We start from the raw sequence: 72,089 nt of genomic DNA, 5'->3' as shown, positions 1-72,089 counted from the left end.
AATGCGCGAAGAACCGAATGCCAGTGGCCAGGCGCCAGCACCTCCACCCTTCCACGCTTTCGATGCACGGCAAGAAGAATGAACGGAGTTCCACCGGCAGCCAGAGCAGCAATTTCAAGCTTGCAACATATAAGGTGAATCACGATGCTCTTTCATTTTTTTTTTATGGGCAGGTGAGCATGCTTTTGATTTGTCACAAGCTGCTCCCCATAGCTCCGAACCTTACCCAAATGAGAGCGTTATTAGCGCGTTAGACGACTACTTCGAAGCAGAGGTTCATGCAGCCACTGCTCGTTTCAAATTTTCTCTTACGCATCGTCGTAATGATCAGTCTTGAACGAAATGACTCGCTGAACTCATGGACATGACTAATAAATGTAAATTTAACTGCTCTTGTGGAGCCTCATTTCGAGACGAAATGCTTTGTGATACCATTATACGAGGGTCACTCCCAAAGAAATACACACTATTTTTGTAAAAATACACTTTTCATTCTGCATGTGTGAAAGTTTTACAGTGTGTAGACACATCCTTCCCGCTTGTTTACAAACTTGGTTCAACCTGTTCCCGTGAGTGGCGCCGTCACAGCATGTCTTCAAGATGGCTGCTACACTTGACGTTCGTCAGAAGCAACGTGCTGTCATAGAATTCCTGTGCTGTGCAAACGAGACTGTGGGAAACATCTACAAGAGGTTGAAAAAGGTGTCGGAGATGCTGCTGTCGATCGCAGTACAGTTAGGTGGTGGGCAAGCAGGTTACGTGATGAAAAGCGAGCACGGCAATATTGAGGATTGTCTTCGCAGCGGCAGGCCTCGTACTGCACACACTTCAGACGATGTGCAGAGAGTTAACGAATTGGTGACTGCTGACAGACGCATCACAGTGAACGAATTGTCACGCTACGTTGGGATAGGGGAAGGAAGTGTTTGCAGAATACTGAAAGTGTTGGCGTTAAAAAAGGTTTGTACCAGGTGGGTTCCCAGGATGTTGACAGTGGCTCACAAAGAAACAAGAAAAACAGTATGCAGCGAACTTTTGGAACAGTATAAGAATGGTGGAGATGAATTTCTTGGAAGAATTGTGACGGGTGATGAAACATGGCTCCATCATTTTTCACCAGAGACGAAGAGGCAATCAATGGAGTGGCATCATACAAATTCACCCAAGAAAAAAATTCAAAACCACACCTTCTGCTGGATAAGTTATGGCTACGGTGTTTTTCGATTCCGAAGGACTCTTGGTTGTGGATATCATGCCAAGTGGAACCAAAATAAATTCTGATGCATATGTGATGACACTAAAGAAACTTCAAGCTCGACTGAGTCGTGTTCGACCACATCGGCAAAATCAGGATGTTTTGCTGTTGCACGAAAATGCACGGCCACATGTCAGTCAAAAAACCATGGAAGCGATCACAAAACTCGGATGGACAACGCTGAAACACCCGCCTTACAATTCTGACCTGGCTCCATGTGACTATTATCTCTTTGGGAAACTGAAAGACTCTCTTCGTGGAACAAGGTTTGAAGATGATGACTCCCTTGTGCACGCTGCCAAACAGTGGTTCCAACAGGTTGGTCCAGAATTTTACCGTGCGGGTATACAGGCGCTAGTTCCAAGATGGCGTAAGGCAGTTGAATGGGATGGAAATTATTTGGAGAAATGAAAATATTGTCCCTAAAGGATGTATCTACACACTGTAAAACTTTAAACATGCAGAATAAAAGATGGATTTAAAAAAAATAGTGTGCATTTCTTTTGTAGTGACCCTCATACAAAGTCTTGCTGATAACAGAATATGGACTGATATTCTAAAGCATCGTAACCCTAGTCTCAACGTCGTGCTTAAAGTAATCGAAGCCAGGAAGTTCAAGACCTTGCAGAACTTGACTTTAATATGCCTGTTGTTGCAACGTTGACCACAGGTAGCTCGAGGCGGCCAGTTTCGTAGGGCACATGACAACCGCTGCCACAGCCGACGGAATAGAAACAGCGTCTTCCTCGGCTATATCGTACCTTCCGAAGCCTTACGGGAAACGCTATGTAACGCATGACTGTGAAAACTGCTTTCTCCGCCACGTGGAATGTTGACACTGCCATAAATCAGGACTCACACACAGCAAGTGTTCATGCAAAAGCAACGGAAACTAAATTCCGTTCGACACACATCTCGACCTGTCAGGGAAGATAGAAGGAGGATTGGATCTAACGTCCCATTGACATCGATGACATTAGAGACGGAGCGCAAGCCCATCCCGACATTTGCCTAGGGCGATTTATGGAAATCACGGAAAACCTAAATGTGGATGGTCGAGAACATTATCCAGAAGACGGCAGGTGTGGTCGAGCTGTTCTAGGCGCTTCAGTTTGGAACCGTTCGACCGCTACGGTCGCAGGTTTGAATCCTGCCTCGGGCATGGGTGTGTGTGATGTCCTTACTTTAGTTAGGTTTAAGTAGTTCTAAGTTCTAGGGGACTGGTGACCTCATATGTTAAATCCCATAGTGCTCAGAGCCATTTGAACTATTTTTGAGCCATCTCCCAGAATCCGAGTCCAGTGTGCTAACCCTAATCACCTTGCTCGTTCCTCGTCTTGTCAGCATGAAAATAAATGTAATCTTTCGTTCTGAATCTGTGTCCACTCCTCCTGGCAAGCCACAGAGGAACTGTGGACGAAAGCGAAAGAATCACATAACGAAATAATTTTATTGTACACATTTAAATTGTTTGAAGTTGCACCAGACGAGCTCAGAACACAGAAGGCGAGCTCGGGGCTGGTGTGCCATTCGGAATGACAGCAAAATGTACGGCCAATGCAACAGACGTCAGAGTAAGAACAAGCATTCACAATATACAGGGTGATCAAAAAGTCAATATAAATTTGAAAACATAATAAACCATGGAATAATGTAGATAGAGAGGTAAAAATTGACACACATGCTAGGAATGACATGGGGTTTTATTAGAACGAGCTCGTATTGCTAGACGCGTGAAATATCTCTTGCGCGCGTCGTTTGGTAATGATCGTGTGCTCAGCCGTCATTTTCGTCATGCTTGGCCTCCCAGGTCCAGAGACCTCACTTCGTGCGATTATTGGCTTTGGGGTTACCTGAAGTCGCAAGTGTATCGTGATCGACTGACATCTCTAGGGATGCTGAAAGACAACATCCGACGCTAATGCCTCACCATAACTCCGGACATGCATTACAGTGCTGTTCACAACATTATTCCTCGATTACAGCTATTGTTGAGATATGATGGTGGACATATGGAGCATTTCCTGTAAAGAACTTCATCTTTGCTTTGTCTTACTTTGTTATGCTAATTATTGCTATTCTGATCAGATGAAGCGCCATCTGTCAGTCATTTTTTGAACTTCTGTATTTTTTTGGTTCTAATAAAACCTCATGTCATTCCAAGCATTTGTACCTCTCTATCTACATTATTCCGTGCTTTTATTCAGTTTTCAAATTTATACTGACTTTTTGATCACCCGGTATGTAAATGGCCTTGTGGATAACATCGGAAGTTCACTGACGCTTTTTGCGGATGATGCTGTAGTATATCGAGAGGTTGTGATAATGGAAAATTGTACTGAAATGCAGGAGGATCTGCAACGAATTGACGCATGGTGCAGGGAATGGCAATTTAATCCCAATGTAGACAAGTGTAATATGCTGCGAATATATAGAAAGAAAGATCCTTTATCATTTAGCAACAATATAGCAGGTCAGCAACTGGAAGCAGTTAATTACATAAATTATCTGGGAGTAGGCATTAGGAGTGATTTAAAATGAAATGGCCATATAAAATTAATCGTCGGTAAAGCAGATGCCAGAATAAGATTCATTGGAAGAATCCTAAGGAAATGCAATCCGAAAACAAAGGAAATGGGTTACAGTACACTTGTTCGCCCACTTCTTGAATACTGCTCACCGGTGTGGGATCCGTACCAGATAGGGTTGACAGAAGAGGTAGAGAAGATCCAACGGAGAGCAGCGCGCTTCGTTACAGGATCATTTAGTAATCGCGAAAGCGTTACGGAGATGATAGATAAACTCAAGTGGAAGACTCTGCAAGAGAGACGCTCAGTAGCTCGGTACGCGCTTTTGTTGAAGTTTCGAGAATATACCTTCACCGAGGAGTCAAGCCGTATATTGCTCCCTCCTATGTCTATTTCACGAAGAGACCATGAGGATAAAATCAGAGAGATTAGAGCCCACACAGAGGCATACCGACAATCTTTCTTTCCACGAACAATACAAGAGTGGAATAGAAGGGAGAACCGATAGAGGTACTCAAGGTACCCTCCGCCACACACCGTCAGGTGGCGTGAGGAGTATGGATGTAGATGTTGATGTAGATTGCCATACAACTTCCAAGCGAGGAAGGCATAAAAGCAAAATCCGCTGTGCTACATAACAAGGCACTGTAAAGTAACACTTCTAACTTCAACGCCAGTGTGCCATTGCAAAGCAAAACGTAGGCAGAAAAACCCAAGCTCAGCAACTCGGAATAACTACTGAATTATCATATCGAGGCAAGAAGCGCTGACAGGACAGACAGACGAGGGCAAATGCGTTCATACACCCAGAGCCACCACGTCATATGCACAGGCTCAGCCATTTAAATAAGGAGGCTTCCGCAGCTCAATGATACATTCATCGTGCTGCCATTCTGTCCGTGTTGCAAGAACCAGAGAGGATGACAGTCTATTGAGTTTCAGTGAAACCAAGACAAGCCGAGCGATGATGGTCTTCCTGGTGCCTGCTTGCTGACGTCAACAGCGAAATGTAGCCAGCCTGATGCATACCATAATCGTGGACTGCCATTGCTGTCTACTACGTCAGCACAGATGAGGGGAAGACTGGATGGCAGCCAGCCTTCCTTCACTAAAGGCTATCGCGAATGACGTGCAAGCTGTCATCTTCACACTGATCAAGCACGCTCACACAGCCTCAAAGTTGACTCGTGCGTATCTCCTGCAGTCTTGATCGATCCATGGCGGATGGCCAGGGCCTAATCTTTACGACAACCGACATCCTGGATTAGAGTTGGCAGTCGTCACCTAAGTCTGCGTTGGGTTCTCTTCAAGAGCGCAGTGGGGTGAGGGGCGGTGGTGGGGGGGGGGGGGGGGGGGGGAAGCCACACTGTGACGCAGAACACCGGACAGATGTCGTCTCGTCCACCCGCTGCCACCAGTACAACACTCAACCGTGACTCACTAGGTGTCAGTACTTCCTCGAGGTTTTAATTTTAATTTTAATAATTAACAGCCTCAGTTGAACCGTTTACCTAGAAATTTACCTAGGTTTCAGTCGGGATAACCCAACCTTCTACAGAATAACAGTAACTACCGTTTGTCCATAGTTGGCACCGTCAATCTAAAAAGATAAATCCATAAGTTATCGTCAGACTGTAAAACTTATCTGGAACTGCCTCGGCCCCACTTCGCGACCGCGATGCGGCAGCCACGAGTGCTGTACTGGAAATGACCGTAGGCCCGCCTAGGCGGACACAATACCTTGCGCCTGCGCATAAACTGTATGATAGTTACTTGTTGGGACAAGACGTGAACCTAACTCCTGACCATGAATTTACTAGTAAAGTGAAATAAAAGATGTAGCTGAGGACAAGGGCGTATATGTTAATCTGTGCAGAACGTACTTAGATCGACTGTCTTAACATTTATGAAGTATTCATTTGTCGTGATATGAGGAAGACATCACGTGCTTACAGGGTATGGCCTATCTAGGAAAATTTTTGTGCTTTAGCACGAAGTTTAATCCCACTTAGGAGTGGGAAGGATAATATAAAGCCAACATCGTCATTATTACGACTAGGTCTAGAAATTTTTAAGACGTAATTGTTAAGCACTTGCTTAGCTATGGTTACAACGCATGAACATCCTATTGACTTAGCACACAAATGGTCATGATTGAACTTATGAACAAGTCTATATCTAATCTGCAACATCCGGCAATACGGGCCATATAAGTTATTATTCAAGATTAGTATATTTGAACTGAAATGGTCTAGCAGGCCTGTGTGGCCAAGCGGTTCTAGGCGCTTCAGTCTGGAACCGCGCGACCGCTAAGGTCGCAGGTTCGAATCCTGCTTCGGGCATGGATGTGTGTGATGGCCTTAGGTTAGTTAGGTTTAAGTAGTTCTAAGTTCTAGGGGACTGATGACCTCAGATGTTAAGTCCCATAGTACTCAGAGCCATCTGAACCATTTTTGAAATGGTCTAGAATCAAGTCAAAAACTAATGCACGTGCCTGATTGAGCATCTTGGCGAAGTTATGGTTACGAGTTGCAGAAAACGCTATAGTAGGGGATAATGTGGCGGCAATGGGGTACTCAATTTGCCTTCATGGAGGTGATCCACACACATACTGTAAAAACTGTGTGTGGACCACAGTCATCATAATTCGGGCCTGGTGACCACTGCCACTGGACTTCGGAAATGACAACGGCAATACGCTTAAAGCTAAAGTGTGACTTGGCGAACATCATTCCAGTCAACACACTTAAAAATTATTGACCGACATAGGTCAATTATGCTCAAAGCCAAAGTGGGACTTGACGAACATCGCTCCTGTCAACACACTTAAATACTATTGACCGACATAAGTCAATTATGCTCAAAGCTAAAGTGTGACTTGGCGAACATCGCTCCGGCCAACACACTTAAAGTAATTGACCGACATAGGTCAATATGTACTTAGAGAACAAGTCGAAATTATGGGAGGATGACGGGAAATGATTAAATTATGATGTGATTTGGCGAGCAACGCTGAAGATACTTACTTCCTCGAGGCACGCACTTAGGACCGACAGCCGACCACCACCATGAACGTACCTTATGACTCTGTAATCTCAATACGATACATAATGTTATTGCAGAGATCACTGTGATACTGACGCCTCTGTCCGTAAAGAGGACCACTCACACACACTCCTTGACCAGCATCCTGCTCACAACGTGACCCCGACTCTCGAGTCACATTACTGGGGTCAGAGTTGGCTGTCACCTCAGGACTTAAGTGACAGTGGAACCACGCCTGCTGCCATTCCTGGAAAGAAAGCTCGACTACTGCAGGGTTGCAGTTTCGTCAACGTGAGGTATGGTGAGTGAAGTATTTCTGCCTGTAAGGTTCGCAATGAGTCAATGAGTTCTTTGCCAATAGGAAAGGTAGTAAATGCAGATAATGATCAACGATTGGGTGCATTAATTTGTACCGTTTTAAAAAAGTAGTGAATTTTATTGGGCGCCTTGCTCACTCATCATATAGGCTACTTAATTATAGGGTACTCACACTCATGAGTAGCCTTTCTGTCGGAACATTAAGTTATAGTAAGAGTATGAAAGAGGTGTATTTAAAGGGCTACAGCATCGTCTCAAGTCTTTCTCTTCTGCTAGGATTTGTACACTACTGGCCATTAAAATTGCTACACCACGAAGATGACGTGCTTAAGACGTGAAATTCAACGGACAGGAAGAAGATGCTGTGATATGCAAATGATTAGCTATTCAGAGCATTCACACAAGGTTGGCGCCGGTGGCGACACCTACAACATGCTGACATGAGGAAAGTTTCCAACCCATTTCTCATACACAAACAGCAGTTGACCGGCGTTGCCTGGTAAAACGTTGTGATGCCTCGTGTAAGGAGGAGAAATGCGTACCATCACGTTTCCGACTTTGATAAAGGTCGGATTGTGGCCCATCGCGATTGCGGTTTATCGTATCGCGACATTGCTGCTCGCGTTGGTCCAGATCCAATGAGTGTTAGCAGAGTATGGAATCGGTGGGTTCAGGAGGGTAATACGGAACGCCGTGCTGGATCCCAACCGCCTCGTGTCACTCACTAGCAGTCGAGATGACAGGCATCTTATCCGCATGGCTGTAACGGATCGTGCAGCCACGTCTCGCACTGAGTCAACAGATGGGGACGTTTGCAAGACAACAACCATCTGCACGAACAGTTCGACGACGTTTGCAGCAGCATGGACTATCAGCTCGGAGACCATGGCTGCAGTTACCCTTGACGCTGCATCACACACAGGGGCGCCGGCGATGGTGTACTCAACGACGAACCTGGGTGCACGAATGGCAAAACGTCATTTTTTCGGATGAATCCAGGTTCTGTTTACAGCATCATGATGGCCGCATCCGTGTTTGGCGACATCGCGGTGAACGCACATTGGAAGCGTGTATTCGTCATCGCCATACTGGCGTATCACGCGGCGTGATGGTATGGGGTGCCATTGGTTACACGTCTCGGTCAACTCTTGTTCGCATTGACGGTACTTCGAACAATAGACCTTACATTTCAGATGTGTTACGACCCGTGGCTCTACCCTTCATTCGATCACTGCGAAACCCTACATTTCAGCAGGATAATGCACGACCGAATGTTGCAGGTCCTGTACGGCCCTTTCTGGATACAGAAAATGATGGAGTGCTGCCCTGGCCAGCACATTCTCCAGATCTCTCACCAATTGAAAACGTCTGGTCAATGGTGGCCGAGCAACTGGCTCGTCACAATACGCCAGTCACTGCTCTCGATGAACTGTGGTATCGTGTTGAAGCTGCATGGACAGCTGTACTTGTACACGCCATCCAAGCTCTGTTTGACTCAATGCCCAGGCGTATCAAGGCCGTTATTACAGCCAGAGGTTGTTGGTCTGGGTTCTGATTTCTTAGGATCTATGCACCCAAATTGCGTGAAAATGTAATCACATGTCAGTTCTAGTATAATATCTTTTACCAATGAATACCCGTTTATCATCTGCATTTCTTCTTGGTGTAGCAACTTTAATGGCCAATAGCGTATACTGGTTAGTGCGTCAATCATGTCGTTGTCGATTCCACATGGTGATATCCTGGAGGAAACATTCAGAATGTTATCCGCTGCAGTAGCTCATATACAGGAGAGCAGTACAGAGCAACTCGCGATCACTAGGAACATGATTGACAAAGTAATGGCTATAGGTGCAGACTGCGCAAGTCCAGAGGAGGAAACCAGGATCGAAGAAGAGAGGGAGGGTGGAAAATGTTACTGTAAGACTCAGTATGCGCAGGAGCTGCAGAGAAGTCGTGAATACTGGTTCTTTGAAAACGGGTCTCGGGACATGAGGAATAGGATTACACACGTCTGCGACATAAAAATTTTTCAAACTTATTAAGTGATTTTTACAGTGTTTTCAACGCTGATTTCGGTAAATATAGTGAAAAAGTTCCATCATGTATAGTTATTTCACGAACTTCTTGTCTAGTTTTAGCTTTTTTCGATATTTCAGCACTCTAGTGAATTTGAATTTTGGTTTTTAGGATCCCCATAAACTATTGTTAAGCCGTTTTTATACTAGATATACATAAAATAAAGAGTAATTAGGAGAAACCAGCAGTATTTTCCTGTCAGTGCCTGTCTGTCGCGCTGCCCTTCCCCCGCCATCACCAAGCAGTGAGTTTCTGCTATTGTCCTTCAGCTCACAGTACCTCTTCACTCTGTGCTGTTCACGTGTTGTTGTTACTACTGCTTTAAAGCAGTGACTGTTTTCTTGTGTTGTGAAGTTGTTTTATGGACAATGGAAAATGGCCACCTGAGGATGTATAAACTCGCCAGATTGCTTCTGCTACATTTGTGGTAAATATACCGTCAAAAAGCAACAAAGAAACATTTCCGATTTTGTTGAAAAAGTATATTTCACCTATTTTGGTATCAAGTTAGACGATCAAGATAAGCCTTGGGCCCCACACAAAGTTTGTTCACTGTGTGTTGAAGAACTGAGGCAATCGTTTCAACGTAAAAAGCAGTCCTTACGCTGTGGAATACCAGTGGTTTGGGGGGGGAGACCAAAAATCATAGTGATGAGTGCTATTTTTGTTCTTGCAACGTAAGAGGTTTCAATTTTAAAAAACAAAAAGAATATTTTTTTCCCTAACATTCAATCAGCCATTCGCCCTGTTCCTCACGGACCTGGAGTATCAATACCTTCTCCTACAGAGTCTTTAGATGAGATAGATGATCACGAGCCACTGGCTCAGCAAGGCGATAGTGAAGAAGACAGAGACTGCTACGATCCTGGCACAACCGATCCCATTCCATTCTCACTATCTGAACTGAACGATTTAGTTAGAGACCTAAACCATTCTAAAGAATCGGCAGAGGTTTCAGGATTAAGATTGAAAGATAAACATATGTTGGCTCTGGGTACATCCTTTGTTCGGTATCGATCGAGGGAAAAGGAGTTTGTATCTTTCTTCTCTCAAGAAGATGACCTGGTGTTTTGCAGCGATGTTCCTGGACTTATGGCACGTTTCAAAATAGAATATGCTCCTGATGATTGGAGACTTTTTATTGATTCTTCAAAAGGAAGCCTTAAAGCAGTACACCTACAGAATGGTAATAAGTATGCTTCTATACCAGTTGGACACTCGGTTCACTTAAAAGAATATTACGAAAACCTTAAACTGGTTTTAAGCAAACTCTGCTATTCAGACCACAAATGGACACTATGTAGTGATTTAAAAGTGATTTCAATGCTACTTGGTCAACAAAGTGGCTATACAAAGTTCCCTTGCTTTCTCTGTGAATGGGACAGTACAGACAGAAAGCAGAACTACATAAAAAAAGCTTGGCCCTTGAGAAAAACCTTACAGGTAGGGGTTAAAAATGTTGAGAAGAAAAGCCTTGTGGATCCCAAAAAGGTGTTACTTCCAGCATTTCACATTAAGTTGGGGCTGATGAAACAATTTGTTAAGGCATGGCCAAAAGAAGGGGAGTGATTCAGATATCTTTGTGGACAGTTTCCTGGTTTATCCGAGGCAAAGCTAAAGGAAGGAATCTTCGTCGGACCAGACATTAGAAAACTAATGACAGATCCTAACTTCCTGGACAAAATGGAAACAAAAGAAAAGGCAGCAAGGACATCTTTTAAAATAGTTGTCATTGGTTTCCTAGGAAACAAAAGAGATCCAAACTACAAGACAATCGTCTCAGAGATGCTCGACATCTTTAAGAAGCTGGGCTGTAACATGAGCATTAAACTTCGTTTTCTCCACTCACATCTAGACTACTTCCGTGCAAACCTTGGTGATGCAGGCGAAAGAGTCCACCAAGTAATCAAAGAAATGGAAAGAAGATATCAAGGAAGATGGGACGTCAACATGATAGCGGACTACTGCTGGATGATAAAAAGAGATGGTCCTCAACGAGTCCAAAGCCGGAAAAGCAATAAAAGAAGCTTCGACAGTAAGCGAAAGCGTTATTATAAGGACTTATCAGCTTAAAGAGAAATGGAAGTGTACAGGAAATGTAGTTTAGAACATGATTTCTAAATAAAATAAAATTTTATAACGTTGGAAAAAATGTGATAAATTGATTTAATTTTATTATTATAACAAAAAGTACTCCCTTTTTGTGAAAAAACCTGATGTGACAGAAAAAATGGATTTAATTCTTGAAATCAGCGCTCAAAAGTACATAAAAGTCAGTTATCAAATTTCAAATAACTACCAAAAAACATTTTTTTGCAGACCTACGTTATTATAGAAAGGATGGAAAGGAAGGATAGGTAGCGGAAAGGAGGAAACAGGAGGAATGAAGAGTGTTTATATGAGACTAGACAATACGAACAAATGTCAGAAATCAAGGATTGTGGGAGTTCCAGTAAGTATACTTGATACGCAAAGTACCAGCGTTGCGGAAATAACGGTGAGTAATGTAAAGATATCAACTCCAATGTCTACTTAAAATGCGGAGTCTGAAATATGTGAAGTATCAAACGAAATAAGTGTGTACTGAACGGAGGTAAATGGGTATGTGAATAGCAACATGTGAGATTTGATTTACGTGCAATAGTATCTACGCCAGTGGTTGACAACAGTTCCGTTTTTGAGACCATGGAGCCTGGGCCATATGTTCAGGGGATTGCATACGCCACTGATTTTTGCTTCGTGCTGAGTGGGACTGCAGACTGTGACTTAAGGTAGATACTGTGGAGAATGTCCAGGAAATTATTGATGATGTTCGTTGTGTTGTGAATGTTGTGGAAAATGCAGAAGCACAGACACATTTATTTCCGAAGGAGGCAAATTCTTCACCACTTGGGGTAACACCACCTTCTCCCCTTCTCCAAAGAAGGGAGGGAGAAAGAGAAGACGGAGAAAAAATGCTTGTAAGCCTAAATATCGAGACGAAGAAATTGAATCTTTTCAGAAATATGTACCTGAGGATCGGGACAAATTTGACGATAGCTGAAGGTAATGTGGGTCAGGGAAAACGTCGTGTAATTGTTCTTAAAAGCACAGTCAAACTCGGGGAGACTCTGCTGCAGCCGAAGAAGATAACTGCAAGCGATGTAACGTCGCAGAGTTCTATTATCATGAAAGTAGAACAACTTAAACTGCGTACGGCAGCACTAAGATTCAACGCACACGATAAACTGCCGAAGAGCATGAGGAAATTAGTTTTGAAAAGGAGAGTATAAGTAAGCATGGCATTGGAAGGCGTAGTTAGTCTTTAATCAGCTGCAAAATAAGAGAGGTAATTGGAGCTACAGACCAGTATATTTCATGTGGTAGTACTGCCAGTAGTTATTGTGTAAGCATAGTTTTAGGGGGGTGTGTTTTGAGGAAACGTAAGGGAAACGTTTTTGTCAAACACAAAGTTCCAGATGTTATACTGAAACAGCGGGATAAGAAACACCTGATGGACTAAAGAAAGCTAAAATTATTGTAGAAACAATGTAGCATAACTGTGAAAAGTGATCAGCAAACAAAAACTTAAGAATAATGGTATAGAATTAAGATATAATCCATGTAATCAGCTCACACGAGCAAAAAAGTGCGTGCAGTGCGCACAATATACACTACTGGCCATAAAGATTGCTACACCACGAAGATGATGTGCTACAGACGTGAAATTTAATCGACAGGAAGAAGATGCTGTGATATGCAAATGATTAGCTTTTCAGAGCATTCACACAAGGTTGGCGCTGGTGGCGACACCTACAACCTGCTGACATGAGGAAAGTTTCCAACCCATTTCTCATACACAAACAGCAGTTGACCGGAATTGCCGGGTGAAACGTTGTTGTGATGCCTCGTGTAAGGAGGAGAAATGCGTACCATCACGTTTCCGACTTTGATAAAAGTCGGATTGTAGCCTTTCGCGATTGCGGTTTATCGTATCGCGACATTGCTGCTCGCGTTGGTCGAGATCCAAGGACTGTTAGCAGAATATGGAATCGGTGGGCTCAGGAGGGTAATACGGAACGCCCTGCTGGATCCCAACGGCCTCGTATTACTAGTAGTCAAGATGACAGGCATCTTATCCGCATGGCTGTAACGGATCGTGCAGCCACGTCTCGATCCCTGAGTCAACAGATGGGGACGTTTGCAAGACAACAACCATCTGCACGAACATTTCGACGACGTTTGCAACAGCATGGACTATCAGCTCGAAGACCACGGCTGCGGTTTCCCTTGACGCTGCATCACAGACAGGAGCGCCGGCGATGGTGTACTCGACGACGAACCTGGGTGCACGAATGGCATAACGTCATTTCTTCGGACGATTCGAGGTTCTGTTTACAGCATCATGATGGTCGCATCCGTGTTTGGCGACATCGCGGTGAACGCACATTGGAATTGTGTATTCGTCATCGCCATACTGGCATATCACCTGGCGTGATGGTATGGGGTGCCATTGGTTACACGTCTCCGTCACCTCTTGTTCGCATTGACGTCACTTTGAACAGTGGACGTTACATTTCAGATGTGTTACGACCCGTGGCTCTACCCTTCATTCGATCCCTGCGAAACCCTACGTTTCAGCAGGATAATGCACGACCGCATGTTGCAGGTTCTCTACTGGCCTTTCTGGATACAGAAATTGTTGGAGTGCTGCCCTGGCCAGCACATTCTCCAGATCTCTCGCCAATTAACACGTCTGGTCAATGGTGGTCGAGAACTGGCTCGTCACAATACGCCAGTCACTACTCTTGATGAACTGTGGTATCGTGTTGAAACTACATGGGCAGCTGTACCTGTACACGCCATCCAAGCTCTGTTTGACTCAATGCCCAGGCGTATCAAGGCCGTTATCACGGTCAGAGGTGGTTGTTGTGGGTACTGATTTCTCAGGATCTATGCTCCTAAATTTCGTGAAAATGTAATCGGATGCCAGTTCTAGTATAACATCTTTTTCCGATGAATACCCGTTTATCATCTGCATTTCTTTTGGTGTAGCAATTTTAATGGCCAGTAGTGTACTATTATGGAAGTATATCTATGAGATTGTTACAGAGGATAGCGGAAACCAAATCTCGGACGATTTTTTTTCAAACGGGGGAGGAATGTTGTGCGTCATAATAATTTTATTTAACACGTTTAAATTTTTTAAACTTCTACCAGGAGAGCTCAGAACAGAGAAGGCTAGCTCCGGGCCCGTGTGCAAATCGGAATGCCAACAAAATATACTGCCGACGTAATAGACTGAAACCAGCATTGCCACATAACCTCCGAGCGAGCAAGGCTGAAACGCAAACGTTGCAGTGATACTTAATAATTAAGTGTGAGGTAGCACTTCGGCTGCAACAAAGTCTCTCCGATTTTGATTGTTCTTCTTCAGAACAACTACACGACGTTTTCTCCGACCCACATAATCTGTAACATTGCAACCACTAAGTCAAACGTAGGCGGAAAGCCCCAAGTTCAGTGACCCAGAATAATTACTGAATTATCATTGCGATACAAGGAGCGCTGACGGTACCGATAAATGAGGGAAAATGTGTTTGTATACCCAGAGTCACAGCATCGTAGGCGTATGCTCAGACCTTTAAATAATGAGGCTTTTGGGACACAAAAAGATGTTCAGTCGTGTGCCATTCTGTCTGTGTCACCAGAAGTCACCCGTTGGGATTTTTTGTGATCTATCAAAGGCTTTTGATTGTGTAAATCATGGAATACTTCTAGATAAGCTCAAGTACTGTAGTATGAATGGGACAGCGCTCAAATGGTTTAAATCATACATAACTGGAAGAATGCAGAAAGTTGAAATGAACAGTTCACATAACATGCAAAAAACTGGTGATTTCTCAAACTGGGGAACAATCAAGAATGGGGTGCCGCAAGGTTCGGTCTTGGGTCCTCTGCTGTTCTTAATATATATTAATGACTTCCCATTCCGTATTCACGAAGATGCAAAGCTGGTACTTTTTGCCGATGATACAAGTATAGCTATCACACCCAACAGACAAGAATTAACTGGTGAAATTGTAAACGATGTTTTTCAGAAAATCATTAAGTGGTTCTCTCATTAAACTTTGACAAAACACAGTATATAGAGTTCCACACAGTAAATGGAATGACACCATTAATAAATATAGACTTCAATTAGAAATCGGTAGCTAAGGTAGAATATTCAAAATTTCTACGTGTATGCATTGATGAGGGGTTGAACTGGAAAAACACACTGAGGATCTGCTGAAACGTTTGAGTTCAGCTACTTATGCTATTAGGGTCATTGCAAATTTTGGCGATATACATCTCAGTAAATTAGCTTACCACGCCTATTTTCATTCTCTGCTTTCGTATGGCATCATATTCTGGGGTAACTCATCATTGAGTAAAAGAGTGTTCATTGCACAAAAGCGTGTAGTCAGAATAATTATTGGAGCTCATATATATATATATATATATATATATATATATATATATATATATATATATATATATATATATATATATATATATATATACCCCCGTGGTGAACGACCAGGGACTTGTCTTCACGACCACCGACCTGCTGGACCACCGTCAACAGTCCTCACCTGAGTGCAGAACTAAAAAAATGGTTCAAACGGCTCTGAGCACTATGGGACTTAACATCTGAGGCCATCAGTCCACCAGAACTTAGAACTACTTAAACCTAACACACCTAAGGACATCACACACATCCATGCCCGAGGCAGGATTCGAACCTGCGACCGTAGCGGTCGCTCGGTTCCAGACTGAAGCGCCTAGAACCGCTCGGCCACTCCGGCCGGCAGTACAGAACTAGCTGTCTTCAAGAGTGCTGAGGTGGGAGCCGCATTGTGCCGTAAAACATCTGGGCGGGCGACACTTTATCGCCCCCTGCTGCCATCAGCACAGCATGCGGCTGTTGTTCACTGTCCTGTGGAGCGATGTCCTGTCTGGCTGAAGCGTTTTTGCCTGACCACCGGCGACCACCCTGAGGAAACTTCGCGACTCTCTAAACTCAACATGATAAATGAATGTTAATGCAGGCATAAACTGGTCCACTCACTTCAAAACTTCTACTCGTCTGGTACGAGAGGCTCTCATACGGTTCAGTTGAACTTAGATGCAGGCAAAGACGAGTTGTTGGTACCAAGCCAATGACTGATGTAGCCATTTGCAGATTCTACGTATCCAGCTGGAAAAACGAAGCGAACTGTAAGGAAAGGTGAAGCTTTCGTGACAATGTTGAGTAGTTCCAGTCTTCATTTCGAAGACTCATTTGCAGTTCAACATGCTTTAAACTCCGGCAACAGATGCACACTCATATCCTTCAGTATAATTTTCTATTTTATGTACTGTAAGTAGGCTGTTTAGGTTTTTATGTTGGTAACGCCACGTAGCGCTCTGTATGAAAATCACAGACTGTGCTGTGTGCAGTCTGTTGCTGGTTGGCATTGTTAGAATATTTGCTATTGTCGTATTGGGCAGTCGGATGTGAACCTCGCGTAGCGTTGCGCAGTTGGAGGTGAGCCGCCAGCAGTGGTGGATGTGGAGAGAGAGATGCCAGAGTTTTGAGAGGTTGCTATAAGCGGACAACCTGCACGTGTGTCCCCCAGAGAAAGGAAATTTGTAAAGATGGATGTCATGAATTGATAGATATGTATATGATGACTTTTGATCATTATTAAGGTAAATACATTGTTTGTTCTCTATCAAAATCTTTCATTTGCTAACTATGCCTATCAATAGTTAGTGCCTTCAGTAGTTAGACTCTTTTATTTAGCTGGCAGTACTGGCGCTCGCTGTATTGCAGTAGTTGGAGTAACGAAGATTTTTGTGAGGTAAGTGATTCATGAAAGGTATAGGTTATTGATAGTCAGGGCCATTTTTTGTAGAGATTATTGAAAGTCAGATTGCGTTGCGCTAAAAATATTTTATGTCAGTTGAGTGATGATCAGAATAAGTAAAGAGAGAAATGTCTGAGTACGTTCAGTTTTGCTGAGCTGTTTGAAAATCAAATAACGTAAGAGGTTTACCAGCACAGTCATTCATAATTTTTCTAAGGGGACATTTCAGTACTAACTATGGCAAACACGGAACGACCTCCACGATTGGAAATGTTTTGCCTTGATGCGTGATTTCATATTGTGCAGTTTCTTCATAATCTGCCCGTCTGTAATTTCTTTCCCAAAACTAACCCTGTGACGGTGTTGTATTTCCATAACACTATTTGCTTTCTCTCTTATTGCGGCCGGAGTTTGCGATTTGCTGATGATTGCTGGATAATATTCCATAATATTCACGGAGGCTAATTCTGAATCTTCCAATTCGGCATAGAAATAACGTGAGAAAAACTGTCGGTATCACGAAACACACGCAAACGAAACAAACTGAGAATCAAAGATGTTGGGTTTTAATCTCTTTGCTGAGAACTTACACAATAAGGAGGGGAGGTAGAGAGAAAGCACTCCCGGGTCAGAGATTATGCTTCCTAGTTTTTATTCTTATGAACCTGAGAAGTTTCTCTGAGAATGTGCTTTTACTCTGAGTATCAACTCTGGAGAATGTTCTCGTTTTTATTCATACGACCCATGGTCAAAGGAACTTCCATTCGCCAGCGCCGTATACCGTGGCAACGATGCATTTCCGGACACATATTCATAGGACCTCTTCTCCTCCATTTCCAGTCAGCAATCCGTCCCTGCAGTTCTCCGGTTTTGTTAATGTTCACCTTGTGTAAGAGTATCACTTTTCGAGACTATCTGTTACGGTCAATAACATTACTATCATTTGTGTATAACTCATCCCCACAACGTTCAAAGTTATTTATAAGCCATGTATTAAGGGTACATAGTGTAAAACAACTTATTAATGTTGTTGTGGATTGGCCAGAGCGCCAACCCACAATGAGAGGAAGCCGAAAGGCACGCGTTTAAGCTGACGCAGGCTGGCGTGAGGTCTGGAAAATGACGAGGAATTGAGACTAGCAAAAAAGGTACGTAGCTTCTGGAATACTTAACTTTAATCCATAATTGGTGAACATCGGTCTGACGGTACATGCATCACAAAATATATAGCAATTGATAATGGCGCCTTGCTAGGTCGTAGCAAATGACGTAGCTGAAGGCTATGCTAACTATCGTCTCGGCAAATGAGAGCGTAATTTGTCAGTGAACCATCGCTAGCAAAGTCGGCTGTACAACTGGGCGAGTGCTAGGAAGTCTCTCTAGACCTGCCGTGTGGCGGCGCTCGGTCTGCAATCACTGATAGTGGCGACACGCGGGTCCGACGTATACTAACGGACCGCGGCCGATTTAAAGGCTACCACCTAGCAAGTGTGGCGTCTGGCGGTGACACCACAAATGTGTTACCTTTTTGCAGACGTCTGCTTTTATGTATTTGTCACATCCCTATCGATAAATCAATTATTGCCATAGGTGATTTAAAACTGAAGAAACTAGTATATCTGCATATTTCGATTCACGAGTTGGTTGTGCACTCGGAATATTCAGGTTACAGGGATAGTATTATCAGACTACAATAGTATTTAATAAATATGATATTTGGTGTTAATTCAAGAACATCTTACTGATACGCTCTAAATGGGACAGAAGTCGGTATATGGGATGTACACGTAAAGGCAAATAAACGATTAAAATTTCAGAAAAATTGGATTGTCTATTGAAGAGAAAGAACTTCACCAATTGAGCAAGGCAATAACGCGTTGGTCCACCTCCAGCCCTCACGCAAGTTGTTATTCGGCTTGGTCTTCATTGATAGACTTGTTGGATGTCCACCTGAGGGATATCGTGCCAAATTCTGTCCAATTAGAGCGTTAGATCGTCAAAAGCTCTAGTTGGTTGGAGGTTCGTGTCCGTAATGCTCCAAAAGTTCTCAATTGAGGAGAGATCCGATTACCTTTCTGGCCAAGACGGGGTTTCACAAACATGAAGACGAACAGTATAAACTCTCGCAATGTGCAGGCGGAAATTATCTTGCTGTAATGTAAGCCCAAGATGGCTTGCCATGAAGGGCAACAAAATGGGGCGTACGTCGTCGTACCGCTGCGCCGTAAGGATGCCGCTGGTGACAACCAAAGGGATCTTGCTAAGAAAATAAATGGCACCCCAAACCATCACTCCTGGTTGTCGGCCGTATGGCAGGCGACAGTCAGGTTAGTATCCCACCATTGTCCAGGCACGTCTTTGCTGGTCATGGGGCTCATCACTGAAGACTATTATGCTCCAGTCAGTGAGATTTCAAGCCAACAGTGTGGTAGTCAATCGCTCTTAAATACTTCAAGTGCTTCCAACCTATGAATAGCTTTGCACTGTTATTCTAGTCATTTCACGTAGCATACTTGGTCTTTGCTTTATTATTTCATATATAGTGTGGTCCATTGATCGTGACCGGGCCAAATATCTCACGAAATAAGCGTCAAACGAAAAAACTACAAAGAACGAAACTTGTCTAGCTTCAAGGCGGAAACCAGATGGCGCTATGGTTGGCCCGCTAGATGGCGTGCCATAGGTCAAACGGGTATCAGCTGCGTTTTTTAAAATAGGAACCCCCATTTTTATTACATATTCGTGTAGTACGTAAAGAAATATGAATGTTTTAGTTGGACCACTTTTTCCGCTTTGTGATAGATGGCGCTGTAATAGTCACAAACATATGGCTCACAATTTTAGACGAACAGTTGGTAACAGGTAGGTTTTTTAAATTAAAATACAGAACGTAGGTACGACTGAACATTTTATTTCGGTTGTTCCAATGTGATACATGTACCTTTGTGAACTTATCGTTTCTGAGAACGCATGCTGATACAGCGTGATTATCTGTAAATACCACATTAATGCAATAAATTCTCAAAATGATGTCCGGCAACCTCAATGCATTTGGCAATACTTGTAACGACATTCCTCTCAATAGCGAGTAGTTCGCCTTCCGTAATATTCGCACATGCATTGACAATGCGCTGACACATGTTGTCAGGCGTTGTCGGTCGATCACGATAGCAAATATCCTTCAACTTTCCCCACAGAAAGAAATCCGGGGACGTCAGATCCGGTGAATGTGCGAGCCATGGTATGGTGCTTCGACGACCAATTCACCTTTCATGAAATATGCTATTCAATACCACTTCAACCGCACGCGAGCTATGTGCCGGACATCCATCGTGTTGGAAGTACATCCCCATTCTGTCATGCAGTGAAACATCTTGTAGTAACATCGGTAGAACATTACGTAGGAAATCAGCATACATTGCACCATTTAGATTGCCATTGATAATATGGGGCCAATTATCCTTCCTCCCATAATGCCGCACCATTTATTAACCCGCCATGGTCGCTGATGTTCCACTTGCCGCAGCCATTGTGGATTTTCCGTTGCCCAATAGTGCATATTATGCCGGTTTACGTTACCGCTGTTGGTGAATGCTTCGTCGCTAAATAGAACGCGTGCAAAAAATCTGTCATCGTCCCGTAATTTCTCTTGTGCCCAGTGGCAGAACTGTACACGACGTTCAAAGTCGTCGCCATGCAATTCCTGGTGCATAGAAATATGGTAAGGGTGTAATCGATGTTGATGTAGCATTCTCAACACCGACGTTTTTGAGATTCCCAATTCTCGAGAAATTTGTCTGCATCTGATGTGCGGATTAACCACGACAGCAGCTAAAACACCTACACGGTCATCATTATTTGTTGCAGATCGTGGTTGACGTTTCACACGTGGCTGAACACTTCCTGTTTCCTTAAATAACGTAACTATCCGGCTAACGGTCCGGGCACTTGGATGATGTCGTCCAGGATACCGAGCAGCATACATAGCATTTTGATCACAATAGCCATACATCAACACGATATCGACCTTTTCCGCAATTGGTATACGGTCCATTTTAACACGGGTAATGTATCACTAATCAAATACCGTCAGCACTGGCGAAATGTTACGTGATACCACGTACTTATACAATTGTGACTATTACAGCTCCATCTATCACAAAGCGAAAAAAGTGGTCCAACTACAACATTCATATTTCTTTACGTACTACACGAATATGTAATAAAAATGGGGTTCCTATTTTAAAAAAACGCAGTTGATATCCGTTTGACCTATGGCAACCATAGCGCCATCTTGTTTCCCCCTTCAAGCTAGACGAGTTTCGTTCTTTGTAGTTTTTTCGCTTGATGCTTATTTCGTGAGATATTTGGCCCGGTCACTATTAATGGACCACCCTGTATAATATATCCCCTTGTTCCCCTAACTTCACTCCACCTCCAACGGCTTTCTTCACTGTAATTTAATCTGCTTACGTCATTTCAAGTATCTTGTCTTTCAAGTATGTGCGTATTGCCCAGTACAGTTTTTCGCATTTTGCTGTCGTTTACTATACCAGCAGTTTACGATGTACTTTGCTTTGCCTTCCTCGGAATGCTACTTAAATCTGATTTTAATTTGTTTACATGCTTTACTATTCACGGCCACTTTCCTTGATTTGCTACTACATAGGTTACAACTACCCCCACTCCGACCTCTACATTTTTACTTTTATTTTAATCTGTTACATTCCTTCTTATATTTTCTGCCATGACAGTTACGTGCTTCTACGTATTTATGTCTGTTTAGATCATGTTTACAAAAAAATGGTTCAAATGGCTCTGAGCACTATGGGACTTAACATCTGAGGTCATCAGTCCCCTAGAACTTAGAACTACTTAAACCTAACTAACCTAAGGACATCACACACATCCATGCCCGAGGCAGGATTCGAACTTGCGACCGTAGCAGTCGAGCGGTTCCGGACTGAAGCGCCTAGAACCGCTCGGCCACCACGGCCGGCCATCATGTTTACATGTTTTATGGAGTCTATTTGGTTCACATATTGTTACGTAGCACTATCCCATATTTATTTACAAGTTCTTCTCAGTGCTGCTTCATGCACACATAAGCAAATAATTAGCACTGTATACTCTGTTTGCTCTTTATATGTCACATAACTTGACCGCCCTCCTCTACGCCCTCTCCCCCTTTTTTCTATTTTAATTAGTCTTATTCTCTTTTAATGTTTGCTATTAACTATTTTGTTTGCTGAACCGGGCATTGGCTGCTCAGTGCAGCTATGCGCATACTCGTTCACGGAGTAAGCACCACCTACCATGGTTTACCTGTTCCCAGTGCCTGCACATATTAGTCTGCTGGCTCATGTCAGTAGCCATATATGTGCCATACCAGATGTCAGCTGGATCTAGGGTCACGTGTGTTTTATTTTAAGAGTCTCACGACAAAGCCATTCCAAATGTCAGCTGGATCCAATGGCATTTGTGCTTTATTTTAAACGTTTTACGACAAAGTCCTACAGCATTGAGCTATTCCCTTCAATTATCCATTTTTAACTATCGATATTTGAAGTTCCCATGTGCATTGTACCAGAAAAAAGACTTTTGGCTCCAACATCCTGTTTTGTCAAAATGTGATTCTATGAGTGATTACGATTTTCTTTAAAAATTGTAATTTATTGTTTATCGATTTTGGTTCCGCTTTTGATTGGCATTTGTAACTATCTGTAATAATTTGTTTAATAGGTTCTTTTCCCTTCTGAAGAAGACAAATTTGTATTTGTCGAAACCATGGTAAAGGGTTAATAAACCTTTAATTCTGAAACTGGGTGGCTGTTATTTTCCAATCCTACCAAGTGTCTATGTGCACTGCTGCGATAGCATCGCTCAATATTTCTGCAGGAGACTTCCAACGCCTCGTTGAGTCCATGCCACGTCCCGTTTCTGCACTATGCTGGGCAAAAGGAAGTCCGAAGCGATATCAGGAGGTATCGCATGACTTTTATCACCTCCGTGACAAGACCTTAAAAAGAAGAGCCACTTTTGAGCGAGTATACCGAAGGCATTCCTCACCACATGATGGGCCTTAAATACAGTATTTTTTATTGATAATTGCCTTCCAAGACTGCTGATTTGGGTTAAGGGGGCATCAGATACGTCTGAAATTAAAATCCTTCAACACCAGTCAGCACAAGAGGGAAGAGTGTTTTTGTTAACGGCAGTGGTTTCGGAGGCAGAATACATTTGCCTTGAATGAGTTCGCGGAAAAACACAGTTTTCAAAACTTGTGCTGTCAGAGTGTCAGTCATAGCTGGCCGCGTCAACAACCACGCAACTGTAATAATGACCAACAACTGCAAGCAGGACAATTGAAAAAACTTTGCGTAACACAAATATTTTGATTCACTGGTTTTAGGATGTTGTTGTATGTTAACCGGGGGCCTAGAAACGACGTAGAGGCTCCGTCCCCGCCGCAGCCGCAGTGGTCCACAACCCCACGACGACTACCGCAGTCCACTTCACACCTCCGCTGCCTCACACCGAACCCAGGGTTATTGTGCGGTTCGGATCCCGGTTGAGCCCCCCCCCCCCCCCCCCCCTCAGGGAACGTCTCACACCAGACGAGTATGTTTGCGTGGTATGGTTTGCTGGTGTACGCGTACGTGAAGAACTTGTTTCTACAACAATCGCCGACATAGTGTAACTGAGGCGGAATAAGGGGAACCAGCCCGCATTCGCCGAGGCAGATGGAAAACCGCCTAAAAACCATCCACAGACTGGCCAGTTCACTGGACCTCGACACAAGTCCGCGTGGCGGATTCGTGCCGGGGACCAGGCGCTCCTTCACGCCCAGAAAGGTTTTAGGATACTTGATTCTCAACATGCTTCCCATCTATGCCGCCAATGCAGTTAGGAAATGGCCAGCGTTCCACGAAGCATATCTCACTTTTCTTCCATATTTCCTACGTTGTTTGAGGTAAATACAGTGCTCGTAAAAGGTTATACAGTTCGTTGTCAGAACTGCAAAACATTTTTATTGCACAGCAGCTCACACTCGCAACGAGCGCCATTCGACAAATGGATCGCTGCGACAACCCCGCTCTCTGAGCACAGCCGACTAGCGCTGGGAGCTCGCACTGTGGCAAACCTTTAAGTTCTGGGATCGTTTTATTCTTCAAGTAACCATTTTTACCAAGCAGGAATGGACCCACTTCACTTTCGGTAACGCCAGTTGAACAACGTAGTGTTGCACCGTGCTTCCAAATCCACATTAAACGTGATGTCCCTTCGTTATCGACTGGAGGAGAGTCGATGTAGGCTGAGCCGTGATAGAGGCATAAGTCGTGGCAAGCAGAGACTGTGTCGCCAGTAAGCTTTCTTACGACAGAAATTTCACTTTTGTAATAAATCAATCGTCGTGTTAAGTCGCAGGGCACTTATTTCTAACTGTATTTGAACTCGAGATATAGAAAATATTAGTTCTGTAGTAGGATACGAACTCAGATCGCCCCTTTCGTGTGAGTTGACCAGTGCAAGTTACGGGTGAAAAATAATCACGATTTTTCTAGAGCACTCCGTGAGTTCGCCGCGCGGGGTAGCCGCGCGGTCTGGGGCATCTTGTCACGGTCCGCGCGGCTTCCCGCCCCCTCTCCCCCCCCCCCCCCCCCCGCGGAGATGGGTGTGTGTGTTGTCCTTAGCGTAAGTTAGTTTAAGTTAGATTAAGTAGTGCGTAAGCCTAGGGACCGATGGCCTCAGCAGTTTACTCCCACAACACCTTACCACAAATTTCTAAATTTTTTTTCGTGAGTTGTCAATAATAATAACTGGTGCATGTTTCGACTCGCAGTCAAACACAGAACTTTTCATCAAATTGTTTCAGACTCAAACAGGCCCCTCCTAGCTACTTGTGAAGAAGTATTCAATAGTTGGCGTCTTTAAGTGAAAGTCAACTACGGTGATTCGCCTGAGGTTTGATTCCCAGTCATATATAACTTTTCGTCACGCTATTTCCAGTTCAGACATGCGCACATCTCACAACCGTTGAAATAAACCGATATTCAACGTCTATTCGTGGCTATGAAACGACGGCGACAGCCTTCAGGTTCGAATACCATGAAAGCAAAACTTTTTCGTCTCGTCATTTCGGTTTGTCATCTCAGTACTAGCGAAAAAATTTGATACTGAACATTTGATTCGGATTAGTTAACAATCCCATTAGGTGATGGGTTGCGAATTCCCCGTTCAATAGCCGGCCAGAGTGGCCGAGCGGTTCTAGGCGCTACAGTCTGGAACTGCTAGACCGCTACGGTCGCAGGTTCGAATCCTGCCTCGGGCATGGATGTGCGTGATGTCCTTAGGTTAGTTAGGTTTAAGTAGTTCTAAGTTATAGGGGACTGATGACCCCAGAAGTTAAGTCCCATAGCGCTCAGAGCCATTTGAATCATTTTTGAACCCCGTCCAACACACGTCACGTTATTTTAAGTTTAAACATGAGCACACGTTGTTTCTTGTGACTGGATCCATATTCAAGATTTTTCCTGGTTAGTTAACAGGGACAATGGTTGACAGGTAGGAGTCCAGGATCCCGGTCCAGTACAAAAATTTTGTAATGTAATTTCGAGTTGAAACTTGCAAAAAATGGCTCTAAGCGCTATAGGACTTAACATGTGAGGTCATCAGTCCCCTATACTTAGAACTACTTACACCGAACTAACATAAGGACATCACGCACATCCATACCCGAGGCAGGATTCGAACCTGCGACCGTAGCAGCAGAGCGGTTCCGGACTGAAGCGCCTAGAACCGCTCGGTCACCATGGAAACTTGCATTTTGAAATGTCATTTATGTAATAAATTTAAGTTTATATTTGCATCTGAATTGGTAGGCACATAGTGCCGTGTTCTCTACTGGTCTCTTGTAGTTTCCACTTTGAATAGTCAAACGACTGTACCGAAAAGGGGGTAGAGGATTGGTTGGGGTGATTTGGGGAAGAGACCAAACAGCGAGGTCATCGGTCTCATCGGACTAGTGAAGGATGGGGAAGGAAGTCGGCCGTGCCCTGTCAAAGGAACCACGCCAGCCTGAAGCGATTTTGGGAAATTATGGAAAACCTAAATCGGGATGGCCGGACGCGGGATTGAAACATCGACCTCCCGAATGCGAGTCCAATGTGCTAACCACTCCTTCACCTCGCTCGGTAAAGAGGGTAGAGGACTGGCAAGATTGTTAGTTTATGCAGGTTGCATACACATGAGGCAGAACGCAATCCAAGTCGTTCAGATACTTTTGAACATGGTAGAGCAGCTTGCATATTACCCGTCTTCCCCAGCTGCTTTCAAATATTTTCCAAAAATTTTGAACATCTTGCACCATTTTACATTGCCGGACGCTTTTTCTAGTTCGATAAATCCTATGAACTTATCTTGAAATTCTTAAGACTTGCTTTCAGTATCAACCGGAACGTCAGAACTGTCTGTATGGTGTCTTTAGCTCCCCTAAAGCTAAACTAATCGTTGGCTAACAAATCCCCAGTTTTCTTTTCCATTCTTCTGCATATTTTTCTTGTCAGCAACATTGGAAGCATGAGCTGGTAAGCTGACTGTGTGATAGTTCCCGCCCTTATCTGCCCTTGCTATCTTCGGGATTGTGTGGATGATACTTTTACGACCAGTGCTGCCATACTCTCATTTCCTTTCTTCAGAAAGTCTCGTTGTATGTCTCCACACCCATAGATTCTACAAACCAACTTCACTACATGTTTGGTTTCCACTTCTACCAACAGTTTTAAAAATTCCGAAGTGTTTTATCTCTGACTTCCGCCTTATTTGATAGCAAGTCTTTCAAAGCTCTGTTAAACTCTGAATTTATTACTGGACGCCCTCTCTCTTATTATCTCGACTCGCTTTTCTTCTAGTTCTTCTTTTGTCGTGTCATCGGAGAGTTCATTTCCCTCGTGGAGGGCTTTCCACCTCTCTGCTTTCTCTTCTACATTTAAAAGTTTAATTCATCCTGCTCTCTTTGTTGTGGGTTGGCAGGAGAGCCAACACCGTATTATTAGAGGAAGCCGAAAGGCACGCGTTTTAGCTCACGCAGGCTGGCGTGAGGTCTGGAACAGGACAAGGAAATTAGACTTTAGAAAAACGGACGTAGCTGGTGGAATACTCAACTTTAATACATTAATAACGAGCGTCGCTCTTGACGGTACATGATTACAGTATCAATAGTAACTACACTCCTGGAAATGGAAAAAAGAACACATTGACACCGGTGTGTCAGACCCACCATACTTGCTCCGGACACTGCGAGAGGGCTGTACAAGCAATAATCACACGCACGGCACAGCGGACACACCAGGAACCGCGGTGTTGGCCGTCGAATGGCGCTAGCTGCGCAGCATTTGTGCACCGCCGCCGTCAGTGTCAGCCAGTTTGCCGTGGCATACGGAGCTCCATCGCAGTCTTTAACACTGGTAGCATGCCGCGACAGCGTGGACGTGAACCGTATGTGCAGTTGACGGACTTTGAGCGAGGGCGTATAGTGGGCATGCGGGAGGCCGGGTGGACGTACCGCCGAATTGCTCAACACGTGGGGCGTGACGTCTCCACAGTACATCGATGTTGTCGCCAGTGGTCGGCGGAAGGTGCACGTGCCCGTCGACCTGGGACCGGACCGCAGCGACGCACGGATGCACGCCAAGACCGTAGGATCCTACGCAGTGCCGTAGGGGACCGCACCGCCACTTCCCAGCAAATTAGGGACACTGTTGCTCCTGGGGTATCGGCGAGGACCATTCGCAACCGTCTCCATGAAGCTGGGCTACGGTCCCGCACACCGTTAGGCCGTCTTCCGCTCACGCCCCAACATCGTGCAGCCCGCCTCCAGTGGTGTCGCGACAGGCGTGAATGGAGGGACGAATGGAGACGTGTCGTCTTCAGCGATGAGAGTCGCTTCTGCCTTGGTGCCAATGATGGTCGTATGCGTGTTTGGCGCCGTGCAGGTGAGCGCCACAATCAGGACTGCATACGACCGAGGCACACAGGGCCAACACCCGGCATCATGGTGTGGGGAGCGATCTCCTACACTGGCCGTACACCACTGGTGATCGTCGAGGGGACACTGAATAGTGCACGGTACATCCAAACCGTCATCGAACCCATCGTTCTACCATTCCTAGACCGGCAAGGGAACTTGCTGTTCCAACAGGACAATGCACGTCCGCATGTAACCCGTGCCACCCAACGTGCTCTAGAAGGTGTAAGTCAACTACCCTGGCCAGCAAGATCTCCGGATCTGTCCCCCATTGAGCATGTTTGGGACTGGATGAAGCGTCGTCTCACGCGGTCTGCACGTCCAGCACGAACGCTGGTCCAACTGAGGCGCCAGGTGGAAATGGCATTGCAAGCCGTTCCACAGGACTACATCCAGCATCTCTACGATCGTCTCCATGGGAGAATAGCAGCCTGCATTGCTGCGAAAGGTGGATATACACTGTACTAGTGCCGACATCGTGCATCCTCTGTTGCCTGTGTCTATGTGCCTGTGGTTCTGTCAGTGTGTTCATGTGATGTATCTGACCCCAGAAATGTGTCAATAAAGTTTCCCCTTCCTGGGACAATGAATTCACGGTTTTCTTATTTCAATTTCCAGGAGTGTAGTACTGGCGCCTTGCTAGGTCGTAGCAAATGACGTAGCTGAAGGCTATGCTAACTATCGTCTCGGCAAATGAGAGCGTATTTTGTCAGTGAACCATCGCTAGCAAAGTCGGTTGTACAACTGGGGCGAGTGCTAGGAAGTCTCTCTAGACCTGCCGTGTGGCGGCGCTCGGTCTGCAATCACTGATAGTGGCGACACGCGGGTCCGACGTATACTAACGGACCGCGGCCGATTTAAAGGCTACCACCTAGCAAGTGTGGTGTCTGGCGGTGACACCACACTCTTAATGTTAATACTTTTGCTTTTTAATTTCACAGATGGCTTTTTTTACTTTTCTACATGTTGAATCAGTCCCACCGACGACTATTTACTTTTCGATTTCTTCGCCATTTCGCCTTGGCTTCCCTGCACTTCCTTTTCATGTTATCGCTAGGTGACTTCTGCTGCTGTACTCCTTTTCTTCATCGTTTTTGTACTCGCCTCCTTCATCGATCAGTCTATGTATTTCCTCTGTTAACCATAAGCTGTTCGCAATTATCTCTACTGTACCCATATTTGTCTGTCCAAATTCTGTGACTGCCCTCTTTAGAGATGGCCATGCCTCTTGAACTGGATGACCTGTTGTGATATTCATTTTCGCAGTGTCTACAGCCTTAGAAAATTTCAGAAACACTTTCTCATTCTTCATTAATTCAGTACACCACTTATTCCCACATTGATTCTTTCTGGTAATTATTTTAAACATGAGCCTATTCTTCATCCCCACGTGAGTCTATATCTGTTCCTAGGTACGCTTTACAATCCAACATGTGTTTTAGGAATCTCTGTCTGACCATGATGTAATCCAGATGGAATCTTCCCTTGTCTCCAGATCTTTCCCCAGTATACCTTTGCCTCTTGCGATTTTTGAAGAGTGAATTCACTGTTACCAGCTAACATTTATAGCAGAGCTCAATTAATACTTCTCCTCTCTCATTCCTACTGCCGAGTCCAACTTCTTCCGTCATTTTGTCTTCTGTTGCGTCCTCTACTACAGCGTTGAAATCACACACGATTGCTAGTGTCCCATCTCCATTTACATACCGAATTACACGTTCAGTATTCTCAGGTACTTTCTCTAGATCATCATCGTTTGCTGTGACGTTGGCACGTATTGTTTTTGACGTCTGTTTGCTGTCGTTCCTAATGGGAATAATCATATCGTTATGTTCTTCACGGTAAATAACTCTCTCTCTCCTGTTCACGGCGAATACTACTCCCTTTACACCATTTTCTGCCGCTGTTGATAATATTCTACACAACTGGCCATTAAAATTGCTACACCACGAAGATGACGTGCTTAAGACGTGAAATTTAATCGACAAGAAGAAGATGCTGTGATATGCAAATGATTAGCTTTTCAGAGCATTCACACAAGGTTGGCGGCGGTGGCGACACCTACAACGTGCTGACATGAGGAAAGTTTCCAACCGATTTCTCAAACACAAACAGCAGTTGACCGGCATTGCCGGGTGAACCGTTGTTGTGATGCCTCGCGTAAAGAGATGAAATGCGTACTATCACGTTTCCGACTTTGATAAAGGTCGGATTGTAGCCTTTCGCGATTGCGGTTTATCGTATCGCGACATTGCTGCTCGCGTTGGTCGAGATCCAAGGACTGTTAGAAGAATATGGAATCGGTGGGTTCAGGAGGGTAATACGGAACGCCGTGCTGGATCCCAACGGCCTCGTATTACTAGCAGTCAAGATGACAGGCATCTTATCCGCATGGCTGTAACGGATCGTGCAGCCACGTCTCGATCCCTGAGCCAACAGATAGGGGCGTTTGCAAGACAACAACCATCTGCACGAACATTTCGACGACGTTTGCAGCAGCATGGACTATCAGCTCGAAGACCACGGCTGCGGTTACCCTTGACGCTGGATCACAGACAGGACCGCCGGCTATGGTGTACTCGACGACGAACCTGGGTGCACGAATGGCATAACGTCATTTCTTCGGACGATTCGAGGTTCTGTTTACAGCATCATGATGGTCGCATCCGTGTTTGGCGACATCGCGGTGAACGCACATTGGAATTGTGTATTCGTCATCGCCATACTGGCATATCACCTGGCGTGATGGTATAGGGTGCCATTGGTTACACGTCTCCGTCACCTCTTGTTCGCATTGACGGCACTTTGAACAGTGGACGTTACATTTCAGATGAGTTACGACCCGTGGCTCTACCCTTCATTCGATCCCTGCGAAACCCTACATTTCAGCAGGATAATGCACGACCGCATGTTGCAGGTTCTCTACTGGCCTTTCTGGATACAGAAAATGTTGGAGTGCTGCCCTAGCCAGCACATTCTCCAGATCTCTCACCAACTGGAAACGTTTGGTCAATGGTGGCCGAGCAAATGGCTCGTCACAATACGCCAGTCACTACTCTTGATGAACTGTGGTATCGTGTTGAAGCAGCATGGACAGCTGGACCTGTACACGCCATCCAAACTCTGTTTGACTCAATGCCCAGGCGTATCAAGGCCGTTATTAGGGCCAGAGGTGGTTGTTCTCGGTACTGATTTCTCAGGATCTATACACCCAAATTGCGTGAAAATTTAATCACATGTGAGTTCTAGTATAATATATTTGTCCAATGAATGCCTGTTTATCATCTGCATTTCTTCTTGGTGTAGAAATTTTAATGCCCAGTAGTGTCATTTCGACAAGATATGTGCATGGTGAAAAAACTGACAGTTGACGTCAAATAATGCAAAGTGTGAGGTCCTCCAGATAAATAAAAAAAAAAGAAAACAGTTAAATTTCGGTTGCACGTTGAATCACATAAATTTGAAGGTTGTCATTTCAAGAGCCACGGGTCGTAACACATCTGAAATGTAACGTCCACTGTTCAAAGTGCTGTCAGTGCGAACAAGAGGTGACCGAGACGTGTAACCATTGGCACCCTGTACCACCACGCCGGGTGATACACCAGTATGGCGATGACGAATACACACTTCCAATGTGCGTTCACCGCGATGTCGCCAAACACGGTTGCGACCATCATGATGCTGTAAACAGAACCTGGATTCATCCGAAAAAATGACGTTATGCCATTCGTGCACCGACGTTCGCCATTGAATACACCATCGCAGGCGCTCCTGTCTGCGATGCGGCGTCAAGGGTAACCGCAGCCATGGTCTCCGAGCTGATAGTCCATGCTGCTGCAAACGTCGTCGAACTGTTCGTGCAGATGGTCGTTATCTTGCAAACGTCCCCATCTGTTGACTCAGGGATCGAGACGTGGCTGCACGATTCGTTAAAGCTATGCGGATAAGATACCTGTCATCTCGACTGCTAGTGATACGAGGCCGTTGGGATTCAGCACGGCGTTCCGTATTACCCTCCTGAACCCACCGATTCCATATTCTGCCAACAGTCATTGGATCTCGACCAACGCGAGCAGCAATGTCGCGATACGATAAACCGCAATCACGGTAGGCTACAATCCGACCTTTATCAAAGTCGGAAACGTGATGGTACGCATTTCTCCTCCTTACACGAGGCATCACAACGACGTTTCACCAGGCAACGCCGGTCAACTGCTGTTTGTATATGAGAAATCGGTTGGAAACTTTCCTCATGTCAGCACGTTGAATGCTCTGAAAAGCTAATAATTTGCACATCATAGCATCTTCTTCCTGTCCGTTAAATTTCGCGTCTGTAGCACGTCATCTTCGTGGTGTAGGAATTTTAATGGCTAGTAGTGTATTTTGCAGTTCTTTTTGGACTTCTGATGACTTTACTTGACGATAAAAAACAGCATCATCGGCAGCAATCTAAGAAGGCTGTTCAAACTGTCTCCTCAACTGTTTATATACAACGCACAGCACAATTAAATGATCACTTTTTCGAATACCTGTGATTGACTCCCACTGGGCCGCATAAGTTTGAGACGTGGCTTAAAGGCACCTACAATATTCCTTCGTACTGGTGCAAAAGTGTGGTGCCATGCCACCTCACCCGAGGGCTCGGCGTCGCTTAAGGCAGTGAGGTGTCGAAACGTCCGAAAAACAGGCCAGATCTCAGAAGTTCATGTAACCTGTAAGGTGGCTTAATTTCACCACAGTTATGTTGAACGCCACCGTGGACGTGGTACGCGATGGGAAGGTTGACGCAACCCCACAAACCCCCTTACCCTCATTTCACCCCTTCTTGTGGCGCCTCGGCAATGGATGTGGCGACACTACATCTTCAAAGTGCGAGCCATCACCTGCAACCTCGATCGGTCATTCGGGGGACTGGGATTGATCGACTTCCGGCGGAAGTGCACGACGCTACTCATCCACCGAACAGCGACGCTGCAGACCGACCATCCGAACGGGACAACGGCAGCAATATTGGATCGATACCGGCCTCAGTCACAGTGCGCTCCAGTTTCAGGACTGCGCATCCCCTTCAAGATGTCCTACGTCAGAGAATGTCATCTCGCACGCAGTTATGTCTTGGAGGGGGCTACAGATCGGAATACGTCGGCTCGACGGATCTATGAAGCCATCCTAGGCTGTCCACTACCACAAAACTGGAAATACGGATGCCAACGGTCGTCTGGAAGCTAATAATAATATTAATATTGTCAATAATTATCGGCCAGTATCCTTGCTTACAGCATTTTCAAAAATCTTTGAGAAAGTAATTTTCTCAAGAGTGGTTAACCATCTCAACAGTAATGGGATACTTAGTAAATCACAGTTCAGATTTCAAAAATGCTATTCCACTGAGACAGCAATATACAATTTCACTGTCCACATAATAGAGCCTTTAAATAGTAATACGTCACCAATAGGAATTTTCTGTGACTTGTCCAAAGCATTGTGTGAACCATAACATTATATTACAGAAATTACAGTTCTATGGTATAAACGGAATAGCATATGAGTGGTTTAAGTCGTACCTACAGAATAGGAAGCAAAAAGTTTCTTTATATGGGTCAACTGATTTAAACAAGTTTGCCACTTCATCTAACTGAGGTGAAATTACATTAGGTGTTCCACAGGGTTCAATCATGGGTCCCCTTCTGTTCTTGATATATGTGAACGACCTCCCTTCCTATCTGAAACAGGAAGCTGAACCGACACTGTTTGCAGATGATACAAGCATCATTATTAATCCGGTAAAAGAAACTCCAATTGAAAATCATACAAATAAGGTCTTTGGAAAACTCATTAATTGATTTTCTGCAAATGAGCTTGCTCTAAACTTTGAAAAAACACAGTACATCCAATTTTATGCTGCAAAAAGTACAGTTCCTTCAATAAATATAACACATCAACAGAAGTCAGTAGTCATGGTAGACCATACTAAGTGTTTGGGTGTACAAATAGATGAGAATCTTAATTGGAAAGTTCATATTTTGGATCTTCTAAAGCGACTAGGTTCAGCAACTTTTGTATTCAGAATAATTGCCAATTTTGAGGATATAGAAATTAGTAAGCTAACATACTTTGCATACTTTCACTCTCTGATGTCATACAGAATAATATTTCGGGGTAACTCAACATTTAGCCAAAAGTATTCACTGCTCAAAAGAAAGTAGTTAGAATAATGTGTGGGGTTCATAGACGCACATCTTGTAGGCATCTTTTTAAAAGTACATTTACTCATTAATGAAATTTGTTCTCAACAACATGGACCAGTTTAAAAACAACAGTGACATTCATGATTATAATACCATAAAAAAGAAAGACTTACACTATCCTTTACTCAACCTATCTTTGGCACAGAAAGGGGTAAAATATACTTCTATAAAAATTTTCGACATACTACCAGATGCAATAAAATGTCTGACAGACAGCAGTAATAGCTTCAAAAATAAATTGAAATCATATCTCCTTGACAACTCCTTCTATAACATAGATGAATTCTTAAATAGGAATAAATAAATCTATATAGTACATGCATTTTGTGCCATTTAAGGTATTTCGGTAAATAATACAAAAATTAATCCTTAACTCTGTATTGTAATTGCAAATGCACACATGAAACAAGATTTTTTAATAAGTTAGTTGCGTTTTCCATATATATATATATTAAAAAATCTTGTTTCATGTGTGCATTTGCGCACTTGTGCACATTGTGCACTTGACACGTTCCACATCATAACGGCTACCGTACCGTGCGATTGATCAATGGAAAACGCAACTAACTAACTAATATTAACAACCCATTCCTGCCGTCGGACATCAGTTCGATGTGGTACCGAGTCGTCAGTGACACCTTTCCAACTAAGCAGTGTCTAGCAGACATTCACCTAAGCCAGACGAACCAGTGCAGCCAGTGTGGAGCCGCCGACACCAGAGACCACCGTATAGCCTGCCACTACGTGTGGGGAGTATGGGAGTTGTGCCGACTGATGGTGGGACTTCTCAACCAGACTGCACCTTCCAGCGTGACACCAATGTGGAGTATCTTTCCTGACCCTAAACTGCACCCAAAAACGAAGTGCAACGCCGTGGCCTGGCTACTGGGACACACTGCCTACGCCGTTTTTTAATTACAAATCAGTGACGCCGTGCAGTACATGGCCTACCTGTGGGAATGTCATCAACGATTGCAAAGTTCACCGCAGTACCGCGAACATTTTGCCAACACTTTATCGGTTGCATTATTGTACGGATATCAGAGGACGCTTCACTTACAGTGAATACTTTCGCTAGAAGTATCCCCTTTGTTTCTCTTTTCTCATTAGAGTTTTCCATTTTCTCTTAGTTTCTTACCTGATACACTTATTTCAATTTTTGTTTACATTTCACAACTCATACTGATTTTTTTATAGAATTGTTATTAAAAGCTCTCTGTGAATAACTTGTCACACATTTCAGTTGTATTTATTTCTGTACTTAAAGTACTTCGATCATGTGAAATATTGACCAGGTGTTCATAATGACATATTTCTGTTCATGAATTACTGTGACGATGTTATGTTCATAAATAAATTTAAAAAAATGCCCGTCCCTTGGGCGCATAATTTTTGGTAGTCGGGATTGCGTTCGCGCTGTCCTGACGTAAAAAAAAAAAAAAAAAAAAAAAAAAATCCACGACTCTCAACGTTGAAATCATGCGGCGGCCGAGGAAAATACTTCAGACTCACCAGCTATCGGAATCGTCACGGATAGCCTTGCATAAAGAACCTCAATGAAACCACCCCTTCCCTCGATTTCCACACATTTCGCCGTCGAAAACGAAAGTTAACATTGCGATGAGCAACATGCTGACACCCACGGTCGATTCAATCCTACTCTAAGGACATCGCAGGCCAGCAACCACATTAAACGTGATCGCACGCCTCTGGGGTGCAGTGCGACCACAATTTTTTCTCTAATACAGGGTATAAGAAAAAGGTACAGCCAAACTTTCAGGAAACATTCCTCACACACAAAGAAAGAAAATATGTTATGTGGACATGTGTCCGGAAACGCTTACTTCCCATATTAGAGCTCATTTTATTACTTCTCTTCATATCCCATTAATCATGAAATGGAAACACACAGCAACAGAACGCACCAGCGTGACTTCAAACACTTTGTTACAAGAAATGTTCAAAATGTCCTCCATTAGCGAGGATACATGCATCCACCCTCCGTCGCATGGAATCCCTGATGCGCTGATGCAGCCCTGGAGAATGGCATATTGTACAACAGCGGTCCACAATACGAGCACGAAGAGTCTCTACTTTTGGTACCGGGGTTGTGTAGACAAGAGCTTACAAATGCCCCCATAAATGAAAGTCAAGAGGGCTGAGGTCAGGAGAGCGTGGAGGCCATGAAATTGGTCCGCCTCTACCAATCCATCGCTCACCGAATCTGTTGTTGAGAAGCGTACGAACACTTCGACTGAAATGTGCAGGAGCTCCATCGTGCATGAACCACATGTTGTGTCGTACTTGTAAAGGCACGTGTTCTAGCAGCACAGGTAGACTATCCCGTATGAAATCATGATAACGTGCTCCATTGAGCGTAGGTGGAAGAACATGGGGCCCAATAGAGATATCACCAACAATGCCTGCCCAAACGTTCACAGGAAATCTGTGTTGATGATGTGATTGCACAATTGCGTGCGGATTCTCGTCAGCCCACACATGTTGATCGTGAAAATTTACAATTTGATCACGTTGGAATGAAGCCTCATCCGTAAAGAGAACATTTGTACTGAAATGAGGATTGACACATTGTTGGATGAACCATTCGCAGAAGTGTACCCGTGGAGGCCAATCAGCTGCTGATAGTGACTGCACACGCTGTACATGTTACGGAAACAACTGGTTCTCCCGTAGCACTCTCCATACAGTGACGTGGTCAACTTTACCTTGTACAGCAGCAACGTCTCTGACGCTGACATTAGGGTTATCGTCAACTGCACGAAGAATTGCCTCGTCCATTGCAGGTGTCCTCGTCGTTCTAGGTCTTCCTCAGTCGCTGGAATGTTGCGTGCTCCCTAAGACGCCGATCAATTGCTTCGAACGTCTGCCTGTCGGGACACCTTCGTTCTGGAAATCTGTCTCGATACGAACGTACCGCGCCACGGCTATTGCCCCATACTAATCCATACATCAAATGGGCATCTGCCAACTCCGCATTTGTAAACATTGCACTGACTGCACAACCACGTTCGTGATGAACACTAACCTGTTGATACTGCGTACTGATGTGCTTGATGCTAGTACTGTGGAGCAATGAGTCGCATGTCAACACAAGCACCGAAGTCAACATTACCTTCCTTCAATTGGGCCAACTGGCGGTGAATCGAGGAAGTACAGTACATACTGCCGAAACTAAAATGAGCTCTAACATGGAAATTAAGCGTTTCAGGACACATGTCCACGTAACACCTTTTCTTTATTTGTGTGTGAGGAATGTTTCCTAAAAGTTTTGCCGTACCTTTCTGTAACACCCTGTATACAGGGTGGCACCTCTAGGGATTGTTCAAAACCATTTCTTGAAATTTGAACAAGATATGAAGCAGCAAAGGGTGCGTATACTTGTACTTTTTCAGCCCGTTCTGGTGTTATCACAGAGGTGTGCGACAGTGATACATGTGTGAATAAAACAGCAAAGGATTCGTCTAAGACCACCTAGATCGGCAACACTGTCGGTGCCACCCGCACACCTTTGTTGAGCACCTTAAAAATATACCTGCGCGAGTACAGACAGAACCTGTGGCAAGAGTCCTAGGGACAACCTTGTGCAGTAGGCAATCGGAGGGGTGTCGAAGGCGTTGCGTGTCAGCAAGCGCAAAGAAGTTGGTCACAGGTTTTCTCTTTTCGGGTGGCTTTTTAAAGTGCTCAACAAGGGCAGGTGGGGAAGCCGATGGCATTGCCGAACACAGAGGAGGGGGGGGCACTTCTTAGAAGTAGCCTATGGCGTTTTATTCACGCTTTCCTTGCCATTGCCAGTCTACATTTTGTATCCTTTCTACTTTGACCATCATCAGTTATTTTGCTCCCCAAATAGCAAAACTTATTTACTACTTTAAGTGTCTCATTTCCTAATCTAATTCCCTCAACATCACTTGACTTAATTCGACTACATTCCATTATCCTCATTTAGCTTTTGTTGATGTTCGTCTTATATTCTCCTTTCAAGACACTGTCCATTCCGTTCAACTGCTCTTCCAAGTCCTTTGCTGTCTCTGACAGAATTACAATGTCATCGGCGAACCTCAAAGATTTTATTCCTTCTCCATGGATTTTAATACCTACTCCGAATTTTTCTTTTGTTTCCTTTATTTCTTGCTCAATATACAGATTGAATAACATTGGGGAGAGGCTACAACCCTGTCTCACTCCCTTCCCAACCACTGCTTCCTTTTCATGCCCCTCGACTCTTATAACTGCCATCTGGTTTCTGTACTAATTGTAAACAGCCTTCTGCTCCCTGTATTTTAGCCCTGCCACCTTCAGAATTTGAGAGTATTCCAGTCAACATTGGCAAAAGCTTTCTCTAAGTCTACAAATGCTAGAAACGTAGATTAGCCTTTCCTTAATCTATTTTCTAAGATAATTCGTAGGGTCAGTATTGCCTCGCGTGTTCCAATATTTCTAAGGTATACAAACTGATCTTCCCCGAGGTCGGCTTCTATCAGTTTTTCCATTCGCCTGTAAAGAATTCGTGTTAGTATTTTGCAGCCGTGCCTTATTAAACTGATAGTTCGGTAATTTTCACATCTGTCAACACCTGCTTTCTTTGGGATTGAAATTATTATATTCTTCTTGAAGTCTGAGGGTATTTCGCCTGTCTCATACATCTTGCTCACCAGATGGTAGAGTTTTGTCAGGGCTGGCTCTCGCAAGGCTATCGGTAGTTCGAATGGAATGTTGTCTACTCCCGGGGCCTTGTTTCGACTTAGGTCTTTCAGTGCTCTGTCAAACTCTTCACGCAGTATCATATCTCCCATTTCATCTTCATCTACATCCTCTTCCATTTCCTTAATATTGTCCTCAAGTACATCGCCCTTGTACAGACCCTCTGTATACTCCTTCCACCTTTCTGCTTTCCCTTCTTTGCTTAGAACATGGTTTCCATCTGAGCTCTTGTTATTCATACAAGTGGTTCTCTTTTCTCCAAAGGTCTCTTTAATTTTCCTGTAGGCAGCATCTATCTTATCCCTAGTGAGATAAGCCTCTATATACTCCTTCCACCTTTCTGCTTTCCCTTCTTTGCTTAGAATTGGGTTTCAATCTGAGCTCTTGATATTCATACAAGTGGTTCTCTTTTCTCCAAATGTCTCTTTAATTTTCCTGTAGGCAGTATCTATCTTACCCCTAGTGATATAAGCCTCTACATCCTTATATTTATCCTCTAGCCATGCCTCCTTAGCCATTTTGCACTTCCTGTCGATCTCATTTTTGAGACGTTTGTATTTCTTTTTGCCTGCTTCATTTACTGCGTTTTCATATTTTCTCCTTTCATCAATTAAATTCAATATTTCTTCTGTTACCCAAGGATTTCAACTAACCGTCGTCTTTTTACGTACTTGATCCACTGCTGCCTTCACTACTTCATCCCTCAAAGCTACCCATTCTTCTTCTACTGTATTTCTTTCCCCCATTCCCGTCAATTGTTCCATTATGCTCATCGAAACGAAAATTATTACTTAATTGAAGTCAAATTAAGGCAAAGACATTTACTTACGAGCGTTGGCTAAACAACTTCAGTAGCCATGCCACATGTTAGAACAAAACTTACCGTCAGCTGCGCAGCATTAATGTGTTACGCACTACAACAGAAGAAAATGGCTCCGCAGGGAATCCAGCTCTTTTCTCGCTCGTTTCCTGACTCCCTCGATTAGTGCCATTTTGTTTGAGAAAAACTCATCAGCAGCAGTAAGCAGGCTGTGGCTACATTCCTCGCAATAAACCGTTGATTCGACCTCCGCGGACTGGAATCTCAAGGCCTCCTGGTCGGCCTCGCCAGCAAACGACGAGCGGCTCGCAGCATTTCCGGAAAACCTTTCCTACTGCTCAGCGTGCGCGCCACGAGAAACCAGCACGCCGAGACGTGTAGAAGTGCGAGAGCGAGGGAATAAATTCTCGCCGTTGTGCAGAGATGCCGTTCACGTTAACTGAATTTTGTTTATGTATTACTTCTGTACACTGCACAGCAATTTCAGTCAAGTATTAGTTTACGTGTCGGATAGCTTTCGTTTATTCGATTTTTTTAATCATATACAACCGCTCGCTCACCGATTGATCTGTACCTGCACATTGGAAAATTGCGCAGGTCGCAGCAGTGTTTAAGAAGGGTAGTAGGAGTAATCCATCGAACTACAGACCTATATCATTGACGTCGGTTTGCAGTAGGGTTTTGGAGCATATACTGTAGTCAAACATTATGAATCACCTCGAAGGGAACGATCTATTGATACGTAATCAGCATGGTTTCAGAAAACATCGTTCTTGTGCAACGCAGCTAGCTCTTTATTCGCACCGAGTAATGGCCGCTATCGACAGAGGATCAAGTTGATTCCGTATTTCTAGATTTCCGGAAAGCTTTTGACACCGTTCCTCTCAAGCGACTTCTAATCAAGCTGCGGGCCTATTGGGTATCGTCTCAGTTGTGCGACTGGATTCGTGATTTCCTGTCAGGAAGGTCGCAGTTTGTAGTAATAGACGGCAAATCATCGAGTAAAACTGAAGTGATATCAGGTGTTCCCCAGGGAAGCGTCCTGGAACCTCTGCTGTTCCTGATCTATATAAATGACCTGGGTGACAATCTGAGCAGTTCTCTTAGGTTGTTCGCAGATGATGCTGTAATTTACCGTCTAGTAAGGTCATCCGAAGACCAATATCAGTTACAAAGCGATTTAGAAAAGATTGCTGTTTGGTGTGGCAGGTGGCAGTTGACGCTAAATAACAAAAAGTGTGAGGTGATCCACATGAGTTCCAAACGAATTCCGTTGGAATTCGATTACTCGATAAATAGTACAATTCTCAAGGCTGTCAATTCAACTAAGTACCTGGGTGTAAAAATTACGAACAACTTCAGTTGGGAAGACCACATAGATAATATTGTGGGGACGGCGAGCCAAAGGTTGCGTTTCATTGGCAGGACACTTAGAAGATGCAACAAGTCCACTAAAGAGACAGCTTACTCTACACTCGTTCGTCCTCTGTTAGAATATTGCTGCGCGTTGTGGAATTCCTACCAGGTGGGATTGACGGAGGACATCGAAAGGGTGCAAAAAAGGGCAGCTCATTTTGTATTATTACGTAATAGGGGAGAGAGTGTGGCAGATATGATACGCGAGTTGGAATGCAAGTCATTAAAGCAAAGACGTTTTTCGTCGCGGCGAGATCTATTTACGAAATTTCAGTCACCAACTTTCTCTTCAGAATGCGAAAATATTTTGTTGAGCCCAACCTACATAGGTAGGAATGATCATCAAAATAAAATAAGAGAAATCAGAGCTCGAACAGAAAGATTTAGGTGTTCGTTTTTCCCGCGCGCTGTTCGGGAGTCGAATGGTAGGGAGATAGTATGATTGTGGTTCGATGAACCCTCTGCCAAGCACTTAAATGTGAATTGCAGAGTAATCATGTAGATGTAGATGTACTTTCGTTCAGTCGGGTAAATTGCAACACAGTGTCATCATTTAGGTAGTTTCTTATATTATACAGTTTAATACTGCCACACACCTACCAAAGTTGTTGAAGGATAATAAGGAACCTTCCCCTTCATTTTAAACACATGAGAAATGGGTAGCTGAATTAAGATATGGTGTGCTTCCCTTGAAGGCGATGCACGTGACGGTTGTCCAACAATAAAAACCACAGATTTAAGCATCCATACTGTGCAGTTCTAAGAGTCGAGGGGCATGAAAGGGAAGCAGTGGTTGGGAAGGAAGTGAGACAAGGTTGTAGCCTCTCCCCGATGTTATTCAATTTGCATATTGAGCAAGCAGTAAAGGAAACAAAAGAAAAATTCGGAGAAGGAAACAAAATCCAAGGAGTAGAAATAAAAACTTTGAGGTTTGCCGATGACATTGTAATCCTGTCAGAGACAACAAAGGACTTGGAAGAGCAGCTGAACGGAATGGGCAGTGTCTTCAAAGGAGGATATAAGATGAACATCAACAAAAGCAAAACGAGGATAATGGAATGTAGTCGAATTAAATCGGGTGATGCTGCGGAAATTAGATTAGGAAATGAGAGGCTTAAAGTAGTAAATGAGTTTTGCTATTTGGGGAGCAAAATAACTGATGATGGTCGAAGTAGAGAGGATATAAAACGTAGACTGGCAATGGCAAGGAAAGCGTTTCTGAAGAAGAGAAATTTGTTAACATCGAGTATAGATTTAAGTGTCAGGAAGTCATTTCTGAAAGTATTTGTATGGAGTGTAGCCACTATGGAAGTGAAACGTGGACGATAAATAGTTTGGACAAGAAGAGAATAGAAGCTTTCGAAATGTAGTGCTACAGAAGAATGCTGATGATTAGATGGGTAGATCATATAACTAATGAGGAGGTATTGAATAGAATTGGAGAGAAGAGAAATCTGTGGCACAACTTGACTAGAAGAAGGGATCGGTTGGTAGGGCATATTCTGACGCATCAAGGGATCACCAATTTAGTATTGGAGGGCAGCGTGGAGGGTAAAAATCGTAGAGGGAGACCAAGAGATGAATCCACTAAACAGATTCAGAAGGATGTAGGTTGCAGTAGGTACTGGGAGATGAAGAAGTTTGCACAGGATAGAGTAGCATGGAGAGCTGCATCAAACCAGTCTCTGGACTGAAGGCCACAACAACAACAACTGTGCTTCATATGGGATTAAATGATAGATTGTTAAAGATATTAGGTGTCACCAATTATAATTTTAGAAGAAAGAAAACTGTACAGCTACCATGAAAAAGTAACCACGTAGAAGCTTTTTGTTATCTGGGAGTCGCCTTTTCCGATGATATTCAAAAGGCCCATTTGAAAACTAGTTTCTCAGTAACGCTTAGCAGCTGTGAGAAGATTCTGTAACATATTTGTTGCTGTCGATGAGGCTTGGATTCATCATTGGTTGGCTCTCGGTAGCCCTACACCAAAAGGGGTGAAGTCGAATACACCTGCCGGAAAGGTTACAGTCACTATTTTCAGGGATACAAAATAGATTGCTCATATTCATTAAATTGTAAACCATAAAATACTAAATATCATATATTTCACAAGTTATTTCAGCCAACTCGCTGGAAAAATTGCGGGAGAAGAAGTCTAGATTGTAAAAGAAAGATTAAAAATGTTTCATCAAAATAATGATTACTTAATAGGAAGTGCTTGGTCACTATTTTGTCTACGTCTTGTTGGAACACCTATTATATTTGCCCTATTTCGCAAGTTCCAACCTCTACCTATTTCTACGTCAAATAATAAAGGACTCAAAAACGGTTTCACCCCAGTGGTAGCTTATAACAGCTATCGGTGGATACTTTGAAGACTCTCCTGATTAGCACAACTGGTGTGCCCTGGAAAAGGCGCTGGACAACGAAGTGGTTGTGGTAAAAGTGGACTACGCTGAAAATTAAACATATTTTGATCTAATCAATGATCTTTCATTGCAGACCAGTAACTTTCCTTTTACACTCGTACGAGATCGATTACTCTGACAGTGATACCAAACACCATCCCCCTTCATTCAATCACCGTTTTCGGATACGGAGAGAGGCAGCGGAAGCATTAATTCCTGAAGGACACCTGCACAGTTCCGTTTCCAGGTATACGGGCTAGGCTTGTCTGAAGTTTATTTAGTACAGAACTGTCACGTACAAACCGGCCTTCCTATCGAAATCGTTTTAATCGGATTATCCCTTGCCAACGGTTGCAGCCAACGCTTGCCACCGAATTTTTCCGAACTCGGCTAGCGCTTCATGGATAATTACGTACCTTGACGTCGATGAAGGCTGAAAAAATACAAGAATGAAATTCACCTCAATTTTTTTCCAAAATAGACCTCAAAGAGAGGCTGAATTACACGCTAAGTGACCCTTTCAAACTGCTTGAAGGCAAAATATCAATTATGTTAATAATGTTGATTTATTTGTGCTTACGTTACGTTGCGCAAATGTGACTCCTGATAACAGCAGGTAAGCTCCCTCTCCTGTGCACTGAATTACTGTCCAATAGAAACAACAAGACTGGCTCTAATCTTACAAAGTATCGCTCTGAAAGAAAGATCACTTTTGTTTCACTTCATAACCATTTGAGTCCAACGTGTATTTACAGAGTGAAACACGAAACGCTAGCGTAGTGCACTGCCAGTTTCTTAACTACCAGGGCCACACCCAAACGCGAAGGCGTAAAACTCAGAACACTACAGATCTTCCCAAAAGGAGTTTCAGCACAGCCTGCAGTGTTTCCAGATCTCACCCCCCTCCATCACTCTCTCGCCTTCCCTCTCCCCCACCCTTCTATGCCAGTTACCTTACGTATAAACGATGGGATATTCTCCTATTGTTCGAGGCATACTGGCACAACTCATATATTTATTAAGGAACTTAAATGCTGTAATATATTATTCTAACCGTTATATGTGTTGTTCAGGATGGCTTTCCCTCTGTTTGTGTCACCCTTTATCACTATAATTTATGACACAACGTGGCTACCAGATGTTTTCCCAAGACAGCATTATCGTAATTAGGTTAATCTGTGACGAAATATGGCTGCCACAATAAAATGACTATCCAAGCTAAGTCTGCCACTATAAAGATAGAGTAGATGTGCCCCAGTGTAAAAAAGTGGCACGAAATTTTAAAAAAATCAAGTGAGATTGAATGGTTTATTTCTTTAGGAACGTTCAGCTTTGTGCTACTTATAATATGGTATGAAATTTAAAAAAAATTCAAGATAGACTACTTGTTAAAAGACAGTTAGTTAAAAACATGGTGCAGCTCAAACAAGACATTACCAGGACTGTGCTAAGAATAAAATGGCATGAAAACAAAAAAAATGTAATATAGTTTGCTTGTTAAAACAATTACTGAGGTCATAACATGTAAGCTTTCACGGCCAGCGTCTTCATTAATTAAAACTTCCGGGCTGAATTGCCGTGGTCCATATATAAAACTTCTTCTCATTCCTGACGTTTCGTTGCCTACTGCGGGCAACATCTTCTGAGGTGAGTTGGCGACTGGCGGCTAGGCGCTGGAGGTCCCGCTTATATAGAGCGCTTAGATGGCGCCACCACTCATCACGTGCTTTCGAATTTAAAACTGTATCTAGCTAGTGCCATCTCTCTTGATTACAGGTAATCGATTGTCACTTCGTTGGTAGCCCTCTGAGCCCTGCTATTGCTAATCTATTTATGGAATTTTTCGAACAACAAGTGGTGCAGTCGGCCAAAAAACGCCCTTTGAAATGGTATCGATACGTGGATGACACCTTTGTGATATGGAATCATGCTGAAGAGGAACTGAGTGATTTTTTGGTGCACATAAACAGTTTCAATCCAAAGATAAAATTCACCATGAAGAAAGAGTGTAATGGACAACTAAATTTTTTGGATGTATTGGTTATTAAACGGGCAGATGGGACTTCAGGGCACAAGATATATAGGAAAGACACACACACCGATCGTTACCTACATAATGATTCGAATCATCATCCTAGGCAGAAGAGAGGAGTCATAAAAACTTTAGTGGACAGGGCTAATAACATCTATGAGCCATTTATTTGCAAGATGAATTAAGCCATTTGCGGACGGCTATCAAGAGAAATGGGTACACTGACAACGAAATAGATCGAGCACTCCACCCTAGAAGAAAAGTGTCTGAAAATACATGACAACAACAACCGTCGGCTGGAAAAGTTTTTCTTCCATTTATTCATAACATCACGGACCGTACTGGGAAAGTTTTGGCCAAGTTTCAAGTGGAGACAATCTTTCGACCTACCAAGAAAATTAGTGAAAGTTTAAGATCACTGAAAGACGCATGACACCCCTTAGCTACCCCAGGTGTGTGTAAAACTCCGTGTAGCTGTGGCATGGTTTATACTGGAACAACAAAAGGAGTGTTAATACCCGCCTAACGGAACACAAAAGGAACTGTAGATTGGGACAAATTGACAAATCAGCTGTAGCGGAACGCGTTTTCAAAGACGGTGATCACGAAATAAAATTTAGTGAGACAAACGTGATAGCTAGGACCTCACATTATTATACCCGCATGTATAGCTATAGAGATCTACAAGCACGAAAATAATTTTAATAAAAAAGAAGAAGGATTAAAACTAGACAAGATATGGCGGTCGACTTTGTACCAAAGAAGTGACAATCGATTACCTGTAATCGAGAGAGATGGCACTAGCCAGAGATAGTTTTAAAGTCGAAAGCACGTGATGAGTGGTGGCGCCATCTAAGCGCTCTATATAAGCGGGACCACCAGCGCCTAGCAGACAATCGCCGACTTACCTCAGAAGATGTTGCCCGCAATAGGCAACGAAACGTCAGGAAGGAGAACAAGTTTTATATATGGATCACGGCAATTCATCCCGAAAGTTTTAATTAATGAATAACTGAGGTGTTTCAGTGCATTATTTGAACATTACAGTATCATCATCCAAAGACATTTGTAGATTGTTCAGTACATCTGAAAAAGCACGCTCTCGCCCGATGCCAGGAGAAGCTAAGTGTCTTCGAGCCATTCCTCTGGCAGCCTGAGGAAGCGACTGCCAAATTCATGCTCCTCCGTTCCGCACACCCCCCTCCAATCTTCTTATAGTGTGCATGTATATTAGCTGCTTTCTTGCATATTATTATGATGAAACGACTAGGAGTCTCTGCTTATGGCATCGTTACCACGCACTGCACACAACCAGAAAGGTTCTGGCTTCAGTCACTTAGATATTAGAGAGCACCATATCTGTAATCAATTGTGAGCTGTAGAGAAATTCTTCCACTTTATTCTAGAACAGAACACTCGACAGCAGCTGGTAAAATATACAGCATGACAATTATTGAACTACATGAAAAAGAAGTACATTACCCGCCAGGGTAGCCAGGAGCGCTAACGCACTGCTTCCTGGACTCGGGTAGGCGCGCCGATCCCAGATCTAATCCGTCTGGCGGATTCACGACGTTGGCCGGTGTGCCGGCCAGCCTGTATGTGTTTTTAGGCGGTTTTCCACATTCTACTAGTGAATACCGGGCTGGTCCCCACGTCCCGCCTCAGTTACACGACTCGCCGACATTTGAAACACGTTCACACTCTTTCACGATTTCCACTAGACGCAGACAGCTGGGGTACACTACTTCCGTCCCGGGGGATATGGGGTAGCGGCAGAAAGAGCATCCGGCCACCCCTTACAATTAACTATGCCAATTCCGTACTTAACCCTACCGACCCTGCGCACGATGCGGGATAATGGCAGTAGCAAAAGAAAGAAAGAAAGAAAGAAGAAAGAATGAAAAAAAGTAAATTAGTTACAAACTACGACGTGCACACACTTTATTCAACATGTAAACGTCACTACAGATATTCGGATTTAGGTTATGATATGCTCGATATGCTTGCCATCATTGACGATGATGTGGCGCAGACAAATAGCGGAATTCTGCATGACCCGCTGAAGTGTTGGAACATCGATGCTATCGGTGACCTCCTGAATGGCTGTTTTCAGTTCATCAATGGTTTTGTGGTTATTCTTGTACACCTCGTCTTTAACATAGCCCCACAAAAAGGAGTCGCATGTGTTTAGATCCGGAGAATATGACGGCCAATCGAGACCCACGCCAGTGGCCTGTGGGTACTCCAGAGCCAGAATGCGGTCCCCAGAGTGCTCCTCCAGGACATAACTCTCACACTTCGATGGGGTCGAGCTTCGTCTTGCACGAAAAACATCCTGTCGAAATCAGGGACACTTTGGATAATAAAACCTTCACGTACCGTTCGATAGTGACCGTGCCATCAAGGGATATCGCACCGATTATTCCGTGACTGAACATTGCCCATCACACAGTGACCCTTTGAGGAGTGTAACCACACCGTGACTGAAATTATCAGAGTTATTGGTGTATCAAGGTGGACCGCTTTACATGTCTACAAAGAATGGTTTATTACCGACAGCTAAGCATTCCGGTGAAAGAACACTAATCGGAAAAACCGACAAAGATCAGAGACGAGCGTCATGCTTTCTAAATGGCGATCGGTTACAAACACCGGCAACAGTTGCTGCTGTCAGTCAATGCTGGTTCATCTCAATCAGTTTCCGAGCGACCATCGTGAAAGTAACTGCAAACATTGAACGTCTAGAGTTGGCTACCTTGCACAAGGCCATTGCTAATAATTCAACAAACAAGTGCATGTATTCATTGGGCCAAACAGCACAGAAACTTGGTGGTAGTTGAGTGGAGGTAACTAGTGTGGTTTAACGAGTTGCGGTTTTACCTCTATTCAAATAACACAAGTTGTCAAATGCGTCGACAGTCAATGAAGCTTTTAACCTGAAGTGTGTGGGGGATGTAATTAAAGTCTGAGGTGGTTCTCTGAAGTTCTGGGAACGTTCTTCATGCTAAGGCGTATGCTGATTCATTTACGTTACCATGAACATGGAGCATTCTCGAAGACCAAGCATTTCCCTCCATCTTCATGATGAGTGTGGTGTGATCATGTCCGTGTTCCTAGGTGACGATAGGCTATTTCACAGGGTTGTGCGAATACGTTCCTCGTTTGTCGAACATTCAGTACTGAGTAGGCAGAAAATCCTAAGAAATTTTGGTCTCATGTCAAAGCGGTAGGTGGATCAAAACAAAATGTCCAGACACTCTGTGACCAAAATTGTACTGACAGAGGATGACAGATTAAAGGCCGAAATACTATATGTCTTTTTCCAAAGCTGTTTCACAGAGGAAGACTGCACTGTAGTTCCTTCCCTAGACTGTCACACAGATGACAAAATGGTAGATATCGAAATAGATGACAGAGGGATAGAAAAACAATTAAAATCTCTCAAAAGAGGAAAGGCTGCTGGACCTGATGGAATACCAGTTCGATTTTACACAGAGTACGCGAAGGAACTTGCCCCCCCCCCCCTTCTTGCAGCTGTGTATCGTAGGTCTCTAGAAAAGCGTAGCGTTCCAAAAGATTGGAAAAGGTCACAGGTCATCCCCGTTTTCAAGAAGGGACGTCGAACACATGTGCAGAACTATAGACCTATATCTCTAACGTCGATCAGTTTTAGAATTTTGCAACACGTATTATGTTCGAGTATAATGACTTTTCTGGAGACTAGAAATCAACTCTGAAGGAATCAGCATGGGTTTCGAAAAAGACGATCGTTTCAAACCCAGCTCGCGCTATTCGTCCACGAGACTCAGAGGGCCATAGACAAGGGGTTCCCAAGTAGATGCCGTGCTTCTTGACTTCCGCAGGGCGTTTGATACAGTTCCCCACAGTCGTTTAATGAACAAAGTAAGAGCATATGGACTATCAGACCATTTGTGTGATTGGATTGAAGAGTTCCTAGATAACAGAACGCAGCATGTCCTTCTCAATGGAGAGAAGTCTTCTGCAGTAAGAGTGATTTCAGGTGTGCCGCAAGGGAGTGTCGTGGGACCGTTGCTATTCACAATACACATAAATGATCTTGTGGATAATATCGGAAGTTCAGTGAGGCTTTTTGCGGATGATGCTGTGGTATATCGAGAGTTTGTAACAATGGAAAATTGCACTGAATTGCAGGAGGATCTGCAACGAATTGACTCATGGTGCAGGGAATGGCAATTGAATCTCAATGTAGACAAGTGTAATGTGCTGCGAATACATAGAAAGAAAGATCCTTTATCATTTAGCTATAATATAGCAGGTCAGCAACTGGATGCAGTTAATTCCATAAATTATCTGAGAGTAGGCATTAGGAGTGATTTAAAATGGAATGACCATATAAAATTAATCGTCGGTAAAGCAGATGCCAGACTGAAATTCATTGGTAGAATCGTAAGGAAATGCAGTCCGAAAACAAAAAAATGGTTCAAATGGCTCTGAGCACTCTTGGACTTAACTGCTGTGGTCATCAGTCCCCTAGAACTTAGAACTACTTAAACCTAACTAACCTAAGGACTTCACACACATTCATGCCCGAGGCAGGATTCGAACCTGCGACCGTAGCGGTCGCTCGGTTCCAGACTGTAGCGCCTAGAACCGCTCGGCCACTCCAGCCGGCAGTACGAAAAAAGAGGAAGTAGGTTACAGTACACTTGTTCGCCCACTGCTTGAATACTGCCCACCGATGTGGGATCCGTACCAAATAGGGTTGATAGAAAAGATAGAGAAGATCCAACGGAGAGCAGCGCGCTTCGTTACAGGAAAGCGTTGTGGAGATGATAGATAAACTCCAGTTGAAGACTCTGCAAGAGAGACGCTCAGTAGCTGGGTATGGGCTATTGTTAAAGTTTCGGGAACATACCTTCACCGAGGAGTCAAGCAGTATATTGCTCCCTCCTGGGCATATCTCGCGAAGAGACCATAAAAATAAAATCAGAGAGATTACAGCCCACACAGAGGCATACCGACAATCTTTCTTTCCACGAACAATACGAAACTGGAATAGAAGGGAGAACCGTCAGGTGGCTTGCGGAGTATGGATGTAGATGTAAATGTGGACTGACCCGCTAAATGACCCGACCATAAGCCCACAGAAAACGTCTGGGACTATTTGGAAAGACAGGTGCAACGTAGCAGTTATGATTCCCCCAACCGGCAGATCTACGGGCAGCAAGCTCCAATGAGTGACTTTAGTTAGATATGGCACTCCTGAAGAAACATGTGGACTCCATTACGCGCCCAAATGCATCCATTATCAAAGTCACAGGCGGTGTTACGTAGTATTAGCATGATGTGTCCTCAGGGTGACTAATTTTTTGTCCAGTATGCTCAGTTAATGCTTTAATTAGCGTACTCTCGCTGCAAAATGTTGAAGAAATTGCAAGAAGGTAGGAAAGTAAGCGGATGAGATCCGGGTAAGTTGAAAGAACCAGAGTCTTTCAGTTTCCGTATTAGCTCTGATTACTCCGATTTTCTTGTTGTGGTCATTGAAAGAGACCTATATGCATATGATGTTCACAAATAATACAACTATAAGTTTTTAGTTGTGATTAGAAGACTGTAAATGGCCTTCCAACACAATCTCAGTTCATAAACAAGTACGTTCAATGCAGAATTTGTTTGAATTTTCGAACAGTTATCAAAAGCGTTTGTGATACAATGATATATAAATTTTACGAAATATATTGGACGCCTTTGATTGTGCTCTTGATTATGAGAGAATTGATGGGAAACGTGTTTTGCTATCTTTTTGAGCGTCTATCAGATTTTGGCTTACATTCCAGTGCTGTGTTTCTGCACCACCTAACACAACCAAGGCGACTGCGAGACGTGAATAGTGACTCATTTGTTGTGATCAGAAAAGAAAAATAGCTACAGATATTCATTGCGAAAGTTACGCCGTTTGGATAGAAAATGTTGTGATTGAAAGTGCTCTTCACAATCTTCCCACATTTTTCAGGACAGAGGAAATTGGGAAATTGCATGCGTGATCCCTCAAGACTAAGTAGTCACCTACGATTTTGTAGAAAAAATGAACAAAACCCTTAGAAAACATCGGTAATTAATAATTACATAATTATGGGATCTCCTTTCTTTCTTTCATATTTCAAAAAATGCATCATCAACCCAAAGGTTAGTTTGAGCACCACAATGCCTTACGAAACATGGTGCTAATGCAGGTGGTATGTTGTTGCCTTCCTCCAACATTTACTTACCCAGCTAGTTATAGGAGAACGTAAACTTTCACGTGGACTCTTATACACGATGCAATGGCGTTTTGCACATTAACAAACGCTGTCAGAGGTGGAAGAACTGAAAAGTGACAGAGAAAAGTCCCGGGACTGATTGGCTATTAAGTTTGGCGGAGGAAAGACACAGTTGTTTCAGTGCCCCCCCCCCCCCCCCCCCAACACACACACACAAGGTACAACAATTAGTTCAACAACTAACACAAAATTAAAAAAACAGGAACCAAAAACAATCCATAATAAACGTCGTGGCACGTTGAGCTCTAGTATCGTTTTGTAGTGCAACAAAACAAATGAATAAAAAAATCGAGCAATCGTGGCAAGTTTCGAATGGGAATAGCTGAATCATCCTCCGTACAATTTTTTTGATGCCCATTGATTACAAGCTCATCGCCATTGCGAAAAATTGCTATCATTAGATCACTTCGCGAGCACTATAAATCTCCGGCGACAAGTGTTTAAGGCGTTGGTGGCAGACTTCTACGACGAGGGGCTTAGGAACCTCGTTCACTGCAGCGATAAGTGCTTTACTGTCGCGAGAGTTTGTTTCAGATGTAGTTTAAGCCTGTAGTTGTAATATGTATATAATAAACCGTCGTTAAATTTGTCATCGTTATCTTTGAAACTAATTGGAAGTGGCTTTCAGAACTGTCCTCATAGATCCTCGTTTGCCAAGTACCATCCACCGAAAACATTGTCTTGATATCTCCAAGCGGTTATGAAGTATTTACGTGCTACACCCCTTACTTGACTCTAAATGTGGCATTTATTTCATTACATCAGGAATTAAACAGAAAACTGATTTGCGACAGGTCATTCTAGCCAGACGCTTACACCGCACCTGTTTGTGAAGTCATGATAGTTGTGTCTGGAGGGAGAGATAGTTTATGCCTTTGTTTCGTTTCCTTGGTAGTAATGTCTGTATAAACTTCAAAAATGGTTCAAATGGCTCTGAGCACTATGGGACTTAACTTCTAAGGTCATCAGTCCCCTAGAACTTAGAACTACTTAAACCTAACTAACCTAAAGACATCACACACATCCATGCCCGAGGCAGGATTCGAACCTGCGACCGTAGCGGCCGCGCGGTTCCAGACTGTAGCGCCTTTAACCGCTTGGCCACCCCGGCCGGCTGTATAAACTGCTTATCAACACTTTTACAATATACGTAGTTTTGTATAACACACCGTGCAAACTCACCCTTCAGCGCAAGCTACAGCCTTCTTTCTGAAATAGGAAAGTTGGTTTATTTATAGCCTATTTCACGAAAATGTTACGATAAAAAAGTGCCAGATCAATTTGGTTGCCAAGTTGTTTTGTTTTTGGGCACATTTGTGAAATAAAAAATGTCATTTTGTGCTTTGAAGGTACCAATTCCTTCACTTTTCTGTATGTAATCTTGGATAAGCTGTATGCTTTCTGAAGCCGTATTTATGAAGTTCTAAGAGTGATTTTAAAAGGATGCGCAATACTTAATTGAGCACCTTCGTAAGCCTTTCATTAGATACTCTCATCTGTTGTCGTTCCCATTCCATCAATGCATTGCTCATACCGTATGGTTTAATATAAGTTTTATAATCAATACATTTGTCAATTTTTAGTCCCGTTCTTTTATTGTTTTTCATGAAATAATTCCGGGAATAGAGGTAAAACATTTTCGACGTGACCTTGCAGCTCCAGCTAAGCGAGGTCACGCAGCGGTTAAGGCACCGGATTCATGATCGGGAGCAGCGAGCATTATATCTCCTTCTAGCAAGCAGAAATAGGTTTTCCGTTTGTATGAATATATACTTCCCCAGCGTAACTGAAGATGAAAAACTCTATAGTTGCCATGCGAGTGGAAGCACTCAAAGATATTTCGACAAGTTTCATATTCATCAACTCCTGATGAAGTATCGAGATACTGTGGACGTAGCGTAGCGTTTCATGCCAAAAGGACATAGATGATTTTCTTCTCAAATTCCTTGCAACACTGGTTTCGGTTCCGTAACTAAGAAATTAATTGTTCAAGGGGCATTAAATCCTAAACTTTCTATTATTTGCTCCGATAATTGACATTCGCATGTTCAATGTTCAGCTTTCTTTTACTGCTCTTGGGTAGAAGAGTTGAAGTCACAACGATGGGTATGTTCTTACGCGAGGCATAATATAATCTGCTCATAAACAAACAACATTCAAACACAATTTAAAAATTAGCATCACGCTGTATAATGTTTCATATGCACAGAGTGCAGATGAAGTTGCTTCGAATTACGTTGTGCGGTTGCGCTGATATGTTAATCATTGCTTAATAAAGCACGTAGAAGAATTCATGTCAGTTTGACATTTCTTGTATTCCGCCTGTATGGTGTTGCATTATAATGACCAGCAGAATATTAACCACGCTTCTTCTGGTGTTTCTAGGGGCTGTAGATCGGTCTTAGTAGATAAAGTCTGATAAGGAACCCACGTCCGGAAATGTGCAGTTTGGAAATAAAATAAGTTTCAAATATCCCGCTTCACTGTAAGTTACGTAATCATAGAGCTGCACAATGTCTTCTGGATAACCTCAGTCCATCACGTACCAGCTGCGTCTGACTGCAACAACCGATACGAAAACTGATCCGTTCTCAACTAGGACAGTTGAGTGTGGTGGTCCACTGGCGCTCGCCAAAGGTTTGCGGGCCCTGAGTACGGAAGCGTGAGTCGTAGATACACCCTGTGCAAGGAACAGCAGGGTCGCCAGTTGGAACTGCCCCTGCAGAGCACACGGGTCAGAGCTCAAGGTATGCAAGAGAACGCCTGTGAAATCTGAAAGGTAGGAGATGAGGTACTGGCGGAAATAAAGCTGCGAGGGCGGAGCGTGTCTCGTGCTTCAATACCTTAATCGGTGGAGACCTTGCTCGAGAAAGGTAAAGGTCCCAGGTTCGAGTCGCGGTCTGGCATCCAGTTTTAATGCGCCAGCAAATTTCAAGTTAGTGCTGCAGAGTGAACATCCCCGAGACAGTGACATACCCGTGTCCGAAATATTCTTTCTTCTAGAAGTGCAAGTCCCGCAAGGTACCTCTACATCTACATAGATACTCCGCAAGCCACGGTAAGGTGCGTGGCAGAGGATACTCTGTAGCACTACTTGTCGTTTCCTTTCCTGTCCACTCGCAAATACAACGAGGGAAAAACGACTGTCTGTATGACTCCGTATTAGCCCTAATTTCTCGTATCTTATATTCGTGGTCCTTACGCGCAGTGTATGTTAATGGCAGTAGAATCGTTTGGTAGTCGGTTTCAAATGCCGGTTCTCTAAATTTTCTCAATAGTGTTTCTCGAAAAGAACGTCGCCTTCCCTCCACGGATTCCCATTTGAGTTCCCGAAGCATCTCTGTAACACTTACGTGTTGTTCGAACCTACCGGTAACAAATCTAGCAGCCCGCCTTTGAATTCCTTCAATGTCCTCCCTCAATCCGATCTGGTACGGATCCCAAACACACGAGCAGTACTCAAGAATAGGGCGCACCAGCGTCCTATATGCAGTCTCCTTTACAGGCGAACCACTCTTTACTAAAATTCTCCCAATAAAAGGAAATCGACCATTCGCCTTCGCTACCACAGTTCTCACATGCTCATTCCACCTCATATCGCCTTGTAACGTCGCGCCCAGATATTTAAACGACTTGACTGTGTCAAGCAGGACACTAGTAATACTGTATCTGAACATTACAGGTTTAATCTTCCTACTCATCCGCATTAACTTACATTTTCCCACATTTACGGCTAGTTGCCATTCATGACACCAACTGGAAATTTTATCTAAGGCGCCATGTATCTTCCTACATTCTCTCAAATTCGACACCTTATCGTACACCACGGCATTAAGAGCAAACAACCGCAGATTACTGCCCACCCTGTCCGCCAAATCATTTATGTATACAGAGAACAACAGCGGTCCTAACACACTTCCCTAGGGCACTCATGACGACACCTTTGTCTCTGATGAACACTCGCCGTCAAGGAAAACTTCTATAAGTCCCTCCAGATCCTAGAGCACCGCGCACTCCGCCTCACCTTCCCTATACTCCCTCCCGTCCCAAAAGCAGATCCTCTACAACCTGATTCCTTTCCCCCATCTGCTCCTTTTCCTCAAACATATTTGTGTCCTCTACACCTCCCGCCGCCTTGATCCCTCTCATCGCCTGTTTGCTCCTGTCCTCTCCAACCTCCGCCCTCTGCCGCGTCTTCACCGTTCTGTCCCCCCTACCCTCCACCTCTACACCCTTCATCTCCTTTCCCAAGGTGGCTTCCGTCGACTCCCCCTATTGGATGATGCCCTCTCTCCCTCCATTTATCTCTCCTATCAACTCTGATCCTCACCTGCCCCTCCCTTCCTCTGTCCTTTTCTTGGGCTACCTCTCCCCCCTTTCCATCCTGTTTTTTCCCTGCCTACCCTCTCCCTGCCGCCCTTCTCTCCCCTGAGTGCTTTTGCTGTCCCCTCCACTGCCTTTCCCACTCCTTCTCGCATCCACCCAGCCTCTCCTTTTTTCTATGTCCCCTCCCTCCATTGGCTCCCCCCTTTTTTTCCCTTCCTCTCCTCTCCCCTTTCTCCCCTTCATCAGTCCAGGTCCTTCCCCCACCCCCAGCTGCCGCCGTGTCGCCTCTACAGTGCTGTTTTAAGTGAGTGTTCAGTGTTGTGCGTCCCCTGTCAGTGTTGCGAACAGCCACCATTCTGTCGCTAGTTGTGTTTTTATTTCTTGCGAACAGAAACCAGACTGTCGCCGTGTTTTCTAATTGTGCATGTCTCCGTCCTGTGTGTATTCATCCGCATCATCAATGCCGTGTTTTTGTATTTTAAGTTCAGCAACTTTCCGCCATTTTACTGTTATTAACAAAGTCATCGTTTTATCACAGCCAGCAGCGGTGGCCGAGCGGTTCTAGGCGCTATAGTCTGGAACCGCGCGACCACTACGGTCGCAGGTTCGAATCCTGTCTCGGGCATGGGTGTGTGTGATTCCCTTAGGTTAGTTAGGTTTAAGTAGTTCTAAGTTCTAGGGGACTGATGACCTCAGAAGTTAAGTCCCATAGTGCTCAGAGCCATTTTAACCATTTTGTTTTATCGCCTTTTTATATTGTTTGTTCTTTCGCCATTGATTGTTAAACTTTTCTCTCGGCTGTAGAGTAGCGTATTAAGCTGCTGTCAGCCGGCACCTCCCCAGGTGTGGGAGGAATCGAGAATCAATAAAGAAAAAAAACTAGGATCTCTCGCAAACGCGTCAGAATTGTATGATCTGCTATAATTAAATGTGAGGTAAAAACAGGGTAACGGTTAAGAGCCTTCAGGAACTAGAAGTAAAAAAACACGGCCTTCGACTTTGTGTGTTTGCAGTCTACGTGCTGGATAGAGGTGACGAGCAGCGAAGTGAGACATAGATGGCAGGAAGGAAGTAATAAGTGGAAGGAAGTAATGTGGCGCCCCTAGAGCAGGTCTTTATATTTTTCTGTTCACGCTATTGTTTTTCCTCACAAATTAAAAATTTTAGTTTATGTGCTATAATTTTTTGTATGTATGATAATTTGTCGGCTCTGAACGCGTAATTCCATCTCTTTAAGCTGCCAACAGTGATATATACTAGTAGTTAAAGGTATAGATAGAGTTAAGATATTTGGGGAAAAGTTACTGAAATGGTATCATTTTGAGTAATTTTTTTTACTGCTATGGCCGAAGTTCGAAAACTCAGTCTGGAAACGAAGTGTAAGTATCGATAAAGGAGATGGCAGAACATTCTGTAAAGACGCGCGATTGCTATATAAATGGGAGGCCGTACTGTTCAAAAATTGGCATATCACAATTGAGGCGATAAAGGAAGAAATGAAAAAATCGTGAATCAGTTTTCAACAACTTCTGTGATATTTTGAACATATCAAACATCGCGTTCCACTGCGTTCCTCGACAGGTCACATCTGTTCAGAAAGCACTTCTAACCGTGATAGCAAAATGTTGCATCTGTGTTAGACCAATCCAGAAGACTTCTTTAGCCAACTAATAACCATTGACGAGAGCTGAGTGCACCATTACGATAACTAGACAAAGGAGCAAGGCAAGTAGTTTTTTGACACCGCTGAAAATGGCGAAGACGAAATCATCGTATAGCGAGGCGATGCATGGTGTTTTTGGTTCAAATGGTTCAAATGACTCTGAGCACTATGGGACTTAACTTCTGAGGTCATGAGTCCCCTAGAACTTAGAACTACTTAAACCTAACTAACCTAAGGACATCACACACATCCATGCCCGAGGCAGAATTCGAACCTGCTACCGTAGCGGTCGCGCGGTTCCAGACTGTAGCGCCTAGAACCGCTTGCCCATCCCGGTCGGCGATGTTTTTGGGTCTGTCCAGTGTGTACAGGTAAGAGATTATGCTCATAAGAGGCAAACGGTCACAGGAGAGTAGTACCTAAACCTCCTAACGAGATTGTGGGAGGATGTTAAGACGAAGCGTCGTGAGAAATTTGTACACGGGGGCGTTTACGCTCCACAATAACGCCCCAACTCATTCTGCACTGCACAGTCACACGCGCTGCTTTTGTAGTTAATCATGTTTTGCCTCACCCCACGCATTCTCCTGACGTGCCACTCAGTTACTTTTTCATCTTTCCTAGGATGAAAAACCATTGCGTGTGCGGTAGCGTTCTCGCTTCCCACGCCCGGGTTCCCGGGTTCGATTCCCGGCGGGGTCAGGGATTTTCTCTGCCTCGTGATGACTGGGTGTTGTGTAATGTCCTTAGGTTAGTTAGGTTTAAGTAGTTCTAAGTTCTAGGGGACTGATGACCATAGATGTTAAGTCCCATAGTGCTCAGAGCCAGCCATTGCGTGTGAGGCATTTCCAGAATGACGAGGAGGAGATTTTCTAAGTGGAACGTGTCCTTAAAAGCGAAAATGCGAACTTCTACTGCCAAGGTCTCTCCCAAGTAATCCGTGGTTGCGAAAGGCCGTCGAATTGAATTTTAATGGCTGCCGCCTCATTTTTTTTTCAAGGTTATAGTTAAAACTTTATGATTATCGATCATATTCTTCTACTAGGTCCAGTCACCGCCAACGATCGACGTCAACGTGCATTACCTCTCATAGACAGCAGAATGCAGCACTAGCAGTGGAGGGTATGCAGGGCGAATTACCTAAAACTCGCACCTCTAATATTGCGGAAATGGAAAGTGCTCTGATGTGCGGTTTTCGCAGAATGAACTGGTAATCAGGAACTCGTATTGTTAGTTAATCAATAGTTTGTAAAAATACTTAGAAAGTGTATTTTTTGTGCAAACATACACTTTTTTTAAAATGGAACAATGCTGTTGACGTGAACAGTCTAAAAGTAGGGTAAATTGGAATGTCAGTGGTCTTTGTTGCAGGATTCTAGTGCGAGTCGTTTACGAGATGTTTACAGAATGAGATTTTCACTAGCAGCGGATTGTGCACTAATGTGAAACTTCCTAGCAGATTAAAACTGTGTGTCGGACCGAGACTCGAACTCGGGACTTTTGCCTTTCATGGGCAAATCTGAGCTACCCAAGCACGACTCGCACCCCGTCCTCACATATTTACTTCTGCCAGTACCTCGTCTCCTACCTCAGATGGTAGAGCACTTGCCCGCGAAAGGCAAAAGTACCGAGTTCGAGTCTCGGTCCGGCACACAGTTTTAATCTGCTAGGAAGTTTCACATCAGCGCACACTCCGCTGCAGAGTGAAAATCTCATTCTGGAAACCACCCCCAGGCTGTGGTTAAGCCATGTCTCTGCAATATCCTTTCTTTCATGAATGCTAGTTCTGCAAGGTTCGCAGAAGAGCTTCTGTGAAGTTTGGAAGGTAGGAGACGAAGTACTGGCAGAAGTAGAGATGTGAGACGGGGCGCGAGTCGCGCTTGGGTAGTTCAGATGGTAGAACACTTGCCCGCGAAAGGCAAAAGTCCCGAGTTCGAGTCTTGGTCCTGCACAAATTTTAATCTGCTAGGAAGTTTCGTTTACGAGATATTGTACAGGGTGATTCAAAAAGAATACCACAACTTTACAAATGTGTATTTAATGAAAGTAACATAATATAACCTTCTGTTATACATCATTACAAAGAGTCTTTAAAAAGGTTTTTTTTTCACTCAAAAACAAGTTCAGAGATGTTCAAAACGGCCCCCTCCAGACACTCGAACAATATCAACCCGATACTCCAACTCGTTCCACACTCTCTGTAGCATATCAGGCGTAACAGTTTGGATAGCTGCTGTTATTTCTCGTTTCAAATCATCAATGGTGGCTGGGAGAGGTGGCCGAAACACCATATCCTTAACATACCCCCATAAGAAAAAATCGCAGGGGGTAAGATCAGGGCTTCTTGGAGGCCAGTGATGAAGTGCTCTGTGACGGGCTGCCTGGCGGCCGATCCATCGCTTCGGGTAGCTGACGTTCAGGTAGTTACGGACAGATAAGTGCCAATGTGGTGGCGCTCGTAGGACTCTCCATACAGTTGATTGTGGAATTTGCAGCTCTCTGCTAGCTCTGCGAGTCGATTTTCCTGGGCTGCGAACAAATGCTTGCTGGATGCGTGCTACATTTTCATCACTCGTTCTCGGCCGTCCAGAACTTTTCCCTTTGCACAAACACCCATTCTCTGTAAACTGTTTATACCAACGTTTAATACACCACCTATCAGGAGGTTTAACACCATACTTCGTTCGAAATGCACGCTGAACAACTGTCGTCGATTCACTTCTGCCGTACTCAATAACACAAAAAGCTTTCTGTTGAGCGGTCGCCATCTTAGCATCAACTGACGCTGACGCCTAGTCAACAGCGCCTCAAGCGAACAAACGTACAACTAAATGAAACTTTATAGCTCCCTTAATTCGCCGACAGATAGTGCTTAGCTCTGCCTTTTGTCGTTGCAGAGTTTTAAATTCCTAAAGTTGTGGTATTCTTTTTGAATCACCCTGTATTTTGGTAAGTTCCCACACCGACTCTTGTAAAATAACTGTGGTAGTACGTTCTAAAGAACAACATTAGTATGTACGCTAGCTATGTGGATTTTGACCTGTAGTGAGTCAATTAACTATCCCAGGTTGTGTTCAAAATGACCACCGGTAGCGCTAGTACACACTTCCAGTCTGGTATGGAACGACTGTGGCACACGTACTAGCATTCCAGCGGAGATGTCCGAGCAGATGACAGTAATCTGTCGTTGCATATCATCGCTTGTAGTTGGTGTGTCCTTTTCCCACAGAAAAACGTTTACAGGCGTCAAGTCCAGGAAACGAGTCGGCCGCGGTACGGGTCCTCTGTGTCCAGTCCTACGATTTGTAAACAATTCTTAAAGACATACTGTAGTACTTTGTCCACTATGGGCTGGACAGCCATCATGTTGGCACCACAGGTTCCTCCTAGTCTGAAAACGAACGTTTTCTTGCATCTGTGGAAGATGGTCTGTTAATAGGCTACCATATATGTGCGCGTTCAGTGTTCCATCCAAAAGCCGGCCTATGAGCTAATGGTTCACTATCCCATACGACTCGTTTGCACTCCACGGACGCTAACGTTCCACCTGGAGAAGCTAACGGGGATTGTCAACAGGCCAGTACTGTATGTTTCAGCGGTTTATCTGGTAGTGATAGGTGAATGTGGATTCGTCAGTAAACAAGATCCGTGATACATCTGGAGTATCCTGTCTTAATGCCCATGTACGGAAGTTAACACAAATCTCATAATCGTTTCCATGCAGCTGCTGATGGAGAGAGATGTGACAGTGATAGAACTTATGTCGATTGAGAATGGGTAAGACACTTGGTGCATCATGCCACTTCCTCGTGCGATTACGCGGAAGCTAACGAGTGGATCAACTGCAGCAGCAGCAAGGACATTAATTTCCACCTCTTCTGTAGTCACTTCTGTTACGTTGTCTACGTATTACACCACCATTTTCACGTAAGTAGTTGAAGAGACTGATAAATAATTGCTGAGATAGTTGACGTATATAGGGATATCTAGCAGCATACACCGTGAGAACGAAATGCATTCTTCTTACACTCTCTCCACACACCAAGAGAATGTCGGCTTTTTGCATTGGTAAATCCCATCATCCTCTCACGACGCACTGCTTGGGCTGTCGCACACTAACTGACTAGCAAGTGGCAATGCATTCAAGGAACACACACGCAGGCTGTAAACAAACATATAACAATACCTAACCTAGTAATTAGGCAGGTTGAACGGCACCAACATGTGTCAGTGGGGACACTTTTCAAAACACGATAACTCTTTTAAAAAACTTGCATTAGTCTCCTCCAACAAACACCACTGACATTCTAATTCACCCTATTTCAGTTTGTTAATGACAATAGGCATAGTTCCATTTAAAAAAGAGTACGTTTGCACAAAAAATACACATTCCAAGTACACTACTGGCCATTAAAACTGCTACACCAAGAAGAATTGCAGATGATAAACGAGTATTCATTGGATAAATATATTATACTAGAACTTACATGTGATTACATTTTCACTCAATGGTACAGCTGCCCATGCAGCTTCAACTCGATACCACTGTTCATCAAGAGTAGTGACTGGCGTATTGTGACGAGCCAGTTGCTCGGCCACCATTGAGCAGATGTTTTCAATTGGTGAGATATCTGGAGAATGTGCTGGCCAGGGCAGCAGTCGAAGATTTTCTGTATCCAGAAAGACTCGTACAGGACCTGCAACATGCGGTCGTGCATTATCCTGCTGAAATGTAGGGTTTCGCAGGGATCGAATGAAGGATAGAGCCACGGGTCGTAACACATCTGAAATGTAACGTCCATTGTTCAAAGTGCCGTCATTGGGATGCGGATAAGAGGTGACCGAGACATGTAACCAATCGCATCCCATACCATCACGCCGGGTGATACGTCAGTATGGCGATGACGAATACACGATTCCAATGTGCGTCACCGCGATGTCTCCAAACACGGATGCGACACTCATGATGCTGTAAACAGAACCTGGATTTATCCGAAAAAATGACGTTTTCCCATTCGTCCACCCAGGTTCGTCGTTGACTACACCATCGCAGGCGCTCCTGTCTGTGATGCAGCGTCAAGGGTTACCGCAGCCATATTCTCCGAGCTGATAGTCCATGCTGCTACAAACGTCGTCGAACTGTTCGTGCAGATGGTCGTTGTCTTGCAAACGTCCCCATCTGTTGACTCAGGGATCGAGACGTGGCTGCACGATCCGTTACAGCCATCCAGATAAGATGCCTGTCATCTCGTCTGCTAGTGATACGAGGCCGTTGGAATCCAGCACGGCGTTCCGTGTTACCCTCCGAACCCACCGATTCCATATTCTGCTAACAGTCATTGTATCTCGACCAAAGCGAGCAGCAATGTCGCTATACGATAAACCGCAATTGCGCTAGTGTACAATCCGACCTTTATCAAAGTCGGAAACGTGATGGTACGCATTTCTCCTTCTTACACGTGACATCACAGCAACGTTTCACCAGGCAACGCCGCTCAACTGCTGTTTGTGTATGAGAAATCGGTTGGAAACTTTCCTCATGTCAGCACGTTGTAGGTGTCGCCACCGGCGCCAACAGTGTGTGAAAGATCTGAAAAGCTAATCATGTGCATTTCACAGCATCTTCTTCCTGTCGGTTAAATTTCGCGTCTGTAGCACGCCATCTTAATGGTGTAGCAATTTTTATGGCCAGTAGTGTATTATTACAGTCTGTTTATTGACGAACAGTGCGAGTCCCCGAATGCCAATCCATTCTGCGAAAACCGCACGTTAATAGCCCTTACCATTTCCGCAATATTTCCCTTGCATGTTTTAGGTAACGACCCTGTACGATGAGTCTGACGCCCAAATGGGGAATGATGACTTGCTTTCGTTCCAAGGGAGGAAACGTTTCCGAAACTGCTAAGTTTTTCTGTTTGCGTTCCGCTGTGGTTAAAGTACACTCTCCATGGCAAAATGGTGCTGTCCAAGACCGTCGCCGAGGCAACTACGGTGCGCCACGGACCCGAGCTGACAGGGCTGAACGACAGCTGCGCAAATGTGAATGGGCGAATAGACACACACTGTTGAGCAGCTGTCTGCCCAGATGAACGAAGGGGCTTCCAACAGCGTCTCCTCAACGACCGTTCAGTGTTCATTTCTGCGTATGGGCCGCAGCAGAAGACGCCTGGTTCATACAATACTTACTCAAAAATGGTTCAAATGGCTCTAAGCGCTATGGGACTTCACATCTATGGTCATCAGTCCCCTAGAACTTAGAACTACTTAAACCTAACTAACCTAAGGACAGCACACAACACCCAGTCATCACGAGGCAGAGAAAATCCCTGACCCCGCCGGGAATCGAACCCGGGAACCCGGGCGTGGGAAGCGAGAAGGCTACCGCACGACCACGAGCCAATACTAGCTGCTGTTCATTGTCGACGAAGGCTGGAATTTGCACGCCAGTACCGCAGTTGGACATCCACTGACTGGCGACAGGTGGTCTCTTCGGATGAATGATGCGCTATGTTCCATCAAACAGATGGCCGTTGGCGTGTACGGCGTGAAACGTCTGAGACCAAAGCGTCTAAGCCATAGGTGGGAGTGTCATGGCTTGTAAAGTGTTTCTGTGGAATTCCCTGGGTCATCTCGTTATTCTGGAAGGCTACGAAACTCAACTGATTAAAACCCAGTCGAGAATCTCTGGGATCACCTCGATCAGGTTGTTCGCGCGCTGGAACCTCAACCGAGAAGCCTCGCGCAGCTGGCCGCGGTACAGGAGTCTGCGTGACTCCACATCTTCCAGAATCTCACTGACTCTTCTGCCTGTGTCACTGCGGTCCACACTGAAAAGGTGGTTATTCAAACTCAAATTAGTGTGACTGGACATTATACCTTTCATAAAACGTAGGCTGCTATGTAACAAATCATATTGGAACGATGCAGGTCAAGAATAATACTTGTTACGTATCATCTAAAACTCTGTGTGAGTGGATTTGGCCGTGCGGGATTAGCCGAGCGGTGTCAGGCGCTGCAGTCATTGACTGTGCGGCTGGTCCCGGCGGAGGTTCGAGTCCTCCCTCGGGCATGGGTGTGTGTGTTTGTCCTTAGGATACTTTAGGTTAAGTAGTGTGTAAGCTTAGGGACTGATGACTTTAGCAGTTAAGTCCCATAAGATTTCACACATATTTGAACATTTTGTAATCACATGTCAGTTCTAGTATAATATATTTGTCCAATGAATACCCGTTTATCATCTGCATTTCTTCTTGGTGTAGCAATTTTAATGGCCAGTAGTGTATATAACAATCTAGGCTATCGATCGGAACACAATTCGGGGCCGGAAGATGTACCCATTTCAAATGACTTAAATAAAGAACAGGGAGGCACAGGAACGTGTCTAGAATTTATAGGTGAAGCTAGCTTAGTTAACTCCTTGATAGTAACCGAACTTCTTATTCTGCAAGGCAAGCAAAATACTGTGAAAACATCTGCCGAAAAGTGACATCCACCTCTGCAAAAGGAGACGTATCAGTTACAAACAGTTCCTGGCTTCTTCTAACAGGTCTTCTTCGCACAGTTTGAGGTAAAAAGCGCGCTACAATAGTACAGTGGTACAAAACTTTATCGTTGAATATAAATGTAATGTCAGAAAGCTGTATACAAACAAAATTTCAAGCTCTATACGGTCTTCTGGTCCAAAAGAAAAATTTAATCATTTTTGCTCAAAAAGTTAAATTCTAAAATTGAACAAGAGACAACTGATTTCTCGTCAAACCATTCTTCTCAGTCCATAATTAACAGGCTAATGATTATGCTATTCTTGCACGGTAAAATTACCGCGGTTCTTCACAATTTTGTCACTGAGCAGGCCTCACTTCAAAATATTATGAAGATAACAAGTTTTTAATAGACAGTCGGAAGTAAAATATGCCTTATTCCTGAGGATATCAACTTATACTCACAGATGAAGCATACACCCAATGGATCGTCGATTTTCTCTTCTTTCACACGGATGCAGTACAACTTGAATCTAACTAATGCTGCTCTAGTATGATGCACTTCTTCATCAATTTCGAGAAATAAAGGTTCGAAGTTTTACAAACCTGTTGAATCCCATAGGAGAGTGCCAACCGCCCATCAGCAGCGTTAGCGCAACCGGTTAAGGAGACAGACTGAAAGTCTACCCGCACTGCATTCACGTATCGTCGTTTCCTTACTTTTTTCCTACTATTTCACAAAACAATTTTATCGCTACTACGAGTCGTGATTTTTCGGAATGGAATGATAATAATAATAATTGAGTCGTGCTCATTCCCAACAATGCATTTTGGTGAACTTCGCTGTCTATCTGTGTTTGGTTTCCCGCCCTTGTTGCGGTTACGTTGTGGTTCATCTTCCTTCTACGTGTGGCAGCAGTGATGTGTATCGATATTTGCACCGTGTACCATCTTTGGTTTCCGCGCGGTGCAGTCGGCTGGGGCCGCTGGCAGCCCCTGGGCAGTAGAGATGGGTCGAACTCGTTCATTCCCGTGAACTACTTCATTCATTTCTCTCTTTGCCGTGAAGCGTTCAAATGAAGTAGTTTATTCATAAAGTACGGAAGCCTGACGAAGTTGCCTAGTTCGCCGCTCAGCCGCGGCTACGCTCGCTTCGCTTCGCTCGTACAATAAAGCTTCGTAATACTTCCTAATTTTACCAACAGATGGCCGAACAATGCAGTAACGGGCACGCAACGTTTTACGGTCTTACAGCGTCTGAGTTAACTTAATTAGAGCATGGTCGAAGGGGACAAAGGAAAGATAAACAGAGAAGCCTGTCACATATAAAGAAAGTATTACATTTAATCTTGCTCGACATTTTCTCATGAAGCGACCAAAAAAGTCTTTATCTGCCAAATGAAACATTATTTGTTGTATTCATGGACTGAAAACTAGGGCTACCAACGGAATGCAGTCCAATTTTATGTTCCTTTTAAAATTTAATCCAAAATAGAATGAGTATGTTTACCACTGTCACAAAGTCTATATATCTACGTTAAGTAATTATTCAGAAGTTTTCCTGTAGATTTTATTTTTGTTGAGAATAATACTCCTCCAGATTCAAAACGTAAACTATCACCTTCAGTCATTGGTACGATTTCAGGTAAAATCCCTCTTTCAGTGTTATTAACAAACCTTTTATTTTCATGTTGGCTGTGCGTGCTCACACAGCCAGCCTCTTCGTTTGTATCTTTAATATTCATTTGTCTGCAAGCGCTGCCAACGGTAGGCTACCTGTAGACGCGAAGTTTAACTGCACAAATAGTCACGGTCACGGGTAATGATATCAGCACTGTAGGAAGCAGCTGACGCTGCCTTCCCCTCGCCCTTTACCTCCCCAACCCCTCGTAAACCTATCGTTCCCCATTCGTCGACAGGCAGTAGAGGTGGGACTGAAGGTTGACTGAAATGGAGGGAGGATGAGTGACGTAGCGCCGATGTAGTGGGAGAGGGAGAGGGGAAGAGAGTGAGTGAACTAGAAAAAAGTGTGGAGTGTGCTATCTGCGAAGATTTTGAAGTACCAGTTCATTGCAATTGAGTGGTCAGTTCACACTTCACTGGAGTGAAGCGTTCATTTGAACGACTCATTCACGAGCTCCCCATCACTACTGGGCAGTGTCGGAGCGTGTGTGCAGCTGTCCGATCGCTACGAGCTTCGTGGTTCACCGACCCAGGACGTCAAAGTTGAGTAGTGGTTTCAACTATCCAAGCCACGTCCTTTCATGTTGTGGTGGTTCGTTTCGGTGGTTTGCTGTTGGGGAGGTTTTCCTGTGAGCAACACCGAGTGTTTCTAAGGCTGAAATTTAGCCGCCATGCTGTGCAATTAACTATTTTGGGTTGATTACAATTCGAGTACACCAGTGGAATTTTCTGCCTTGTGGCCGTTAGTGTTCCGGTTACCTGCCCTGGCCACTAATGTAATTTCAGGCAGCGTCCTTTCCTCACCTGTTGCCACTGTCCAACATGGTGTGTAATTTTGACAGCTAATACATACTCCATTGTGGATTATCACGTTTCTAACCTTTTCTGTTTGAGTTCTCATGTACTGATTGATGGGAAGCAAGTCGTTGTGTCAGTCGGCCTGTGGCTGTCCCCTGGTTGTGTTCCAAAAACTTTGTTTGGGCCTTCAGCCTCTGGTATTGCACCTTGCATATGTTTGTTCTATCTGCTTACTGTGATGTTTTTTTAATTATTTTATTGCTATCTTAATTGGATTTTTATCTCATTGATTTGTTAAGATTTCTTGTTTGGAGGACTTCAGCCGTGAAAGGGTTGCCTTCAGTAAAGGTCCAGCTATGTGCCGCTTTGTTTGTAGAAGTGTTGTTAAATTACAATAAATTGCAATTAGAAGGGGAAACTGACCCCAACCTTATTTGGCCCTTTCCACAATCCTAATTACCTGTTCTGCCCAGCGAGTTTAGTGGGCGTACCAAGGCGCATTCGTGGTTACGGATTATCGAAGCATAATAAGGAATCGTGATGAAAGGAATATTTACTTACCGATACACTCATCTGGGTATCGCAAATACAGTATTCTTTATTCAAACAGATATGACCCATTACGATTTCACTGCGATACGCAGATAAATGTATCCATAAACCAATTTTCATTTCATCATGATTCATTATTACACCTCGACTATTCCTCGCCACGACTGTAGCAGAATGATAACGATTATTATTATTCTTTTCGGAAAGAAACATTATTCGTTGTAGCGATACAAACGGAAAAAATAGGAAAAAATGGCTGATGGCAAGTTACTGAAAATGTATGTTCCTCTATAATGGAGACCTTTCGGTACTAAAGTAAGTGACTATAAACCTTTGTGAAGCTCTTTATTATTTCTAGTATCAATTCCATGAACTGAGCTGTTGGTTTAAAAAAGAGACATTTTTAAACGAAAATTTTGCTAAGCAATAATTGTATTGGGATCAGTAGTTAGTATCTCTAGATCCCTAAACAGGTCTCTGCGGTATATTCTTGAGTACATACCACAAATAATTCTTATTGCACATTTTTGGGCCCGGAAAATTTTATCTTGTCTTTATGAGTTCAAATGGTTCAAATGGCTCTGAGCACTATGGGACTTAACATCTGAGGTCATCACTCCCCTAGAACTTAGAACTACTTAAACCTAACTAACCTAAGGACATCGCGCACATCCATGCCCGGGGCAGGATTCGAACCTGCGACCGTAGGGGTCGCGCGGTTCCAGACTGAAGTGCCTAGAACCGCTCGGCAACACCGGCCGGCCTTTGTGAGTTACCCCAAAAAAATCCCATTTGACATTATGTAATGAAAGCAAGCATAGTATTCTATCTTTTTCATTTTTGTATCAACTGTGTATGGCAACAATTGGGTAGGTGCTTCGCAAGTTATGGTAAGCTCCTCACAGTTGAATTTATCATCAAGATGTAATCCAAAGAATTTAATACTATTAACTTCCATTTGTTGCCATCATATTTTAGGCATATACTGTCGAGAAACCTCTTACAAGTTATAAACTGCATGTAGTGGTTTTTTTCCAAAGCTTAGTGGCAAAGAATTGGCTAGGAACTTTTTATTAATGTCCATGAAAATTATATTGACCGATCTTTCAAACAATATACACTACTGGCCATTAAAATTGCTACACCGAGAAGAAATGCAGATGATAAACGGGTATTCATTGGACAAATATATTATACTAGAACTGACATGTGATTACATTTTCGCGCAATTTGGGTGCATAGATCCTGAGAAATCAGTACCCAGAACAACCACCTCCTGCCGTACTAACGGCCTTGATACGCCTGGGCATTGAGTCAAACAGAGCTTGGACGGCGTGTACAGGTACAGCTGCCCATGCAACTTCAACACGATACCACAGTTCATCAAGAGCAGTCATTGGCGTATTGTGACGAGCCAGTTGCTCGGCCACCGTTGACCAGACGTATTCAACTGGTGAGAGATCTGGAGAATGTGCTGGCCAGGGCAGCAGTCGAACATTTTCTGTACCCAGAAAGGCCCGTACAGGTCCTGAAACATGCGGTCGTGCATTATCCTGCTGAAATGTAAGGTTTCGCAGGGATCGAATGAAGGGTAGAGCCACGGGTAGTAGCACGTCTGAAATGTAACGTCCACTGTTCAAAGTGCCGTCATTGGGATGCGGATAAGAGGTGACCGAGACGTGTAACCAAAGGTACCCCATACCATCACGCCGGGTGATACGCCAGTATGGCGATGACGAATACACGCTTCCAATGTGCGTTCACCGCGATGTCACCAAACGCGGATGCCATCATCATGATGCTGTAAACAGAACCTGGATTCATTCGAAAAAATGACGTTTTGCCATTCGTGCACCCAGGTTCGTCGTTGAGTGTACCATCGCAGGCGCTTCTGTCTGTGATGCAGCGCAAGGGTAACCGCAGCCATGGTCTCCGAGCTGATAGTCCATGCTGCTGCAAACGTCGTCGAACTGTTCGTGCACATGGTTGTTGTCTTGTAAACGTCCCCATTTGTTGACTCAGGGATCGAGACGTGGCTGCACGATCCATTACAGCCATGCGGATAAGATGCCTGTCATCTCGACTGCTAGTGATACGAGGCCATTGGGATCCAGCGTGGGGTTCCGTATTACCCTCCTGAACCCACCGATTCCATACTCTGCTAACACTCATTGGATCTGGACCAACGCGAGCAGCAATGTGGCGATACGATAAATCGCAATAGCGATAGGCTACAATCCGGCCTTTATCAAAGTCGGAAACGCGATGGTACGCATTTCTCCACCTTACACGAGGTATCACAACGACGTTTCACCAGGCAAGGCCGGTCAACTGCTGTTTGTGTATGAGAAATCGTTTGGAAACTTTGCCAGGTCAGCACGTTGTAGGTGTCACCACCGGCGCCAACCTTGTGTGAATGCTCTGAAAAGCTAATCATTTGCGTATCACAGCATCTTCTTCCTGTCGGTTAAAATTCGCGTCTGTGGCTCGTCTTCTTGGTGTTGTAGGAATTTTAATGGCCAGTAGTGTACTTGAATTGCTATTCATCGTAATGTTTGTATCACCTTCAAAAAGAAGACTTGGTACCTGGTAACGTTACAGTCGTAAGGACACTGATATACAGAAGAAAAGGTAAGGGCCCTAATGTGGAACATTGTGGGACACCTCGTATGATTCGTTTCCATTTGCATGATACCTGATAACTTAATACACTTCTCCTTCCCTTGACACCCTTTGTTTTCTATCAGAGGAAAAGTATTTGAACCAGTTTGTAGCATTACCCATTACCCGCAATAGTGTAATTTACTAAAAAGGATATTGTGATTTATGTAGTCAAATGCTTTTGACAGATCACAAAATATACCAAAAGGCTGTAATTTAATGTCTGATGAATTAAGTGCACTCTCTCTGTATGTGTGGATAGCCTTATCAACATCGAAGACCTTTAGAAATCTGAACCGTGACACTGACAATACACAAGGTGACAATTATTGAACTATTTTGGAAAAGAAACGTAAATTAGTTACAAACTACGGCGTGCACACATTTTATTCTACCTGTTAACGTCACTACGCGTATTTGGATGTATGTTATGACATGCCTGCCATTATTGACGATGATGTGGCGCAGACGAATAGCGAAATTCTTCATGATCCGCTGAAGTGTTGGAACATCGATGCTGTCGATACCTCCTGAATGGCTTTTTTCAGCTCAGCAATGATCTTGGGGTTAACTGTGTTTTTTTTTTAACATAGTCCCACAAAAAGGAGTTGCGTGTGTTCAGATCCGGAGAATATAGTGGCCAATCGAGGCCTATGGCAGTGGCCTCTGGGTACCCCAGAGCCAGAATGCGGTCCCCGAAGTGCTCCTACAGGTCATCAAACACTCTCCTGCTTCGATGGGATCGAGCTGCGTCCTGCATGAACCACACCTTTTAGACACCAGGGTCACTTTGGATAATGGGGATGAAATCATCTTCCAAAACCTTCACGTACCTTTCGGTAGTCA

This window comes from Schistocerca piceifrons, chromosome X, assembly GCF_021461385.2.
Source record: "Schistocerca piceifrons isolate TAMUIC-IGC-003096 chromosome X, iqSchPice1.1, whole genome shotgun sequence".
In the NCBI taxonomy this organism is placed as follows: domain Eukaryota; kingdom Metazoa; phylum Arthropoda; class Insecta; order Orthoptera; family Acrididae; genus Schistocerca; species Schistocerca piceifrons.
Note: the sequence above shows the minus strand (reverse complement) of the source record.